The sequence below is a fragment of the Apodemus sylvaticus genome, chromosome 6 (assembly GCF_947179515.1).
Source record: "Apodemus sylvaticus chromosome 6, mApoSyl1.1, whole genome shotgun sequence".
In the NCBI taxonomy this organism is placed as follows: Eukaryota; Metazoa; Chordata; class Mammalia; order Rodentia; family Muridae; genus Apodemus; species Apodemus sylvaticus.
Genome location: NC_067477.1, coordinates 93314502 through 93386590, shown reverse-complemented (window position 1 = coordinate 93386590; position 72089 = coordinate 93314502). Strand labels below are relative to the sequence as shown.

The 72089-nt window shown below is 42.3% G+C and overlaps 1 protein-coding gene across 1 annotated transcript; it reads left to right on the top strand.

Annotated features, from left to right (window-relative positions):
* Positions 1–35762: 35762 nt before the first annotated feature.
* Tmem18 (transmembrane protein 18) lies at positions 35763–43221 on the top strand. The gene is made up of 5 exons (XM_052186007.1): positions 35763–35889; positions 36801–36921; positions 39007–39061; positions 40388–40481; positions 40564–43221. Exons 1-5 carry the CDS (start codon positions 35833–35835, stop codon positions 40657–40659), a joined length of 423 nt encoding a protein of 140 aa, XP_052041967.1. The 5' UTR covers positions 35763–35832; the 3' UTR covers positions 40660–43221.
* The last annotated feature ends 28868 nt before the right edge of the window (positions 43222–72089 follow it).

Below are 72089 nucleotides of genomic sequence, written 5' to 3'. Positions count from 1 at the left end.
AAGAAGGAAATCGAAGCAGATCTCAGAAAATGGAAATATCTTCCATGCTCATGGATTGGCAGGATTAATATAGTTAAAATGGCCATATTGCCAAAGGCAATCTACAGATTCAATGCAATCCCACTCAAAATCCCAACCCAGTTCTTCATAGAGCTAGAAAGAGCAATGCTCAAATTCATCTGGAATAACAAAAAACCCAGGATAGCTAAAACTATTCTCAACAATAAAAGAACTTCAGGGGGATTCAGTATCCCAGACCTCAAACTTTACTACGGAGCAATAGTGATAAAAACTGCATGGGATTGGTACAATGTCAGGCAAGTGGATCAATGGAATAGAATTGAAGACCCAAATATGAACCCACACACCTATGGTCACTTGGTCTTCGACAAAGGTGCTGAAAGCAGTGGAAAAAAGATAGTCTTTTCAACAAATGGTGTTGGTTCAATTGGAGGTCAGCATGCAGAAGAATGTGAATTGATCCATTCTTATCTCCTTGTACTAAGCTCAACTACAAATGGATCAAGGACGTCCATATAAAACCTGACACACTGAAACCAATACATAAGAAACTGGGGGAGACCCTTGAGGACATGGGCACAGGGGGAAAGTTCCTGAATAGAACACCAATAGCTTATGCTCTAAGATCAAGAATTGACAAATGGTACCTCATAAAACTACAAAGTTTCTGTAAGCAAAGACAGAAGGACACTGTCAAAAGGACAAAATGTCAACCAACAGATTGGGAAAGTATCTTCACCAACCCTAAATCTGACAGAGGGTGGTCTAATATATACAGAGAACTCAAGAAGGTAGAACCTAGAGAACCAAATAACCCCATTAAAAAGTGGGGTACCGAGCTAAACAAAGATTTTTCACATGAAGAACTTCGGAGGGCTGAGAAACACCTTAAGAAATGTTCAACATCATTAATCATTAGGGAAATGCAAATCAAAACAACCCTGAAATTTCACCTCAAACCAGTCAGAATGGCTAAGGTCAAAAACTCAGGAGACAGCAAGTGCTGGCGAGGATGTGGAGAAAAAGGAACACTCTTCCACTGCTGGTGGAATTGTAAGATGGTGCAACCACTTTGGAAATCAGTCTGGAGGTTCCTCAGAAAACTGGGCATGGCACTTCCAGAGGACTCTGCTATACCACTCCTGGGCATATACCCAGAGCATTCCCCCAGCATGTAATAAGGACACATGCTCCACTATGTTCATAGCAGCCCTATTTGTAGTAGCCAGAAGCTGGAAACAAACCAGGTGTCCCTCAGCAGAGGAATGGCTACAAAAATATGTGGTATATTTACACAATGGAGTACTATTCAGCCATTAGAAACAATGAATTCATGAAATTCTTAGATAAATGGATGGAGCTGGAGAACATCATACTAAGTGAGGTAACCAAGTCTCAAAAGATCAATCATGGTATGCATTCACTGATAAGTGGATATTAACCTAGAAACTTGGAATGCCCAAGAAATAATCCACATATTAAATGATGTCCAAAAAGAACAGAGGAGTGGCTCCTGATTCTGGAAAGACTCAATGCAACTGTATAGGGGAATACCAGAACAGGGAAGTGGGAAGGAGTAGGTGGAGGAACGGGGAGTGGGAACCCAGAAAAGGGGAAATAATTTGATATGTAAGTAAAGAATACATTGAATAAAAAAATTTTAAAAATTAAAAAAGGCAAGAATAAAAAAAAATAAATACAGGAAAATAAATTCACACAGGTAGAGGCATTAGAAGAGGAAGCAAATAAATATAAAATATCACAGGAAAATACAATGGCACTGGTGAAAGATATGAATAAAACTGTCCAAGACATGAAAATGGAAATAGAAGCAAAAAAGAAAACACAAACTGAGGCAATCCTGGAGATTAAAAGCCTAGGAAAGGGAACAGGAACTATAGATGCAAGCATCACCAACAGAATTGTGGAAAGAATCTCAGTCATAGAAGATAAGATAGAAGAAATGGATATACTTGTCGAAGAAAATCTAAAAGATTCAAGACACAAAACATCCAGAAAATTTAGAACACTATGAAATGACCAAATCTAAGAATAATAAGAATAGAAGAAGAAGATTCCCAGGTCAAAGGCCCAGAAAACATCAAGAAAATCATGGAAGAAAATTTCAGTAGCTTGAAGTAGGAGAGGGTTATAAATGTACAAGAAGTTTACAGAACACCAAACAGAGTGGACGAGAAAAGAAGAAAATCCTCCTTCCACATAATAATCAAAACACTAAATGTACGAAACAAAGAAAGAATATTAAAAGGTACAAGGGAAAAAGGGTAAGTAGCGTATAAAAGCAGACCTATCAGAATTACACCTAATTCTTCAGCTGAGACTCTTAAAGCTGAAAGAGCCTGGGCACATCTTGCAGAGCCTAAGAAATGACAACCAGACTACTATACCCAGAAAAACTTCCAATCACCATATATGAAAAAACCAAGATATTTCATGATAAAACCAAATTTAAACAATAATTTTCAACTAACCAAGCCATACAGTGAATACTAGAAGGAAAACTCTTACTCAATAAATCTAAATACACTCACAGAAGGAGAAGAAATAAATAATTTTACAGCATTAAAACCAATAAAATAGAAACACACACTACCACCACTACTATCAAAATAACAGAAATTAACAATCATTGGTCTTTAATACCTCTCAACATCAGTGAACTCAATTCCCCAATTTAAAAAAAAAATAAAAAACAAAAAAACGAAGCTATCAGAATGGACGTGTAAACAGAATCTATCATTCTGCTGTATACAGGAAACACATCTCAGGAACAAACATAAATATGAAATCAGAGTAAAAGACTGGGAAAAGATTTCCAAACAAAAGAACCCAAGAAACAAGCTAGAGAAGCCATTACAATATCAAATGAAATAGACTTTTAACCAAAATTAATTAAAAGAGATGGGAAAGAACACTTCATACTCATCAAGGAAAAATCCACCAAGATGATGTCTAAATTCTGAACATTAATGCCCCAAATGCAAGGGCACCCACATTCATAAAGGAAACATTACTAAAGCTTTAATAACACATTGAACCCCACACATTAATAGCAGGAGACTTCAACACCCAACTCTCACCAATGGACAGGTCATTGAGACAGAAACTAAACAGCACAATAATGAAACCAGCAGAGGTTATGACTCAAATGGATCCAACAGATATCAATAGAAAATTTCATCCATCTACAAAATAATATACCTTCTTCTCAGAACCTCACAAAACTTTCTCCAAAATTGACCATACAATCAATTACAAAAGCAAGCCTCAACAGATACATGAAGATTGAAATAACCCTTGCATCTTATCAGATCATCATGGATTAAATCAGGACTTCAACAACAACAGAAAAAACCGAAAGCCTACATACTCATGGAAATCACTATGTGAGGAAAGAAATAAAGAAATGAAAGATTTTCTAGAATCTAATGAAAATGAGTGCACAATATACCCAAACTTATGGGACATAATGAAAGCAGTAATAAGAGGAAACTTTATAGAAATAAGTGCCTTCATAAAGAAATCGGAGAATTCTCATATTAGCTACTTAAAATTACACTTGAAAACTCTAGATAAAGAAGAAGAAAAGGAGGAGGAGGAGGAGGAGGAAGAGGAGGAAGAGGAGAAGAAATAGGAAGCAAGCACACCATAGAGTAGATGTCAGGGAATAACCAAACTTAGGGCTGAAATCAATCAATTAGAAAAAAAATATACAAAAGAAATCGATGAAACCAAGAGCTGGTTCTTTGAGAAAATCAACACAATGGATGAACCTTTAGCCAAACTAACTAAAACGCAGAGAGTTAGTACCCAAATTAACAAAAATCGTAAATGAAAAGGGAGATATAACAACTTGACTCTGAGGAAATTCAAAGAATCATTAGGTCTTATATCAAAAGTATGTACTCCACAAAATTGGAAAAATCTCAATGAAATGAATGATTTTCTAGACAGATAAAAATTCTCAAAGTTAAATCAATATCAGATGAAATATCTAAATAGTCCTACAACCCCTAAGGAAATTGAAGCAGTCACTCAAAAGTCCCCCAGCCAAAATTAAGCCCAGGACCAGATGGCTTTAATGCAGAATTCTATCAGACTTTCAAAGATCTAATACTAATACTCCTCAAACTATTCCACAAAATAGAAACACAAGGAACACTGTCAAACTCATTATATGAGGCCTCTGTCACCCTGATACCTAAACCACATAAAGACTCAACAAAGAAAGAGAATTTCAGACCAATTTCCTTCATGAAAATTTATGCAAAAATACTCAATAAAATACATGTAAAACAAATCCAAGAACATATCAAAGACATCATTCATCATGACCAAATAGACTTCATCCCAGAGATGCAGGGGTGGTACCATATATGAAAATCCATCAACCTAATCCACCATATAAACAAACTGAAAGGAAAAAACACCACATGATCATCCCACTAGATGCTGAAAAGGCCTTTAACAAACTCCAACACCACTCCTTGTTAAAAGTTTTGGAGAGATCAGGAATGCAAGATGTATACCAAAACATAATAAAGACAATTATTATTGTCTAGCTAGAGCAATAAGACAACTAAAAGAGACCAGGGGGATAGAAATTGAAAAGGAAGAATTCAACGTATTACTATTCACATATAATATGATAGTATACATAAGTGACCCAAAAATTCTACTGGAAAACTCCTAAAGCTTATAAACACCTTCAGCAAAGTTGGTGCATACAAAATTAAATAAAGGAATCAGTAGCCCTCCATTATACAAAAGAGAAATGGGTTGAGAAAGAAGTTAGGGAGACAGTACCTTTCACAATAGCCAGAAATAATATAAAATATCTTGGTGTAACTCTAACCAAGCAGGTAAAAGACATGTGTGATAAGAACTTCAAGTCTCTGAATCAAGGAAGATGGAAAGATCTCCCTTGCTCATGGATTGGTAGGATTAATATAGTGAAAATGGCTATCTTATCACAAACAACCAATATATTCAATGGAATTCCCATCAAAATTTCAACATAAGTTTTACAGAACTTGAAAGAGCAATTCTTAACTTCAGATGATGAAACAAAAGTCCAGGATAGTTAAAAACCATCCTGAACAATAACAGAATCTCTGGAGGTATCACTACCTCTGACTTCAAACTATACTACAGAGCAGTAGTAATAAAAACTGCATGATATTTGTATAGAAACAGACAGGTTGATCCATGAAATGTAAATTGAAGCCCCAGAAATAAAGCCACACACTTATGGCCACTTGGTTCTTTTTTGACAAAGAAACCAAAACCATACAATGGAAAAGGGAGAGCACCTTCAATAAATGGCGCTGCTCTAACAGAATATCTGCATGTAGAAGAATGCAAATAGATCCCTATTAATCACCCTGCACAAGGCTCGAGTATAAATGGATCAAAGACCCCAACTTCAAACCAAATACACTAAATTTAATAGAACATGAAGTGGGGACTAGCCTTGAGTTTGTCAGTTCAGCAGACAACTTCCTTAACAGAACATCAATGGCTCAGACTCAAAGATCAGCAATTAATAAATTGGACCTCATGAAACTGAAAAGCTTCTGTAAGTCAAAGGACAAAACAATAGCCTACAGATTGGGAAAAAGTCTTCACCAACCCTACATCGGACAGAGAGCCTAATATCCAAAATGTGTAAAGAACTGGCAAACTAAATAACCCAATTTTAAAAGAGGGTACAAAGCTACAAAGATAATTCTCAGCAGAGGAATCTTGAATGGCCAAGAAGCACTTAAAGAAATGTTCAGTGTTCTTGGTCCTCAGGGAAATGCAAATCTAAATGACTATGAGATTCCATTTCACACAGAATGGCTAAGATAAAACACTCAAGGTACAGCACATGCTAGCGAGAATGTAGAGCAAAGAGAACACTCCTCCATTGCTGGTGGGTGTGTAAACTGTACAACCACTTTGGAAATCAATTTGGTGGTTTCTCAGAAAATTGGGAATAGTTCTACCTCATGAACTAGCTATATCACTCCTGGGCATATACCCCAAAGATGTTCCACCATCCCACAAGGACACTTGCTTAACTATGTTCATAGAAGCTTTATTCATTAATAGTCAGAAACTGGAAACAACCTAGATGTCCCTCAACTGAAGAATGGATAAAGAAACTGTATATATCTACACAATGGGATACAACTTGACTGTTAAAAACAAGAACATCACGAAATTTGCAGGCAAATAGATGGAACTTGAGAATATCCTGAGTGAGTCAATGGACAAACATGCCTATAAGTCAATATTAGCCATTAACCACACTATAATCAACAGACCAGAAGAAGCCCAATAGGAAGTAGGGTCCATGAGAGGATAGTTGAATCTTTCTCAGAAGGGGAAACAAAATAGATATTGGAGCTCGATGGAGGGAGGGAACTAAGTGGGGTACGGCATGGGGAGGAGAGCATGGTTGTGGGGGAGCAGATATAGGGAGAACAGGGGAGAGGGAAAGGAAGTTGGCCAGGGTGGGGGCCAATGGCTAGGAATGAGAGAGACCTGGGAGGGAGGGAGGTCTCTGGGAGCATGAGGGCAATTCTAGCTGAGACTCCTAGCGACTAAGAATATTGATTCTGAATTTGTCTCTTCCTATTGCCAGGAAGGGCCCCCAGGGATGGATTAGGACAGCAACCTACCCACAAAACCTTTGACCCAAAATGTGTCCTGCCTACAGGATGTACAGGGGCAAAGACAGAGCAGAAAGGAAATGACCAAACAATGACTGGCCCAACTTGAGAACTATCCCACAGCAAGAACCAATCCCTGACACTATTAAAGATACTCTGCTATGCTTACAGACCGGAGCCTAGCAAAACTGCCCTCTGAGAAGCTCCACCCAGCAGCCAGTGGAAAGAGATGCAGACACCCACAACCAAACACTAGATGGAGCTTGGGGAGTCTTATGGAAGAGCTAGGAGAAGAATTGAAGAACCCAAGGTGTATAGGGACTCCACAGAAAGGCCAACAGAAAAAACTAACCCTTGGGATCTCGCAGAGACTGAGCCACCAACCAATGAGTGAGCACAAACTGGACCCATGCCCCCTGCATGTAACAAATACATAGCTTGATCTTCACTCAGGTCCCCCAACAAGTGGAACAGGGACTGTCCCTGAATCTATTGCCTGCCTACAGGAGTCTAACATAACTGTCCTCTGAGTGGCTCCACCCAGCTGCCAATGCAAAGAGATAGAGAGGGCCAGAGCCAAACATGAAATGGAGCTTGGAGAGGCTTATAGAGAATTTGAGGGGAGGAGAATTAAGGTGCACAAAGAGGACCAGGAGTCCACAGGAAGACCAACATAATCAACTACCCTCGACCCTTAGGGGCTCCCAGACACTGAACTGCCGTCCAAAGAGGGAGCACAGGTTGGATGTAGGCTTCCTGCATATATGTAACAGATGTGCAGCTTCGTCTTCTTGAGGTTCCCCCAACAACTGGAGCAGGGGCTGTCCCTAAATCTGTTGCCTGCCTGCCTGTAGATTGGGATCCCTACCTGGGATGCCTTGTTTGGATTTAGTGGGAAAGGATGTGCCAGAGGTGGAGGTGGAGCTGGGAGGGGAGGGGGTCGGAGGTGAGGAGTGGCTGGCAGAAGGTGGGGGAGGGAGTGGCTGGCTGGATGGGTAGTAGGGAGAGAGTGGAGTGGGAGAGGGACTTCATGAGGGGAGGAGAGGGGCACTGATATTTGGATGTAAAGTGAACAAATAATCTTTAAAAATAAATGCATAAATAAAGAGAAATTAGGCAAGGTACTCCTAAGCATCCAATGTGTAAAAGAAGCAAAAAAAGAAAAAGAAAATCCGGAAACTCATAGTTCATAGGAAAGAAGTATTCTAAAGAAACTATATCTGAAAAACTCTAAACAAAGAAGTGGAAAACAGAGAGGAAGCAAAGAGGATGAGAAGGCGGGAATAGTGTGGAGGAAAGGAAAAGGAGGGAATAGACCACCTCAACTACCAGTTGGGAAATCGGCTTTTGATTATGTGTTTTGGCCAGCGTTTTCGAAATTTTAGAATTTTAATAGGTAGAAATCAGGCATCTTAGGGGCCTTATAAAATTACACATTCCCACTCTTCAAACTACTTCAGCAGCACTGGATATGCAGCTATTATAAAACCATCAATTCACCCTTACAAAGAGGCTGGCCACAGAGCGGCTGGAGGCTGCCGCAAGGTCAGCGGGGCTTCCTCCTGCCTCACTCTGAGACTGAAAATGGAAGGAGAGAAGCCACTTCATCCTAGCTGTGTCCCGCTGAAAGTCTGATTTAGATAGTCAGGGGGAAGTACATTTCAAGTTCAATGCTATTTAGTTTTCCAGCAGACAAACTCCGTCAAACATATTTGAAGGTTCAGCACCCACATTGAATTTCAGATGCCTCTGAAAAATAATGTGTGTGAAAAAGTAAATCTGTTTGCCGGTGATAAGATCCAGCTGGCGATTTGGTAAACAACATTTCAGGGGCAGGGCCCCTCCCACGCTAAACACAATGTTGTTCACCTCGTTATCTGGAATGTCTATAAGAAATCCCACTGTCAGTTTATAAATCTCTCAGCTAGCCCACTGAAATAATCAGAAAAGTTAAATGATCCTTTACTCTGTGGTGAAGAGGAAAACTCTTGGGTATAATGGGGCTCAGGCAGTGTTTCTCTCTTGAACTTAATTGTTTTCTTAATGTGCTTGGGAAGGTGAAAGAAAGGTCCTGCATGAAAGGCCTAATTTAAAGCCATAAAACAAAGAGAATTCACAATTTCTTCATAAAAACACGATTTTTCTAGTTTTTATTTGTATATATTATCTAATTGGTTTCATTAGGATATATTTGTATATTATATACCTACATGACCAGATAGAGTATATATACTTCTAGAGTATATATTAAGTTATTTATTATATATAATTATGTATATTGAGTATACTATATGTAATTATATTTAATATATGTATAGATCATTATATTTCATATATAAAATATATGTTACATATAATTCTATATATGTTATGTGTAATATATTAGGTCATAGTCAACTGACTACTCACTCTCATTTTTCTCTCCTACTTACGCTGTCTCCTTACTCTTTCCAACTAGTCCCAATGTCCCTCTTTTCTTGTCTTTAAGAAACAAACAACTGGAATTCAAGGCCCATACCTAAACATAATGAAATCAATGTACAGCAAATCAGTAGACAACATCAAACTAAATGGAAACTTGAAGCAATCCCAATAAAATCAGGGACTAGACAAGGCTGCCCTCTCTCTCCATATTTATTCAATATAGTACTTGAAGGTCTAATCAGAGGAATTAGACAACAAAAGGAGGTCAAAGGGATACAAATTGGAAAGGAAGAAGTCAAACTATCACTATTTGTAGATGATATGATACTATACATAAGTGACCTAAAAGAAACCCCACCAGAGAACTTCTATACCCAATAAACAACTTCAGCAAAGTGGCTGGATATAAAATTAACTCAAGCAAATCAGTAACCTTCCTATACTATAAACAGGCTGAGAAAGAAATTAGGGAAATGACACCCTTCACAACAGCCACAGACAATACAAAGTATCTTGTCTAACCAAACAAGTGAAAGATCTGTATGACAGGAACTTCAAGTCTTTGAAGAAAGAAATTGAAGAATAAGAAGATGGAAAAATCTTCCATGCTCTTGGATTGGCAGGATTAATATAGTAAAAATGGCCATCTTGTGAAAAACAATCTACAGATTCAATGCAATCCCCATCAAAATCCCAACTCAATTCTTCACAGAGTTAGAAAGAGCAATTCTCAAATTCATCTGGAATAACAAACAACCCAGGATAGCTAAAACTAACCTCAACAGTAAAAGAACTTCTGGGGGAATCAGTATCCCCAACCTCAAGCAGTACTACAGAGCAATTGTGTTAAAAACTGCATGGTATTGGTACAGTGACAGGCAAGTAGATCAATAGAATAGAATTGAAGACCCAGAAATGAACCCACAGAATTATGGTCACTTGATCTTTGATAAAGGAGCTACAACCATCCAGTGGAAAAAGGATAGCCTTTTCAACAAATGGTGCTGGTTCAACTGGAGGTCAGCATACAAAAGAATGCAAATTGATCCATTCTTATCTCCTTGTACTAAGCTCAAGTCCAAGTGGATCAAGGACCTCCACATAAAACCAGACACATTGAAACTAATAGAAAAAGAAACTGGGGAAGACCCTTGAGGACATGGGCACAGGGGAAAAGTTCCTGAACAGAACACCAATAGCTTATGCTCTAAGATCAAGAACTGAAAAATGGGACCTCATGAAACTACAAAGTTTCTGTAAGGCAAAGGACATTATCAAAAGGACAAAACAGCAACCAACAAATTGGGAAAATATCTTTAACAACACTGCATCAGACAGAGGGCTTATATTCAAGATATACAAAGAACTCAAGAAGGTAGACTCCAGAGAGCCAAATATCCCCCTTAAAAATGGGGTACAGAGCTAAACAAAGAATTTTCACCTGAGGAATATCGTGAATGGCTGAGAAGCACCTAAAGAAATGTTCAACATCCTTAGTTATCAGGGAAATGCAAATCAAAACAACCCTGAGATTTCATCTCACACCAGTCAGAATGGCTAAGATCAAAAACTCAGGAGAAAACAGGTGCTGGTGAGGATGTGGAGAAAGAGGAACACTCCTCCACTGCTGGTGGGGTTGCAAGCTGATACTACCACTTTGGAAATCAGTCTGGTGGTTCCTCAGAAAACTGGGAATGATACTTCTGGAGGACCCCACTATACCACTCCTGGGAATATACCCAAAGCTGAAAAGAACCCAAATGTCCCTCAACGAAGGAATGGATACAGAAAATGTGGTATATATACACAATGGAGTACTATTCAGCCATTAGAAACAATGAATTCATGAAATTCTTAGACAAATGGATGGAGCTGGAGAACATCATACTAAGTGAGGTAACCCAGTCTCAAAAGAACACTCATGGTATGCACTCACTGATAAATGGATATTAGCCTAGAAGCTTGGAATACCCAAGACACAATTCACATATCAAATGATGTCCAAGAAGAAGGAAGGAGTGGCCCCTGCTCCTGGAAAGACTCAGTGCAGCAGTATAGGGGAATACCAGGACAGGGAAGTGGGAAGGGGTGGATTGGGGAACAGGGGGAGAGAAGAGGGCTTATGGGACTTTCAGGGAGGGGGATCCAGGAAAGGGAAAATCACTTAAAATGTAAATAAAGAATATATTGAATAAAAAAAGAAACAAACAACTGATTTTTTAATTTTTTTACCTTTTTTTTCTATTTGATATTTTATGTATTTACATTTCAAATGTTACCCCCTTTCCCATCCCCCATCCCCCTGCTTCTATGAGGATGTTCCCCCTCCCACCCACCCACTCTGACCTCCTTGACCTGGCATTCTCCTACACTGGGGAATCATTGATGGAGATGATCATGAGAAGACAGGACAGGGATGGTCTTGCCATAGATGAGGAGCACCCAGCTGAGGTGTAGGCTCTGAAGGTGATAGAAACACTCTCAAGACCTCACTTCAGAAGAGGTAAATTTGTCCCTTCAATGTCACTGAGAAGGATGCTCTTCCTGGCACCAAAGCCTTGCAGAGTCTAACTTCCTGAAGAATGAAGAATAAATTCTTCCCCTGCTTTAGCAGTAAGGCCATCTCCATATTTTTGTGTCTCCTGATTCAGCAGCTGTGCCTGGGATACCATATTGAATCTATGACTTCAAATATTTGGCACAATGGAGCTTTAGTTCTAGATCAGTTTTCTGGACTCTGCTTGGTGCAATATCCTCTTTTCCTTCCTATACTATTTCATGACCACACCAATCTTTCCAGTAAATCCTGATGTTGGGAGAGAAAACAATTGTCCATCCCTTCTGTGAGAACTTTCCTATTCTTTGTCTTTTATCCCCAAAACTTTAATTTAATATGACTCTTATCATCATACTGAACAGCAGTGTCACCTACTGTTTAAGGAAACTTTCATTCATATGATAGTGTTTCCTTTAATCTGCAAAAATATTGTATCTATCCATTTTGAGGATCTTCTTAACAGTTATAATTCCCAGAAGAATTGGTTGAGAATTGGTTGCTAGTTTAGTTAAAATTTAAGACAATTTAACAATGAAGCCTTTTGACCCAGAATTCTAACTCCCCAGGAAACTACAATAATAGCTTCAGTATGTTGAAGAGGCATAGACATATTAAGGTTTTCCATTTCTTTCTAGATACTTTTACTGCATGGGCATATCTAAGAATTTTTTCATTACAATTAGATTCTCAAACATATGGGCAAAAATTTACTTTTTTCTATTAGTTTACTATTTTGAACTCCACAGCTTTTTCCCCACTGTAACAAATAACCAAGAAAGCAGATTAAAGGGTAGGAAATGTATAATGGTCATTTTTCAGAATTTCAGTTTATGGTTGTCTGGTTTTATTGTTTCAGGGTTATGGTGAGGCAGGGCATCAATGCAGAGGTTTTGAAAGTGCAGAAACTCAGAGCAATGGGTAACAGAAAGAGGGAGAGGGAGAAAGAAGAGAGAGTAAGAGGGGGAGAGAAAGGGAAAGAGACCGACAGACAGAGACAAAGAGAGCAAGAGAGAGGAGAGAGAGAGAGAGAATGCTTGTTTCAGGGCTCTTTTTCACTTTTACCCCACTGGGTCCCAGTCTATGAGCAGATATTTATCACATTCATATCAGTTTCTACTTCTGTGTAAATGTTCTCAAACATATCCATAAACATGGATCAACCATCAGAGTCACATCTTTATGTTTCTAATTTGGTAAGTGAAGACCATTTTTTAAAAAGTGAGCATCTTCTGACTTAGTCAGGAAGCACCCAGAGCATCCTGAAGGCAAGAATGGGTTGAATAAATGTGCACAGATTAATACATGAAGACCATGGCCATACAGCCAGAGAAAATGGAATAAAGACTGTCTCCTAGCCAACTTGACATAAAGCCCCATACTATAGATTACTATATACTATATACTACTATATATTATATGCAACTATATACTGTAGATATACTGTCCTAAGTTCCTGCTATTCAAAAAACTTGTCTGAACTTTTACATCATAATGAGACAATTGAAAAACAAGAGAAATATATCTCAAACAGTGTTGTTAAGATCAGCATGGATACAAGCATGAGGCAGACTTTATAATCACCAGACAGGGTATTTAGAATTGTTATGAACGATATGTTAGGGCAAGCAATACTCAGAACATAGACAAGTGATAAATATGGAACCTCTGTGAAGGAATCAGTGTAAATGTTAGAACTCAATGCTAGAAAATGTTAGACACTCCAGCCCTGCTGGCAAAGCCTCTCCTGGGGACATCAGCAGAGTGGGTCCAGCCAGGAGAAGAACTGGAGCTCCAGGGTAGAAGAATTGGATCTTACAAGCTAGAATGCAAACACATAAGAGGCCTGAAAGTTTCTAATAACAGGGAACTATGAACTGCATTTGGTAGAATGGCCATTTTTACAATATTAACTCTACCAATCCCTGAGCAATGAGAGCTCTGTCAATTTTTAGATATCTACAAATTTTTCATTGTCTTAAAGTTTTCATTGTACAAGTCTTTTACTTCCTTGATTAGATTTATACCAAGATATCTTTGTATCTATTGAGAATTTGCTGTTATTTTCTGATTATTTCGAAGCATGCTTGTTGTTTGTATGTAGGAAGGCTACTAATTTTTGTGTGTTTGATTTACATCATCCTTGTGTGACTTGCTTTTTTGCCAACTTCACACAAGTTAGAATTATCTGGGGGAGGAACCTCAACTGAGAAATTAGCTCCATCCAGATTGTATATCGGGAATTTTCTTGATTGGTGATTAATGGGAGTAGGCCTACCCTATGGGTATAGGGCAGGCCAACCCTGGACATAGGGTCCTAAGTTTTTTTGGAAAAGCAGCCTAAGCAACCAGAAAGAGTAGCCCAGTAAGCAGCACTACTCCATGGTCTCTGTATCAGCTCTACATCCAGGGTTCTGCCTTGAGTTCCTGCCCTGACTTCCTGCTGTAAGATTAAATAAGCCCTTTCTTCCCTGAGATGCTTTTGGACATGGTGCTTTATCACAGCAAAAGAAACTCTAACTATGCATTGCTAGCTTGCTGAATGTGTTTATCAGCTATAGAATATTTCTAATGTAGTCATTGAGCTCTTTTGTTTATAGGACCATATCATCCTCAAATAAGGATACTTGACTCCTTCTTATTTGTATCAGCTTTATCACCCTATTTCATCTCATTGCCCATCTAAGATTTCAATTACTATCTGAACAGGAAGCAGGAGAGTGTACATCCTTGTCTTGTTCCTGATTTTAATGAAAATGCTTGAAGATTTCTTTTCCATTTAGCAAGATGTGGGCTGCAGGCTTACTATATGTTGTCCTTATTGTGCTAAGATACATCCCATGTATTTCTAGTTTCTCATGGACTATTATCATTAACGGATGTTGGCTTGAGTAATAGAACATGGTGAAATCAAGCTGGTACTTATATGGAAACTTCATTCCTACTGGCTGGCTTCCTCAGTACTGAAAAGTGCTATGTCCCTCTGCAGTACCAAAGAGGAGTAATGCTGGTAGCAATCAGTGGTACCCAGCTGTGAATCCTGTGACTTACAATAATGACCAACTTTGCAATACACCCCCACTGGCACAGTAGTGACACCTATGTCTTAGTAACCAACCAATTTCCGGTGAGATTTACAATTTCCTCCACAAGTTGAAACCCATACTTGGCATCACTGTCTAATAAAAATACTTAGTCCTAGGGGAAAGCCTAGTACTCTGCTAAATAGGCATAGCGTTAAACTAACTTCTAATGACTTCATAGTATACCCATAGATTAGTGCACCTCTCCGTCCTCATCAGAGCAGCCATTGGGGTTTGTTTATTCGTTTTACTTTATTTTTACAGCAGATGACAATTAACAAAAAGATCCACAACTAGCTACTGTATAAAGAAAAAGAGACTGTAGAGTGCTTCTTCCTAAATGGGACGTCTATAGCATAATGTCTATAGCCTTCCTCCTAAGGCTCAGGGATCATTGAGAAGCGGGGGACAGAAAGATTATGATAGCCAAAGGTGGTACTTGACTAAAAAGAAGCAGTGTTGCCTGCACACAGCAGGGTAAGTACACACTACCTAATTACAGCAGGGTAATTACACACAAGAATTCATAGCTGTTGTGTCATTATGCAGAAGAACTGCACAAGTTCAAGACAGACAAAATCCCAGCATGTAGAGGAGAGGTGGGCACAAAGTCTCAGCCCTAGTGGAGTCAGTTTTCTTTAGTGGTAAGGCTCCTGGTTAGTCAACCAAGTTCCACTGGAAGTTCATACATCTAAGAGTATATGGGTACCACAAGCAATACTTAATAGGTTCATATATGTATATGTATATATATGAGAGCACAAAGTTGGGCAGATAGTGACAGAGGTGGATCTTGGAAAAGATTAGAAATGGGAGTGACTATGATCAAAATACACTGTATAAAATTCTCAAATAACTAATAAAATAAGAGAAAAACAACAACAAAAATCCAAGAACTATGTGAACATCACTTAAAGTGTACTTGAAGGTGCTGGCAATAAAGTTCAATAATAGAATATCTGTCTATCATGCTCAAAATCCTGAGTTTTATTCCCAGCATGCAACATGCATAGACAAACACACACACATACACACATACACACACACACACACACAAACACGCATACACACACACAGAGAGACAAACATACACATATATGGCATATCCATCAAAAAAGGAGAAAATGCACTATGCTGCTAGTGATGAGAAGAAAGTTTCAGTATTGACAAAACAAATATCACCACAAAAAGACTGTGCTAGAAATTGAGGCATTGCATTCAAGCTGAGACTCTAGTCAGTGGTAATATATGCATGAGCCCCTGGGCTCAATCCTGAAATTGCCTAAAAATGAAAACAAAAACAAACAAACACACAAAAAACCAACGAAACAAAAAAACCTTTTCTGAGGAGTTACATAGTGATATATAATCACTTCCCAAAGAAAACACACTATTTATAGGCTTAGACTTTTCAAAACCTGCTTTATTTAGAGTTCTTAAGTGTTTCAATCTTCCTTCTTTCCCATAGACCAGAAGAAGTAGGGGGAAAAAGAATATTAATAGGAAAAGGGAGTTGTGGACCTGTTTAGAAATAGTTCACTGGATGTGATTCCACTCTTTGTTGTCAGGATACCAGCAGTACAGATCAATAGCAAACACCAAACATGTCTGGTAGCAGTGGTGTGATCCAACGAAGAACAGAGTCGCATTGCATGGCCTATCCTGGCAATGCAAGAGCATCCTCTCACTGTCCATGGGGTTCTTTGTATATTCTTTCTAAACATCATGTGCCCTGTCAACTATCTGTTTTCAGCAAAGTATCACAGGCTCTCTCACAAGACAGCTTTCAGGAGATCATCATGTGATACAACTGAGTTGTTAAAAAAACACAGAAATTTCCATTTAATAGCGCCCTTTCTGTCTTAAAAAAAAAAAAAACTTGTCTTTTTCTCCAACAGTAACAATCTACATACAGAAATGGTTATGAGAACCATAAAACTAGAACTTTACACCACATTTTAAATAAGCTGCTTGTGTACAATATATCAAACAATAGTCAAAACAAACTTAAATTTCTATCATTAAACAATAACCAAACAAAACAACCTGAAATTTCTGTCAAGATATAGTAAACAATCAATATATAATTAAACAAAATTACCTTAAATTTCTACCAATATATATTAGTCTATGCCAAACTGAAATATTTAAGACACATTTTTGCTGAAGCACACACATTGGAGGACATTTTGCTGAGAACAGACATGTAGTGTTTTTCTGGAAGCTTCCTGGAAAGGGATGCGGGCACGTGATGTTTTGTTAAAGAGGATTCTTGAGACCTCACATGATATTTGGAAAGGATATAAGTACAACCTAACAGACAGTGGACCAATGCTGTGGCACTGAATCACCTTACCACTCTTTGCTGGTCTTCCTTGGTCTTTGCTGATGCTGGCCGGAACTGTGGCATTGGGTTGCCTTGCTTTCTTCACCCACATAGAGAGAAACACAACAAAGAACTTCTCATGATATTCAGGTGGTTACTTGCCACTTCCACAGACTCCAGACAATTGGCAGAGCCTTGTGGTTTCTTCTGGATTGATGATTCCTGAATGGTGTTTGTGAGTAGGTCAAGCTATCACTGCTGATTCTTGTGAGCTAAATGGCTGATATCCTGACAACAAAGATTGGAATATCCCCAGAGAACTATTTCTACACAGATCCACACACTCCTTTGCCCTATTAAGCTTCCCACTAACTCTGGTAGGTGGTGAGCTTACAGGGAGTTAAAGTGCTTAAGGACTGTTAGTAAAGTGGGTTTTGAAAAATATAAGCCTACAGACATGAGTCCAGCCCACACCTGAATTTAGGAAGCCAACTATCCCTGGCGGCTCTACCCTATAACCCCTAAAATATGCAGGGACATGGAGCATTTCTGCCCTCAGAGGCAACCAGACAGGGAAAATAAAATTCCAGTGATGGCTTCAACACTCTACTTGGTGAAAATATGAGAGATTTTTCAAGAAGAAAAGCTGGGAATCATTTTGAAAGCTTGAGCCTAGCAGGAGGGAAGATCTGATACAAAAGACCTATCAATATTCCGCATTAACCTGCTCTTTCATTCCAGAGTGTATTTCATAAATCTGGGTCCTATTCATACCCATAATAAAAAAATAAATATATAAGTAATAAATTTATATAAATAATTTTAATACTATTATGAAATAAGACATAAGGGTGTATTGAAAGAAAAGAAATGTGGATGGTCCCATAAAATAAATGGAGGTTGTTTCAGAGAATGCAATCTTTCATGAAATAGAAAGGGGAAATCTCACCCTCAGGATGGCAACAGAAGCCTGTGATTTAAAGCTCTTGTCACAGGTAAAGCTGCCATGAAGCATGCAATGCACTCTTTTTATAAACACTCTCCATGCTCGTGTGAAGATCTTATGAAGATGGGTTAAAGTTAGAGAATGATGAAATTGAGCTTCCTGAAAATTGAGAGGAAAAGTGAAAGGAAAATAAGCCCTCCACGTAATACAATATGAGCCATCTCAAAATCACAAGAAAAATTCTGACTCTCACCTGCTACTCTTCTGCTGAAGGTTTTCATGGACCTGCTTATGAGATATGGAATGCACAATATGCCCAAGTCTGCCATGAAGACGAAAGACAAAGTAGTTTTGAATAATTTATGCATAAGCATGTAAATGTATATGGGGTCTGTTACATCTTTTGGGAAAGTCCTATTCTGTTTATTTTAATTTGAAAAAATGCATGTCTATGTATGTCTATGTTTGAGCTAGTTTGGGTTCATATGCACCAAGTGAGTGCAGGAGCCCATGGAGACTGGAAGAGGGAGGGCACTGGCTGCCCTAGAACTGGGTCATAGGAGGTTGTATGTCCCCATATAGGTGGAACTATATGGATGGAAAGTAAACTTGAGCCTCCCTAAGAGCAGTAAGCACTCTGAGGCACAGACCTATATGTGAAGCCCTACTTTTTGAAACCTTTTGTTGATGGTGAGGATTGAGGGCAGGAGTCTCCACTATACTGAGCACATGCTTCCATTCTAAGCTGCATCTAGAAGTTGTCATAACCCCTGAAGAGATGATGCTTATAAAAGTCTAAAACAGTCCTAGAATTAGTGTCTTTTCTACCTTTATCTTCACACTAACATATTGGTTAATTCAAGAATGGAGAGTGTACTGACTGATTAAAACATTAATGTGTATGCCTTTGAACAGTGCTTCCTATCTAGAGCCCAGCTTAACCACAGAGAGGCATTATCAACACAGGAGTAGTATTTAGCAGAAAAAAAAGTAGAGAGACTCTTGGGTTTTCTTAGAATAACAGAACTTATAGAATGATGTAAGATATATTCTATGAGAATTCACTTATAGAATGATATATATGATTTATTAGAATGACTTATAGGATGTGGTCCAGCTAATCCAACAATAGTTGACTATGACTGAATAGCCAGGAATCCAATAGTGGTTATGTCCACAAGGCTTGTATGTCTCAGCTAGTCTTCAGTGTATGCCAGAAACTGGAAGAATCGGACTCTAATGCCAGTGAAGGAATTGATTTGCTAGTGAGATAAGAAAATGATGGCAAAGAGCAAAAGCTTTCTTCTTGAATGCCCTTACATAAGATTCCAACAGAAGGCATTGCCCAGATTAAAGGTGTGACTTCCCACCTCAGATACCTGGATTGGAAGTTAACCTTCCCACTTCAAATTAAGCAAAAATCTCTCAGAGGTATGATCCTTTGGATTTTAGCTAATTCCAAATGTAGGCAAGCTGTTAACCAAGAATAGCCATCATAGATACCTCATTTATAGTTCTTTCCTATTTATTGATGAAATGGTCTCCGGGGATGGTGAATTACACATTGTAGATGCATATAAATATAAATATGCATACAAATATATGTTGCATATTGTTTCAAATTCCAGACATTCTAGATGCTATTGTAAGATAGACAAGGAAATGCTAGGAGTACCTTCTCAGAGCTTTTAATATACTATAGTACTCGGTTACGTAGTAAATAGAAATTGCCAAATTAGATTAACAAAAATTCTTTCTATTTTCTAAATCCTGATCTGATTTGTTGAGAGGAGCATAAATTGGGTGACCATGTAAATAGAAATTGCCAAATTAGATTAACAAAAATTCTTTCTATTTTCTAAATCCTGATCTGATTTGTTGAGAGGAGCATAAATTGGGTGACCATAATGATAACTGGGTGTTCCTAAGGGCTTTTGTTTTGTAAGAATTCTTTAGACATCCTAAGGGCTGATGAGATTGCTCAGTGTATATTAGCATTTGGTGCATAAGGCTAATGACTTATGTTTAGTTACTAAAAGATTAGCAACCATCTATAATCTTACTGAATCTATGGAGAATGAGAGATTGAGACCAGAGAATCTCCAGAATCTCAGGGTCCAGCTATCCTAGTTTACACATTACTTTTAGAGTTCTTAGTGTTATAACACGGTGACATAGAAGGATGGGTTATGATTCAGCAGGACAGTTCCTTTTGATAGTCACAAATCCAGTGTCTATTGCTTCTCCAGCAACAAATGAGTCCTTTTTCAAAGACTTCAGGGGCAAAAGTCACAGATATTAAAAGGTGGTCCTGAGCAGTGAGTAAGTACTACCATTCCACCAACTATTGATTTGTTGCCTCTACTCAAGTCTCACTGTATTATACTGACAGTTCTATGAGCCAATAAAGTTGTAACTGCTTTTATCTTACTGTCTTTATTACATGAAAGAAGAAGGAACCCTTTCTAACAATGTAGGGATTGGGGATGTGTGGCCTATTATGGCATGTTTAAACGTCCTGGTGACATTTGAAATATAAACCAAATAGGAAGAGCCACATAAAATCATTTCCAGATGCACATCATCCTGAAATTTGCCATCCATGTACCTTTCTCAGGAACTTCCTAGAAGAATTAATTGATGAAAGTCAAGAGTAAATCCAGGGAAGGGTCCAACCAGAGAAATACAGGAGTCCCAGGAGATGATAAATGATGTCCTCAAAATGGCAGTCAAATGTTTGTCAGCCATGTGGTCAGTCCAATCACAGAAAGACAAAAATTCAAAAGGCTCATGTAAGAGCAAAACAAGTGGGTGGCATTGGGCATGCCACAGCCTGCTCAGCTGCTGGGGAACCCTTTCTATGTAGTTCTTGGGCATCATGACCTGATCATGTACCCATAGTATCAGAGGAAGCACATAATTTATCATCCAGATCCAGGGCAGTTGTCAGGTTGCATGACAGTTGAGATGTATTATGAGTTAAAAGCTATTCTGGGTCACAAAACAAGACCCTGTTTCACAAATTCAAAGAACAAGAAAAATGAGAAAGAAAGGGAAAGAAACATAGTGTCCTGGACTTGGGGTATTTTTAAACTATCTTTAAATTCACACTTTGCTTGGAGGTCACTGAGTAGCATATGAGAAAAGCTTGCTTCTCTCTGTAATCAGGAGCTCACATTAAAGCAGAGTTCCTCTTTCCTCTGAATGTCACTAAGCAGTGATCAGTCCCATCTTTAGTGATTTAAAAATGCCCAGGGGATTTGTGTGTCATTCTTATGATATGCTCTAAAACTGGTATCAATTCACTGGACTCAAGTTTCAAACTTTCGCATTTTGGAGAGAAGTGGGCACCAACAGGAAGGACTGATTTTTATCACCTCTCTTATTTGGCATGGTAGATTAGGTGATCCACTTCTTCCCACCTTTGACCTGGGATTTCTTCATCTGATCAGTTTTACTGCCTTCATATTAACAAGCCATAGAGGAAATATATAGCCTTAGCATTCTTCAAGTTTTCTCCATGGTTACATCTGGGTTTCATGGTTGCAGTTCAGGCAGGACATAGAAAAGCCACATCTTTATCCTTGTGCTGGTTCATTTTTTGTCAAGTTTTTGTCACTTTTAAGACAAAGTGGATCACTTTGAAAGAGAGAACCTTGATTGAAGATATACCTCCACCAGCTTGGTCTGTAAGCATATCCATGGGTGAGGATTTATATGGGAGGACCCAGCTCACTTGGAGTTGTGCCATCTGTGTGCTATAAGAAGTGAGAAATCAAATTGAGCGAGCTGTGGGAAGCAAGCCAAGGGGCAGAACTCCTTCAGGGTTTTGCTTCAGGTTCTTGTCTAGAGTTCCTACCTTGGCTTTTGTCAGTGATGATCTTTAGAGTGTAAGATAAAGCAACTCCCATCAAGCTTTTGGTCATCAAGTTTACCACTCAACTAGTTCTTGCTAGTTACCTCCACCCAGTGGTTTCTCCAGTATCCTCCAAAGTGCCCAGTCCATGTTCTTGCCTTCTTTCCTCTATCTTACTTACTCTACTTTCCATTCTTCTTAACAAATCTCTCCAAAGTATTAGTTTCTTTAAAAAAAAAATATTGCACTTCTTATTATTGTTGTAGAAGGTGCACACACTAAGGCATGAATGTAAGATCAGAGGTCACTATTTTCAAATAGATCTCTCCTTATACCTTCATGTCAGTCCCAAGGATCAAACTCTAGTTGAAATGCTTCTGTGGCTAGTACCTTTACCTTCAGAATGTTTTCACCAGTCTTTTTCTTACAGACCAGAGAATAACTCTGTTCAGTCTTCTGAGTGTCAAGTAGTGAACATATATGTCAATAAAATTTCAGTAGGAAGGAATTTATGACAAAAGAGAGACTTCACTTCAAAAGTATTTCCCATATTGTGGAGATATGGCCTTTGGTACAGAAGGAACGAACATGCCTAGTGGGAGGAAGCACTTATACAGAGTTCCTTCCCATGTTTCCATTATGCGTTTTGCAGAGGGATAGCAGCCTGCGGAAGGCACATTGACTTCTTCAGGTGAGATTTGTATCTGACTGAAGGTGGTAAATGGGACTCCTACAGGATGTTCCTCTTGTAGCTGGAACAGAGTGGTATGGGACTTCACTGCAGAGGGGTCTGGGACCCTTCTTGAAAGATAATGTTTATTAGGGCTTAGTCTAGAACTCAATAAATAAATGTGACATGCTATTAATATTGTTAACGGTTATCCAAACTTGAACAAGGGAAAATTGCTCACAAGTTAATCTTAGCAGCCACAAAAATAAAATCCAAAATTATGTGATGACAGATACCATAAGTCTGTCTCACCACATGAAGCCCAAATGACTTCATGGTTGGCTTGCTGCCTCTTCAATCTGAGTTTGCCTGTAGCTCCAGGAATCTGTATGGAGTGTGTGGATGTACAAATTCCATTTCTGTTATGTAAGAAGAGAAAAGATAAGAGCCTGACCCAAGTGTGTCTCCCTGCTGTAGGACAAATGTCCATTTTCTTTCTGAAGAGTTAAGTAGTCACCTATATTCTCTAACATACTGGGAACCATTTCAGGTAGAATTTACATCTTCCTCTTATGACTTCTTCAAAACATGTAAAAAAGAAACCTGAACTATGTGTGTTAGAAAGCAAATGAAGACAGCAAAGCAAACACACTCACATCTTCAGTGAAAAGGTTTACTGCTAGGCAACCCGTGGATCTAGCCCAGGATAGAAGATCTCTGTAAATAACTGGTTGATTAATTAACATAGGATGTGAAGATTACATAGCACAGTATGAACCACACAGTCATGTGAATCAAGTGAGAATTGATTCTAAAATAATGCTCTACTCCTTTAAATCTCTTCCAAGTATAATCTGCAATATTTTGTGATAATCAGAGAAGCAGATGAACCACTGTAATGTAGTTCATAAAATAATGTTATTCATCAAACAAAAGAAACAATGTTTTGCTATTTTGTTTTCATAGCATCCGCCTTATGTCAAAATAAATAAATTAATTTAATTTAATTAAATAAAGAGCTAGAATAGGAAGTGCAGGTCTCATGAGTTGAAAGGAGATAAACAAAAGGTATCCTGGGATAGTTAGGATAAATACCTTATTGTTGTAAAATATAGAAATAGTTGCTGCTGTTAAGCAAAGACCATGACTCTGTAGAGCAATGCAAGACATTAAAGGCCTTTTTGTCAAATCTCTCAAGCACTCTCCCAGAGAGCCTATCAGTGTAGCTTACACAGAATTAGACCAAGGAACTGTAGGGTGTGCAGGCTAGTCCTTGTTCTAAATGACTACAAACTATGTGAAGCAGTGGTTATCAGCCTGTGTATTACCCTGAATAGCTTTATTCTACAAGCATCATGTGGCTTCATATTGAATGCAGAAGCAGGATAATGTGTCTCGTTGTGCACATGGATGCTACCACTTGTCCAGCACCAGTCATGAGGCAAAGACTGATAATGTATCCTTTTAAGTATGTAGTCTAATGAATGTATCAAATTCCATTGGAAACATATGATCACCTGGGTATATTAAAACAGTATGGGGGGGGGGGGATGAGACTTAGTGAACACTTTAGAATAACAAACATCCTCACTTACACTCCTGAAAAGGGGTATATAGCATGGCAATGGTTATGGCCCAACATTTCATCACGAAGAAAGCTGGAAAAAAAAAAAAAAAAACGAAACGAAAGAGAAAGAAAGGATGTCCCTGACTCTCCCACTGACTGAAAGTCAAAGATACTTCATATCAACAAGGACAAAATTGCCAGCAAAGATGTGTAATACCTCAGACGATGATGCTAAAACCAACAAAGGAGCCATGCTTGCTGTATCCAGTATGCTCTGCATTGCCTTCAGGTTTACCCATCAGTCCTCCCTTCTCACACATAAACCTAAACCCCACCCCATCAATTTGCCTCACAGTTCTATTTACAAAGGAAAATTCTTTTAGATGAGGTAAATAAGTAAATCAAGTTTTAAAATTTATATTTAACTTTTAAATGTCATTCCTTGCTCAGTCTCTTGACCTTGTTCTAAATTACACCATTTGAGCAACGTAACTTGGGGAGCTACAACATCATAAATGTAGCTATTGTAAAGACGCCAAGGTGTGTCTCTATTAAGAGGCCAATGTTCATTTCTTGAGATTATGTACTGTCCTTTTCCTAAAAACTTAAGCTGACTAAATTTACCTCACTCTTGCTGGTCCTGAACCGTTCTCTGGCACAGGACCCTGGCCTGCCTGAGTGTAGGTCTGTAAAAGCAAATGACCCCTGCTGCTGTGAACAGCATGAGTCTTCCCACCACTGCTGGCATTTTAAGGACTTGTCCAGTGTCTGCAAACAAAGGATCAAAATCTCAGATGAAACCAGCCCTGCGACATACTAGTTGAGAAGTTCCAAATTCCAGAACTGTGAGAAAGTAAATTTCTGAAGTTTCATCCACTGAACCCATGGCACCTCGTTGTGAAAGCAGTCACTGTAGTGCAGAAAGGTACCCAGGACATCAGAGCCAAGTCTCAGGCAGGCCATAGACTGACTGTAACATCTCCATGTATATGAGCCTAATGACATCAAGAGCTGATATATGCACCAATGAAAAGTGTACTACCCATAGGCTCAGTTCTGCCAATTATGTTTCTATAGGCACATAGATTTCTGAATACCCCTTTTTTTCTCAGAAAAACTGCCCTATCATTCAGTGAATTCCAAACACAAATCTGCATGTTAAAAACTCAGGGACAATCATCTGCTGATTTTATTCACAAGTTAGTAGCTTAGATACCTGCGCCATCCATTCTTGGGCTTTGTCTCTTTCTGTGCCCCATGGAAATTGCAGTTACGTCATAGGGAACAGGATGCAAAAAGACATTCTAGGGCCATTAATCTGGTAAGAATGAGTCCTGATTGCTTGAAGTGAGGAGGAAATTTTGTTGCCACTTAACAAACGTCTCTAAAATTATATTTCAGTTATATAGCATTTCTTAAAAATCAGCAAGATGACAAACTAATCACTAACAAAGTCCAGGAAGCTCTCAAGTCATCCCCAACTATCCCTTAACTGCTCAAGACAATAACAAGCAGTTGGCATAAGGCATTCAAAACACTGAAGGTCAGAGGGAGCAGGGGGATTTGCAGTTACAGAGGAACAAGTGGTCAGGAGAGAAACACCCCACCCTACACTAGGCAGATGGAGAGCAGATGGAGAGAGAACTCTTTACCATACTCTTAGTGACACTATATTACATGGAACTGTGGTCATTGAGCTATGCCTTGCCTTGGGTGGCTTCATACTAAAACCCAAAGTTAGTTCCATTTGAGGTGTAATGCTAAATCAGGATGACTACATCTTGTTTATACACATAAGAGACCAACACCTTTCTAGCCCCAACCATAAGGCAATGACTGATAAACAACTTATTCATGCAAGCAAAATTCCATTTATGAGCTTATTGAAATGTATGGACATTTCTGGAAAAAGAAAGACCACAAAACAACTCTTTCCCTAACTCCACCCTGGACCAAAGTGTCCTCACAGACAGAAGACAGTATCTGTGAGACAGGAACCAAAGGCTGAACCACGTGCTACCAAACCCCAGCACTGGGAAGAATGCATATCTGTGGTAATATATGATAGCAGCCCAATCCAATTTCACAACAGGTAAAAAGAAACCAGTAGGTGTTGTGCGAGAAGATGGAGATAAGGTAGATGGAGACCTATACCGACGTGATTAGAAACAGGCAACCACACACGTACCTAGGCTTTTTACAAACCAAGGAGTTTTCAGTGATGTTTGGGATCTGAAATGACCACTGAAGTGCATCAGCAAAATACTAAAGGTTTGATATTCAGCCTCTGGAACTACTGAACGTGGGGCGACTTTTAGGGTCTGATAGAAGGAAGTTAGCTTATGGGGAGCATGCTGTTGAAGGAAATAGTTCCGACTCAGCCTTCTCTTTGTGCTCTGTGACTATAATGTGAGCAGCATTGTTCTACTGTGTGTTCTCACAGAACGTTCCCGCCTCAACGAAGACCCAAGGCAACTGAGCCAGCCAATCATGATCTAAAATCTTTGCTAATATTAAACTTTCTTCCTAATAAAAGTTGATTTTCTAGTTATTTCTGTCAATGAGAGCAAACGCACAACCCAGGTGACCAAAGAGCTCCTGCCTTGGCCAATTTCCTGTTTCTGCCAAAAGAAAGCATGAGGACCTTGTGGCTCCTGAAACCTAAGCAGAGAAATCTGGTTCCTGGAGACAGGTAGAAGAATTTCTTCCTCTGCAGTTGCCAAAGACTCGCACAGTTAGCTGTGGCCCCTATCCCCTAAAATTGGCAATTAAGAAAGGACTTCTCATATCTATTCCCAGCAATGACCTCAACTTCCCTTTGAAGGATCCTCTTGAAAACTTTAGCCACCAGGAGGCTTGGATGACCTCTTTCTGTGAGGTAGATTGACAAGCAATTGCCAGCCTACCTGAGTACTCATGTTGAATTCCTAAGGACAAGGTTGATTGTGTGGACTTCCTGTTCCTAAGACAGGGTTGGTTGTGTGGACTTCCTGTTCCTAAGGACAGGGTTGGTTGTGTGGACTTCCTGTTCCTAAGGACAGGGTTGGTTGTGTGGACTTCCTGTTCCTAAGGACAGGGTTGGTTGTGTGGACTTCCTGTTCCTAAGGACAGGGTTGGTTGTGTGGACTTCCTGTTCCTAAGGACAGGGTTGGTTGTGTGGACTTCCTGTTCCTAAGGACAGGGTTGGTTGTGTGGACTTCCTGTTCCTAAGGACAGGGTTGGTTGTGTGGACTTCCTGTTCCTAAGGACAGGGTTGGTTGTGTGGACTTTCTGTTCCTAAGGACAGGGTTGGTTGTGTGGACTTCCTGTTCCTAAGGACAGGGTTGGTTGTGTGGACTTCCTGTTCCTAAGGATAGGGTTGGTTGTGTGGACTTCCTGTTCCTAAGGACAGGGTTGATTCTTTGGAGTTCTGTTTCTAAGGACAAGGATGATTCAGATAGGAGACAATTTTGCTTACAGTACCATCTTCTACTTTCTCTTTTACACACTCTGGAACAAGGCAACCACATGCTGTGCTGAACTAGACTTACTCTGATCTGAAAACATCATTGTCCCTCAGTGAAGTCTGAATTCAGCAAAATCTAAAGTCTAACTCCAACTGGCCTCCATGCCAGGGACTCTGCTTATGCTTCCAATCCACCCTGGCTTCTTTGTCTGACTTCAGTGATTACTTGAATAACCTTGACTTTCAGTTTACTGGGTTAAGAAGAGGCACCAACTTGAGAAATACTGTTTTGGCTCAAGCAGTAGATAGTTTAGTAACCAAAAACTATATACACAGAAAATAAGCTAAGGAAAACTACCATGGTTTACCTATACCCATCATTCCCTTTGCTCCTAAAGAAGCCCCTGCCTACACGGCATTGCCTGCAGGGAGAAGCAAGGCACTCATCAGTCCCAAGCAGGAGGCTGGGGAGGGCAGGGGTAACAAACACCTGGAGCCACCAGAAGCCTGGGGCTTAGATAAGGACATTGATAGAGCTGCTTACCTGTGCTGTCTTCCCTCTCACTCTCCTGACTTGAAATGTCCAAGTACCCAATAGAGTGTTTGTGGATCTGAACCTCCAGCCAGGGAGATTCAGGTGTGTTTTATTCTCTCTCTCTCTCTCTCTCTCTCTCTCTCTCTCTCTCTCTCTCTCTCTCTCTCTCTTTCTTTCTTTCTTTTTCTCTTTTGGATCAAAGCAAAAGAGAAAGAAGGAAGAAAGAAAGAAAGAAAGAGAGAGAGAGAGAGAGAGAGAGAGAGAGAGAGAGAGAGAGAAAGAAAGAAAGAAAGAAAGAAAGAAAGAAAGAAAGAAAGAAAGAAAGAAAGAAAGAAAGAAAGAAAGAAAGAAAGAAAGAAAGAAACTCAGATGCCGATGGTTATGATCAATGCACCTGATGAAACTGCTGGTATTGGGTCCCCAAATACGTTCTGCACATTCTTCCGGCATACTGCTTGGTGGTAAGGAATGAGGCAGAAACAGGAACTCCTTGTGTTGGTATTGACTCCATTATCCCAAGAAAATGCAGTGGTGGTGAGGCTCCTGCTATCTCCCCCTCCTTCCTCTGAGGGAAGAGCCTGTCTGTTAATCAGGCAGTTTTACAAAGGTGTGCCTGGTTAGAAATGGAAGTCAACGCCTCTCCTTGGGGTAGTTACTAAATGAACTAACATGTGTGGTTTGATTGTTCAGCCATACCTGTACAGCCAGAGATGCTGAGGGTGTGAAAATCAATGACACAGACTGGTGAGCCCACATGAAAGGCTCATTCTTAAGGAGGCAGGGATAAATAAATTAGACTAAGACAGTGAGATGTGTCCTGCTTAGTGTTTATGTGATTGTCTCCACTAGCATTGAAAGAGTATAATAAAATATCATAGGTATATGATGACAGCGTACTATCAGATATGGTAGATACTTTTTTCTGACATTTTGTATCTGCAATTACCAATTTTTTTCTTTTCCTTTCTTTTAGAACTATTTATTTATGTATGTGAGAACACTGTAGCTGTCTTCAGACACACCAGAAGAGGACATCAGATCTCATTACAGATGGTTGTGAGCCACTATGTGGTTTCAGGGAATTGAACTCAGGACCTTTGGAAGGGCAGTCAGTGCTCTTAGCCACTGAGCCATCTCTCCAGCCCCACCAATTTTTTTCACCAGCAATTTTTAAATGACTAGTTTTCTAAAAATCAATCTATGACACGGGAGTAAAATAATGCTGTGTTTATCTATTCCATAATTCTCAATAAATATATTTAATAGTGCAAACAAAAACTCTCTTCAAAAACTGAACATATGAAAATTTACTTTTCTCAAATGTGTAAATGTTTGACAGGCTGCCTGTTGGCCAGTTGGAAGGCAGGTGCTGCCACCCAGTGTCCAGTTAAGGTATGTGACAGCCCTGCTTGCAAGACCAGAATGTCTTCCCGGGCCTCTGACTACTGGGGAAATGGCAAGAAAATAGTCTCCTCCCCTTGCAGGAGTGACATCAATTGTTACCATAAACACACTATTGTAAATACAAAGAGAGAATCACGGTTTGAACTTCTGGATGGTTTGATCGTGTGTGTGTGTGTGTGTGTGTGTCTGTGTGTGTGTGTGTGTCTGTCTGTGTGTGTCTGTGTGTGTGTTTGAGTGTAAGCAAAATTAAAAAGCTATAACTAAGAGTGGATGCAGAGTAGAACAAAAGAAAAAGGGTCTTAGAGGCATAGGAGGAGCAATGCTGCTACTGGGTCATGACCACTAAGATGAACACTGGGTCATGACCACTAAGATGAACACTGGGTCATGACCACTAAGATGAACACTGGGTCATGACCACTAAGATGAACACTGGGTCATGACCACTAAGGTGAGCACTGGGCCATGACCACTAAGGTGAGCACCGGGTCATGACCACTAAGGTGAGCACTGGGTCATGACCACTAAGGTGAGCACTGGGTAATGACACTAAGGTGAGCACTGGGTCATGACCACTAAGGTGAGCACTGGGTCATGACCACTAAGGTGAGCACTGGGTAATGACACTAAGGTCATTACCACTAAGATGAACAGTGAGGTCATCACCATTAAGATGAACACTGTACAATCTCAAGAAATGAGACAGGAGGAACACAGGAGAAGGCAGAGGGCATCTGTGCTTCTCACTCAGGGTTCATGGTATCTCCTAAGAGGAAAGATGTTATTGACCAAAGTCTGCCACTGGAAAACCAGGATTCTTTGGTCCAGGAAGACATAGGTACGGTGGAAAATGACAAACTGACATGACCACAGAGGTGGTTTGAAATCTGAATGTATTTTCGGGTAGCTCCCAAAGTCCAGTCAAGTTAGCATCTCAAATTAAGCATCACATACATCTGTAAAAGGCTAGCTAGGCTTTCTCAGGCAATACGGGGTGTTTACCCAATGTCCAGGGTGCATGTGGCTAAACTGCTTCTTCATCTTGGTCTCGATGTCGGGGCGGCTCGGGAGCTGAAGAAGGATGATTCCCGTGCCTAGCCTCCTGGTGAAAATGGCGACATTGTAGAGCTTGGGAAGCTGCCTGGCTCGTACAGTCTTACAGAGTACTTCTGCCTAGTCTGTCAGTTGCATTCTTTTCTGTGCCATGCCCGAGGCCCCTGGCGATCAGTTCCTTGTAGTCCCTAGCCTCAGCCCAGGGCTGCCCTAGGCCCTGGGCAATTAGCTGGATCAGCTCCAGCCTCTACTCTAGCCCTCAGCCTAAATGAACTAACTCATTCCTCTTCCGAGTGTCTCTAAAAAAAAAAAAAAAAAAAAAAAAAAAATTCTACTGTCTCTCTGAGTCTAAATTGAGTCTTTGTGAGTATTAAGTATGAACTGTATCCTGAATCACACGTGGATAAGCTAGGAAGGTTGTTTTTCTCAAGGACTCCCTGGGTGGGGCCTATAATACAAAAGGCAGTACTCCTTTTCGGTACTCCCTGATGAGATGGGTCTAGCCTATGGGTACTCCCTGATGAGCTGGGTCTAGCCTATCGGTACTCCCTGATGAGCTGGGTCTAGCCTATCGGTACTCCCTGATGAGCTGGGTCTAGCCTATTGGTACTCCCTGATGAGCTGGGTCTAGCCTATCAGTACTCCCTGATGAGATGGGTTTGCCCTAAAACTCCTCTAATAATTTAAACAGAAGACAATGGAAAAAATCAAACCTGAGACAAATACACATTTTCCAGGAATATATTGGTTATCAAAGTTCATAAAGGAGGAAGAGTTTGAATATAGTAATTAAATGGGATAAAATCCCATGTAAAATGTAAAGAACAGAGGAGCAAAGCTTTCAGATCATATTGATACATATATAAATTCATTCATTCCATTTGATTATTTGGAAAATGCATACAGGTTTACTGTGTGTAGAAAGTTAAAGCTGCACTGAAGACAGGAGTAGGATTTGCTCCTGGGCTCGCATAGCAAAGATGTGTATCATTTAGTAAACAGTAAGCTAAACATATGCACAACAGGAAATACATACATACATACATACATACATGCATGCATACATGCATAAAATGGGTAAAAATACTAGCAGCATTAAGCCATATCATGGGCTAAACAGTGTCACCAGGAAGCTATGAGAAATTGGAAGCCAGGACCTATAAGGACAAAATGCAGTCAAGTCATACTGAAGTTCTTGCAGATGGGATCATGTTTAGATGAGATGGTGGGAGGTCAGGCTGTGCTCAAACCCAATGAGGAAACTCAGAGGGAAGACTCCACACACCAAATGTGTGTTGGGTTCTGAAGCACCAGGATTGAGAGGAGGCCGGGAGAGTGTATCCGGTCCTTCAGGAGCTGGACTCCCTCATCAGCCTGGGACACTTGTCTCTGGGAACAAGGGGTCCTTCTTCCCCTCTAATTTTCCACCAGAGTTGCCGGGTACCTTGTTAGAGGAGCCCAGAGAAGCCAGCATACAAAGGACAAGGCTGAACAGATAAAAGTTAACGGACAGGAGAATCAGCAAAGGTCTGGATGGCTGTAAGGACACCATGAAGTCAGAGCCAAGGGGCTAGGGAACAAAGTGGGGAGTGCCGAGAAAGGAAGAAGGGTCCTGGCCAGAAGGGGAGGACTCCTCATACTGGAGGGTTTTTTTATTTTTTTTATTTTTTTTTTTGGTTTTCTGGATTTTTTTTTTCCCCGAGACAGGGTTTCTCTGTGTAGCCCTGGCTATCCTGGAACTCACTCTGTAGACCAGGAGGGCCTGGAACTCAGAAATCTGCCTGCCTCTGCCTCCCAACGTGCTGGGATTACAGGCGTGGGCCACCACCGCCCGGCAAACAGTCCCCTTTTTTTGTTTGTTTGTTTGTTTGTTTTTGTTTTTCAAGACAGGGTTTCTCTGTGTAGCCTTGGCTGTCCTAAAACTCATTCTGTAGACCAGGCTGGCCTTGAACTCAGAAATCCGCCTGCCTCTGCCTCCCAAGTGCTGAGATTAAAGGAGGTTTTGTAGGGCCTAGCCTGAAGACAGAAGGGGAAAGGGCCGCAAGGGCAAAGGACACCTGTGACAAAGCACTTGAAAAAACTTGCCTCTGTTCAAAGATTTCTAGCTGTGGCATAAAGAACTGTCTGGGACAGAAGCCTGTGGCAGGAACACAGTACCGGGTAGAAAAGAGATGTAATCAGCAAGGTAATCAGCAAGGTACCGGGTACCTCAAAAGGAAGGAAAGAGTCCTCATGTGCTGCCTGGGGAGGAGTTTGAGCTGGGACAAGACAGGGGAAGCACTGCAGACTGCTTAATAATAGGTACCCAAGGCCGACTCCACAGCCTAGGGTTCAGTCCCATGTTATCATCACAGATGCTTTTATTTTCTTGGTTGAAAATTGGCCTGAAGGGTGGCCCCCATCATGATGACAGAGCAACTATAGTTACTCTCCATTTCATATCCTCACTGATATCCATCGGTCCAAAACCCACCAGGAGTAGCTAGCCCTCAGACCCACATGAAAACTCTAGCCCACGCATCAACTCTAAGCAAATGATACTAAAACCGAATAGGGAGGTTCCTCAGCTGGGTAGGGTGGACACATCCTGTGCTCCTTAAAGCACAACTTTAGATCACATCCAAATGACCTTGACACCACCACCACCACCACCACCACCACCACCACCACCACCACCTGACTCCTCCTCTCACTCTTCCTCCTTCCACTCCTCCTCCTCCCACTCCTCTTCCTTTCCATACCTTTGGTGAAGAGGGTGGAGTCCCATACCTGAGAAGCAGAGTAGCCCAAGTCTGAAAAGTACAGGTGCGGTAACAATGACAGCCTAGGTGTGCCTCGGGGAGAGAGAAGGATGGGCAATGCTAAATGTGTGAAGGATATTGGACCACTTATGACTGTCGCAGTGTTCAGACTAGTGGAGGTGGCTGTGACATCAGTGATCACACCATTAAGTAAAAGAACAGGCACAGATCCTATAACAGGGGTCACGAACGCGTGCATGTGCATATGTTCTGGCATAAGGACTTAGCACCCTGGGTCCTCATTGTTTACACGAGCAGTTAAGAGAACTTCACACATGAACTAATGGTGTTTAAAAATCTCCTGTGTATTGTCTTAAAACCATTAAACAATGCATTGCCAGTCCATATTCCATGGCCTGCCCCTTCTCCAATAAAATGTATAAAAGTAAGATAGCTCAGTCTGCATGATCATGGATACTCCAAACTCTCCAATGGTGTGTCAGCCTTGAGCACTCTACCACTCAGAAAGGGGACAGCATCCCTAGCCACACAAGGTTACTAGGGTCATGTGTATTCCATAGATCCATAGAAACCCAATACCTTTGCCTAATCTAGATCAATGAGTTAAGATGTGAATGGCCAATGGGAAGAATACTGTGTCCATCCTACATCTGTAAGTACTGACTATATATTCATTGCTGGTCTTGGGGGCAGATACCATGTGCACCAAGGTCTATTGGATAGGAAAGCTTCAGTATGCCATATGGATGTGTCTATCTCTTTTGTGGGAATGGGATCCTGTGGGTAGAGATGCTGTATCCTTCTTTAGTCAGCTTGATGGACTGACTCTGAGTCTATGTTGGGTCTGTGGGTCAGATCCTGCTTTCAGTCTAGGTGTGTGGGGGACCAGGTTTCTGTGTCTATCCAGGGTCTGTGAGATGGGTCATAATGTTCATCTAGGTATGCAGGGAGGACAGTATCATGCTAGGTATATATGACAAGGATGTCGTGTCCAACTAGAAATAGAGTTAGCAATATCCTAAATTTGTGGGACACAAATAACCTCTTCACCCCAAGTTTGTAGGGTCCAAATGTCAGTACATCCTGGGTCTCTGTGGAAGGTTCCATACCCATCCCACATCTCTGAGGAAGAGGCCATATTCACCACAGGTCTGTGAGGACTGGACACCACATCCATTCCTGGCCTGTAGGGCAGAAGCCCTATCTTGCTCAAGTCTGTGCCTCAGACACCATTGGCATCCCATTTCTCTGGGCAAGGGCTATGTGGATTGTAGGATTCAGATGCTGTCTATCCACGATTGTGAGACCTGACACTATATTCCTCCTGGGTCTTTTTTATTTGATTTTATTTACATCCCAAATGCTGCCCCCTGCAGGTCCCCCTTTCCCACCTTCCCAGTCTCCTCTGAGAGGGTGATACCCCACTAGGTACACATACACCCCCAACCCCGGTGTGCATCAAATCTCTGTCTGTAAGCATAACAGCTTATCACTAATAGTGTCAGGGACTGGTGCTTGCCCATGGGATGGGTTTCAAACTGGGCTGGTGACTGGTTGGCCATTCCTTCAGTCTCTCTTTCATCTTTGTCCCTGCATTCCTTTTAGACTGGACAAATTTGGGGACGAAAGTTTTGTGGGTGGGTTGGTGTCCTTATCCCTCCCCTGGGGTTGGGGTGGAGGTCCTGCTGGCTGCCTGGCCTCTGCAGATCCTATGTCCCCACCGTTAGGCACCTGAGCTAAGGTCACCAGCATTGACTCCTGGATCTGTGTGTGGTAAGTCACGCCAGCTTATGCTGTCTCCGTGAGGAGCACGTAGTACTCGGGACGGAGGACTCTGTCTATCCAGTCTGTGACTTGGTCCGTGGGAAAGTCAGGACATCAAGTTCATCTGCGTGTGTGTGAAGTGCGGAAGCCAGTCTGGACGGAGGACTCTGTCTATCCAGTCTGTGACGAGGATGCAGAGCTCACCCCGGTTGTGTGGGGCTGAAGGCAGGTCCACCCCAGGTCTACGAGGAGGCGGCGTATTTGTCTTGGGGGTGCGTGGATGCCACCGTGTCCATTTCAGGTGTGGGGTGCAGACGCCCGATCCTTCATCGGCTGCTGTGATTCCCCACAGGTTCCCTGCAGGTCTGTGAGGAGGACGCCGCGTCCTTCCCAGGTCTGTGAAGAGCTGACCAAGTCCGGGCTGTGGGGCAAGCAGCCATCGGACCCTGGCAAACTCTCCCCAGGCGCAGGCTGCATCTGTGGAACCTACGGACCCTCCGCTGGGGAGTTTGGGAGAAACAGAACTAGCTAAGCACTTTGACACTTCTTACGGAAATACGTACCGAAAGATGGACAATCTTTAAAAGAAAAAAGAAAAAAATGGGGGGGGGGGGTGTCACAGAATTCTCGCGAGAATAGCTAAGCGCAAGGTTCGTACCTGTAGATCTCGCGAGAAGTCTCAGCGACTTTCCTGGCTGTCGGAAGCTGCGGGCAAGTCCAGGCTGTTGGGATCCCCGGCGCGATGCCATCCCCGTACTCAGTCCGAGCCTTCCCAGTCAGCATCCCTGCGGTGATCATGGTAACTCTCCGGCTCTGAAATCTGGGCGGCGCCAGCATTTGGTCGGGGTGGGGGGGTGGGGTGGGGGGGGGGGGAGCGAGCCGCTAGTTCTTGCGTGAACTGCGCAGGCGCGGGCAGGCTGCCTCCTGAAGCCGCGCTCTGCTCTGCTGAATGGGGCAGATCCCGATGCGCACCTGCGGTCCTCTGGGTCCCCAACCCCAGCGCTTACCCTGGTGGGATCTTACCGGTGTACATTGCTTTTCCTATCAGTCTCTGGACAGACTCTCAAATGTGCTGTCTTTCTTCTGATGTGGCACAGAAGATATGAACAGTACCCGGTTAGGGACACTGATCCAACCAGTCCCCAAGAGCGTAGTGGAGTGGTGCACTTGGAGAAATGGCATGGCAAGTGCTAAGAAGTAGGGACTAGGAACTTAATATTAGTTGGAGACAGAATCAGAAAGATTTGAGCTTTGGGGTACGGAGTTAAGACCCCAGAGAACTGATGAAGTACCCTCTCTAGCCAGCTGGGTGCTGCAGAAGTGTCCGGGACAGTCAGCTCTGCAGGTTAGGATGGTCTCACATCCAGGCCTTCCTGCACGGAGTTTGGTGTAAGCAGCCTCACACATCCCGAGCCAACAGGATTGTACTTAGCTTGTTAGTTTAGTTGATAATAACCCTTTCGACTTCACCCAACCGTAAGAGGCAACTGGGCAATCGTTTCCATTCTGTGGGCTCAGACTTTAAAATACATAAAAATCTGTGAATGTGTTTGCCATTGAAGCGTTGCTGTTTCCTCTCTCTTGCCCCAGCTTGTCCGAGAGTTCTAGTTGTATAATCCCCAAACTCAATGAAAGGGGACCAGTAGCTCCCACTGCCCACAGGAACGCAGTTCCACTGCCCTCCAGGTTTCTAACAGTGTATCCTCACAGGAGACAGACTGGACAGAGCCCTGGCTCCTAGGACTCCTCGCCTTCCACCTGCTGTGCCTACTTCTCACGTGCTTCTCCTCACAGAGGTATAAACTACAGATCGGGCACTTCCTGTGTCTGGGTGAGTAGGTGGAAAGGGAGTCCCTGTGCTCTCCTTGCTGCCGTGCTGCGTGCGTTTGCACTGTGTTTTCACAGGGTTCCCCAGGCCTTCTAGTCTACATGGGAATCAGGAAGTAGTCTTTGGACTTGGAACTTGGTCCAGTTGCCCCGGAGGACGCCAGACATCAGTTTACTAAGATGTTAATTCTCTTACGCTGACTCTTAACACAGATCATTCCTGCTTGAGGGCAGCCTGTCTTTCATGCAGATGTTTTCTTGCTAGGGTTAGTCCCATACTGCCTGCTCTGGAAAGCAGACTGCAGAGTAAGAGGCATTCGTTCTATGCACAAAATATTATTTTCGGTTAGTTTTAAAGATAATGGCTTTAGGAATTTCTGGAAGGTATTAGGTACATGGACTAGACAAAGATAGAGTCTTTATTACACAGAAACAGGTGCACAGTAGAAGTCATGATATTTGGCCAAATGGGAACACTATTTTGGCTCCTCAGTTGGGTCAAAAGGATTCTTAGTAAAATGTCAGGAAGAAAAGATCAGTGACAGCTGGCTGGCCTAAGTGTGAGGTCTGGCCCGAGTGAAGACAAGTGGTCAGAGCCCCTGAAATACAGGGCGGGACCTGGGGAGGAAGCTGGAGCACAGGTCAGAGACCACACCCATAGAAGCTGAGTGTCCCAAACCGAGTGATCAGTGTGGAAACGATGCATTTTTGTGGACGCTGGAAGGATGAGAGGGATTTTGCTTGATAAATGGAAAAGCCAATTTTAGACAAACTTGATCCGTTGACTAAGAGGCAGAAAGTGTGAACATGTCACAGAATGTTGTCCATTCTTCATTTGAAATCTTTTACCTGAGAAATTGTGGGGTTACCCTGGTAAGCAAAATAGATTCCTAAACTTACTATAGCTTCCTCAGATTCACTCAGATACTCAGATTCAGATCAGATTCAGATCAGAGGGACACTCAGATTCAGTAGTTAGCCACAGAAGCTTTATAATTGTACTGTTGCCAGCTGTCATGATTATTTTGATAAGAACTGAGGGCTGTATACTGGACTGTAGGGAGGAGCCTGAGTTCTGCAGGCAGAGCATCTGGAGGCACAGAGGCATGAGCAGGCAAGGGCTGAGAACAGAAGCGCCTTGAAAAATGGGTCAGCTTCCTGAGTTTAAGAACAATGCGGGCTGGAGAGATGGCTCAGGGGGTAAGAGCACTGACTGCTCTTCCGAAGGTCATGAGTTCAAATCCCAGCACCCACATGGTGGCTCACAACCATCTGTAAAGAGATCTGACACCTTCTAGTGTCTGAAGACAGCTACAGTGTACTCACATATAATAAATAAATAAATCTTAAAAAAAAAAAAAAAAGAACAATGCATACACTTGCAGATTTGGAGAGGGATAACCCCAGGCATTCTTGGGAAACTCCTGTAACTGCTATGTGCTTTGTATGCTTGATAGCTCATTAAAATCTCAAAGAATATAAAACCCTGGAGTTACTGCCTTCATCTCACAAGGGCAGAGGTGAGAGCGCTGAGCTTCCCACCTGGTCCTGGTGGTCCTGCCAGGGTAGAACAGCTTCATGGGAATCTGATTAAGACCCTCCGCGTGTTACATATGTGTTGTTTTTTTTTCTGATTCATGTTAAATGGGCATATTTTATAACTTCACAATTTTAGAGTCCTTACCATGTCATAGTTAAAATAGAAATTTCTTGAAGTTCTAGCTAGAGCAGTTAGATGACAAAAGGAGGTCAAAGAGATATAAATTGGAAAGGAAGTCTAAAAGTCTAAAACTATCACTATTTGTAGATGATATGATAGTATATTTAAGCAACCTCACAAACTCCACTAGAAAACTCCTACGGCTGATAAACAACTTCAGCAAAGTGGCTGGATATAAAATTAACTCAAACAAATCAGTAGCCTTCCAATACTCAAAGAATAAACAGGCTGAGAAATTTCTTTTTTTTTCTTTTTTCTTTTTTTTTTTGGTATTCTGTTGAATTGCTACATATAAAGATATATTAACTTGTTCTGCAGTGATTGTAATTGGTCATGAAATTCTAATATAAGTTTTCCATGTTTTCTCAGTAGTGTTAGTCTATTGTGCTGAGTACATCAACGAGGTGGCTGCGGTGAACTGGAGGTGAGGTCAGCTTTTCTTGCTTTTGTCTCTGTCTTGTTTTCCTCTACAGTGGCAATATCACATAGAACTTTCTAAAGAAAACATGAAACTCACAGGGAAACTGAGGACTCTAGGAATCATGGCCACATAAATATTGAGCACCCTGAACATACGGGTTTAGGACTTAAGAAACAAGTAGTTAAATATTTTGTTGTTGTTGTTGACCAAAGACTAATAATTTTATTTATTAGAATAGCTAAAAGTTCCTTGTTGATAAACAAGAATTCCAAGTGCTACTTCTGGGATAACTCCTTCTAGTCAGGGAGGCCTTAGAGGTTACAGAACAGTGAGATATTTTAAGAATGGCAAAGCCTTGTTGACTGTACCACATGAGCTGACCAATAAATTATAATCTGTGAGAAAACATTGGGAATATTATAAAGTAATTTGAGTTGCAGAATTTTGAAGAGGAAATTTGAGAGAGTATTGAGTATGTATTGTTAATTGAGAGGAAGTGGGCCTTTCTCCTGCCCTCTCTCCTTTCCACTTGGAAACAACTGTCCCACACCTGGACAGTGCCAGAGCCTCCACAGTTACCCCCTGCTTCCCCAGCCCCAACCCTTGCCCCTAACTTGTCCTGACTCATTCTCCTGTCTCAGTGCAGATTCCTCCCGGCATTCCAGTGTCCTTAGTCCCTCAGACCCAAGCACAGAACCGACTGATACCCCTTGCCTCTGCTGTAGCCCCTCCTGTGGGCCCACTGCCACCTCAGATTTGTCTTGTCTCTTCTCCTGGTCAGCCTCGTCCTGACCTCTCCTCGCACACACATTCGCATGCTCTCTGCTTCGTTTCCGTAAGTCACACTGTCTGGGATCTTTCTTCCCGGGCTTCCTTCAAGACTGAACCTGTCTCCACATTTCCTGGCTGTAATCTATCACTCATGTGGCAGGTTCCCAATCGCTCTTTGTTACTGAGTCAGTGAAAACAACTATCTACCATATTTCTACATTACCAAGACAGAAATGGCTACCCCTAGACAAGTCTCCTGCCTGGCTCTTTACCCTTGAGCAAGTTAGAATCATGCAGCCTTCAAAGTCTCCTCTACAGAGTGGCAGTTCCTTGACTGAGGCAGATGGGAGCCGCAAGCACCAGACACAGCACTTTGTTAAGTAGCTGTAGCAGGAATGCAGCTCTGACTCTGTAATTTATGAGAAACATTAAAGCTGTTTCTGTGCTGTTTGGAGAACCCTTCAGTGAACCCAGACTATTAACCATTGTTCTCCTGTTACCTTCCAGGACTGAAAGTCAATCATTCTGTTTTGTTTTGTTTTGTTTTTCCTACCATAGATTGTTTGCAAGGTATCAGTACTTTGACTCGCGGGGAATGTTCATTTCTCTCGTGTTCTCAGCACCGCTGCTACTCAACGCCATGGTCATCGTGGTATGTATGACACACGTTTATGCCCAGGCTTCCTTCACTCAGGTGCTCTCCACTTTTAATCATGACTCCAAATGCTTTCTAGATTATGTGGGTACGGAAGACTTTGACTGTGATGACTGACCTGAAGAACTTACAGGAGAAAAGAAAGGAGAGGAGGAGGAGGAGAAAGGAGGAGTAATGGAGAACTCCTGCTGTGCACCGTGTCTGTCCTCGGACTCGCTTGTTTCCAGCTGGGAGCTGCTCACGGCCCAGAGGTCTTCTGTCAGCTGACTCGTGATTTGGAGAAAGGTTCTTACGTCTTAACACACCACAAACGGTTCTTAGAGTTGACTCTGTTTGGAGCCCTCCTAAAGCTGTCTCTTAGAAGAACTAATGACAAGGACATCACCCAGAGGCATGTGGAGTGGGGACCGCTGCTTTGCATGGTGGGAGCTTTCACAGCACACACAGCTTCTCACAAGCTGCTGGCAGATGTCACTGTGTAACTAGAGTTCACGAGGCTTTAAGTGTGGGAACCGGGAAATAAACAGTGACATCCTGCTGTGACCACCACCGCCCCCTCTTCTGTTACTAGCCTGTAGTGGTGGCTGTCAGCTAAGGGTGGCTTTATCCCACAGGGACTTCTTGTCACCTCAGGTAGGCATGGTACTTGTGCCCACAGGAGAGAGCCTAGGATGCTGAAATCCTGCAGGGTACAGGACAGCCCCATCATGTACTGCTGTGTATACAGTGTCAGCAGTACCCAGGCTGAGGGGGCAGCGGGGCAAGTCTGGAAAAGAATGCAGCGTGTTTCAGTTCCCATGAAGCTAGGCCTCTAAATAATTGAGTTGGGGCTATGCCACTGGAAATGTTTTGTTTAAAAATATTAAGCTAGAATGAAAGCTGTAATGTCAAGACTCCGTGGAAAAAAGTATGTCAAATGAACCGTTTGGTTTTGTTTTTTCTGGATACAGAATTATAAATACCTGCATGCTTGGTGAATGGCTTAGCTGTTTCTACCCAGACTGTGACAAGTGCAGGCAGTTCTTCCCAAGTATCACATCTTGTGCAGTTGGGGGCTGGTGAGCACAGCAGGGTGTATTGTCACCTGTGCCTCTGTTTTGCTAGACAACCTTGGTTTCTATGGAATCTGAAGCAATAAATCTGTAGAGACAAGTGACTGAAACCCAGACTCAGAGACAGTATTTATTACTGGAAATACTGTATACTCTTGGCTTTCGTTTAAAGAAATATTATGAATTATTTTCTTTATTTAATGGGGTTTTCTTCCTTTCTAATTGAAACATCCTTCAAAGTTCTAAACTAAAATAAAATCTAGTTAAAAGTATTTAAAAGGTTAAAATTAGATAGTTTGGTAGACTATGGTTATGTCCTGAAACCCAGATATATAGTTTTTTTTTGTTTTTTTTGTTTGTTTGTTTTTTTAATATTTATCCAGCTGCAGGCTTTAACAGAAAGCCTGTTGACTGGCTTGTGACAGTCTGATAATCCTGTGGTGTGAGTTGTGGCTCCTGCTGCAGCCCTTAACCTGAATTGTTTCACAGTCTCTTGGTTTGTTCCACTTGACATGGAACAAAGAAAGTCCCAAAGAAAATAACATAGTATGGGAAGTCAAAATTTGAATTTAAAATCACACTGTTAGGTCATGGACATTGTATCTAAGGATATACCTAATTGTATGTTTCTGAAATTTTCTGCTTCGGGGTATTTGTTTTATGGTTACAAAGGTGCTTACTATAACATTGATTAGTTTCATGAACTATCATGAAAGAAGAAACGAGTCAGTTAGATAAATCTGAGGCAGTCGTGTCGGGCGGGTGTGGAGCTCGCCAACCAGACCCTTTCCCGCAGACCTGTGTCTGAGGCCAGTGGTGCAGACTGGGTCAGAGGGCAGTTGAGCTGTCTGAGTTCTGGCATGTGCTGGTATTAATACCTCAGACTCTGTAACCATGACATTGGCTTTTGGGCTCTAGTGCCTTGTCTCTACGTGTGTGGTTGTGGATGTATATGTACTTAGTTCTTGAGATAATTAAATGTTTGTGGTTTTTTTTTTAAACGAAAGTTTTGGATTAGAGAGATGGCTCGGTTGGCACTTTGCATTTAAACTGCAGGCCTGAGTTCGATCCCCAGACTCACTCAGCATTTGCTCCCAAGCAGTGCACGCCAGGTACTTCCTTGATGGAAGGAAGGAGCCAACACTACAAGCTGTCCTCTATGTACGCACACAAAATAAAGTGACGCATTAGTCATTCCTAACGAAGAACACCTGAAGTTGTCCTCTGGCGTTCACACGTCATGTGTGCACACTGATACACATATAACATGCACACAAACAGTTTGTGTTTTCTGAAATTCACTCAGTGGCTACAATTACACTTGGAGGAACTTCTTGATATTTTGTCCTTATATCAAGGAAAACCCTGCAAGCTGGAACTAGGAACAAGCAAGTCACGATGACGGCCACAGACAGTCAACGTGGGCATTGTGAACCAGTGGTTAGAGACAGCGCCTTGGATTCAGTGCCACTCTGAGGACTTTGCAGATTTGACCAGTGCTGTATTCACACTTCTGTTAAGGAACGTTTACAGGCAACTGATGGACAGTGAACACTTGCTTACTGAGTAGTTGTGGAAAGTACTGGAAAGGCCTAAAATAACCATTTTATACCAATTCCAGCCCAGGAAATGTCATGTTTGTTGATTATTATGCATTAATATATAATAAAATATGTTTGATAATATACAGTGTGCTTTTTCTTTTTTTTTTTTGTGTGTGTGTGTGTGTGTGTGTAGGATGTAATGCTGAACAAGATTTTCAGTGCTGGCTTCTTGGTTTCTGTCTGTGACCCTCCTGCTGGATATGGAGTGCAGTCAGCATCAAAGAGAAACAGCAATGTGGAGATCTGTGAAGAAAGCAGATCTGTGTGGGTCTGCTGTTAACACACCGTGAGAAATACCGCGGCATGGGGCGGTGATCATCTCCTCTGTGAACCAGCAGTTAGAGACAGCGCCTTTTTAGACAGTTAAGTCTATGCAGCTGTCCTTTAGTACACACAAGATGGAGTCTGGGATCCTTTTCAGATACCAACATCCTCAAGCGCCCTAGTCTAACAAACTGGTATCGCATCTGCACAAAACCCCCACACATACCCATTTAGTTTAATTTTTAGGTGACCTAAAATAAATAATCCAAGGAAAACACTCTGCAAAGTTATAGAGTTGGGCTTGGTTGGGCATTAGAAGTGTTCTGGAGAGACAGCAGGGAGTGCAGGAGGCTCTTACCAGTGTGTTGTGTTGTAAGAAGTTCCTTAACGGAGAGAGCGGGCGGTGGGACCCTAAAGGACTGGTGCAGGCTGCAGGCTTAGGGGAAGACAAGGGGAGACCCTGAGTAGGGTGGGGCCTAGCCAACTCAGCAAGAACCCCCACCCAGCGATTTCCAACCTGAGGGACCCAAGTCCCTGAAACCTGGAAAGACTGGCATTCCTGAGTGACGCTGATGCCCATGACAGTGTTGTTTAGGACAAAAACAGGGCCTGTGTTGTAGGCTTTTCTGCTCTGAGTCCTCTGAGGGGAAAAGGAGGAGAGGCATGAGATAGTTTGCAGGGACTTAAACCACAGATTCAGGGATGCTTCTGAAGCAGGCATGGATGGGGGAGTGGGTACCATGCGCTCTGGGGAAAGAGACCAGGTGTTGTCACTAGACAGATGTGGACACGTGTCCGTTTGGTAGAAGGAGGCAGTGAGGCTGCTAGAGCTGTGTCTGCAGCAGGAGAAAACATGTCCAGGGTTAGACCTGAAGGTAAGAGATGCTGCTTCTCAGGTGAAAGGACTTGGTGGCCCTTGAGTAAGCAAAGCCTCACCCGCCTAGCCTTGGCTGGAGTCTGTTCTGTCAATGTAGGGCCAGAATTGTCGACAATGGGACATCTTGTCCAGCAGGGTGTTGTTACCTTACCCTCTGCAGATATTTTTTTTTTTCATCTTCATGACCTACGGTTTCATTGTGGTTTATCTAGGTTTGTATTGCCTTGTAAAGGTAACTTGAGTAAGTTACCAATATTGAACATTTCTAGGTTACATTCTTTTTTGTTTACATAGAATTCATATAGAAATCTATAAAATGTAGCAGAGATGGGCTCCAAATTAGAGGCCCTAACAGGTACATTCTCACTCACAGACGAAGAGGCCTCTGTAGAGCTGGTGTCTGTCTAGCATGGCCACGGGCCTCTGTAGAGCTGGTGTCCAGCATGGCCACGGGCCTCTGTAGAGCTGGTGTCCAGCATGGCTACGGGCCTCTGTAGAGCTGGTGTCCAGCATGGCCACGGGCCTCTGTAGAACTGGTGTCTAGCATGGCCACGGGCCTCTGTAGAGCTGGTGTCTAGCATGGCCACTGGCTGCTGTAGAGCTGGTGTCTGTCTAGCATGGCCATGGACCTCTGTAGAGCTTGTGTCTAGCATGGCCATGGGCCTCTGTAGAGCTGGTGTCTGTCTAGCATGGTCACAGGCCTCTGTAGAGCCGGTGTCTAGCATGGCCACGGGCCTCTAGCATGGCCACGGGCCTCTGTAGAGCTGGTGTCTAGCATGGCCACGGGCCTCTGTAGAGCTGGTGTCTAGCATGGCCATGGGCCTCTGTAGAGCTGGTGTCTAGCATGGCCACTGGCTCCAGAGCTCATGCTTCGCCACCCGCAGTGTGCGATCCACCTGTCTTGTGTTTCGGGGTTTCCAGTAAGCTGCAGCAAAGCACAGCTCTGTTTATATTGATTCCAGTTGCTGTTGATATATTGATCTTCTGGTTTTTACTGCTTCCTTTTGTCTCTAAAACTAGTGCTGACCCCATGTAAGTGGGGTTCTAGATAAACAGAATGTCTTAGTTTAGAATGTCTTAGTTTGGCTTTCTATCACTGTGATAAAGCATCATATCCAAAAGCAACATAAGAGAAAAGGGTTTATCTCATCTTACTCTTCCACAGCCCAGTCCAGGGAAGTCAGGGCAGGAACCTGGAGGCAGGAACTGAAGCAGAAGCCATGGAGGAGTGCTGCTTACTGGCTTGCTCCTTCTGGCTTTTTCAGCCTAGGTTTTTGTACAAATCAAAACCTCCTTCCTAGGGGCAGCACTGCCTGCAGTTGCCTGGGCCCTCCCATATCAATCATCAGTCAAGAAAATGTTCCAGAGGCTTGCCCACAGGCCGCTCTAGTGGAAGGCATTCGAGGTTCCCTTTTCCCAATAACTGTAACTTGTGGCAAGTTGATGAAAACCAACTAGATCACAGGACCAAAGGGAATCTGTACCTATAGGCTTTGTCCCCTTTGATATCATCAGTATCATCAGTCAGGTGGGTCACAGGTTCCTGCATACCACTTGTGGGTTGTGTCTCCTGTAGCCTTCAGCTGACCCACTTAACTGCAGCTCCTATGACAGGCTCGGACCCCGTTTAGGAAACTGGGCCACACATTGCTCATGTGTCTCTAGCAACAGAAATGAGTTACTGCAGGCAGCTCATCTGCATATGCTGTGTCTTGTCTCCTGTGGTGCTTGCTATCCCAGGGTTTCTGCCACAGGATAGCTAGTGCTCTTGACTTCCTATTTCCTGCGCCATCTGCTTGGTAATTCCGCTTGCTGTCTCAAGTCTTCACACAAGCTCACCTGTGGTGTTATTTGAAACAACCAGTGTATGTGGGACAGTTGGCCATAGCACCGTCATCTCTCAGAAGCTTATCTTCTATGGCATCGTTTTTCAATCACGTCACCTTTACAATACTTCTATTATATACCCTGATCATCCATTATCTCATAGTGACCAAACCAGATAAGGTCAAACTTCTTTGGCCAGTTGCTAGTGTGTGGAGGTGCAGTTCTGTAAGGACCACCAATATAAATAAGACAAATGCCCATCATCTTTAGGAAGTGCCTTATCTTTGTGTTAATGGCTTGGGATAAGTCTGTCAAAGTAGCTTACAAAACAACTCTTCCATGGCAGCTGTTGTTACTGAAGTATTATTTAGTTACTGTTCAAGGGAATCCTGGTCTCAATTATACATGTGTCCTGGGATCAGTCTCCACTTAATCTCAATAAAAGTGCTTTTGTGACTGACAGGCAAAATCCCACTGCTTATTGTATGCCCCTGGTTATCAGTGAGGTTTGTTTAACATTGCCTTTTTGTGTAGTCTGATCATACTGACACTTTACTCTTTGTGTTACTATATAGTCTTTACAAGTACATGTCTAATTTTATGTCAGAATCAACCACAGATGCGAATGTGTTTGCTTGGTTTGCCCTTGAATTTAACTTGTGATAAAGTTCTATAACATGCACAGTTGTGTACTTGGACCTCTAAGTGTGCCTAAGGGATGAATCTCTGATCCCCAAAGGCTGAAGATGTCCTCTTCCTCACACGTCCAGAAAGGAGTAGATAGCAGGGGTTGAGGAAGTCTGCGTGGCATCCTCAGCTGCCTTGGGTGTGGTCAGGGCCATGCTCGGGCATCTATTTGGTCTGTTTCATGAGGTCACTGGACGGACCCCACTATACTCTTGAGGCCCAGCTCTCAAATACAGCATTGCAGTGGCAGGAGCCCATCAACCTGAATCCTGAAGCCTTGACTCTCTTTCTTGTACACATTTGCAACGAATTAGGATTTGTCTGTCCATGTGGTCACTCAGAATAGTCTCCTTTTAAATTCTTCTCTTTAAGTTACTGATAATGATAATTGCAAAGTCAGTAGAAGCTTTAGGCAATATATTTTGAGAACATAAAATTTTATCCAAGGATATGTCAAGACAGAATTATAAGTTTCACTTTTGAAGTAGGTGGAGTCCCTTGACAGGATATTGTCTCTCAAGTGATTCTCAGACATAACTGATTTCTCCCTTGTTTTAAATTGATAGTTCTTCTCTGGCACAGTGAAGAAATATGTGATGGAGAATTAGGAAAATTTAAAAAATAGAGCGTAAGATCCTCAGGCTGGTGTGCAACCAGGTTCTTGTATAGAGATGCAGACTCGGCCCCTGAACATGCTACCAGACTGGTTGTGGATTACCCTGGCTCTGAGCTATGATGGAGGCTTAAGATGGGGAGGGGTTCACTTTATGAATTGGACCTCCTGGGGACCATTCTGGTCTGTGATGCCACCAGAGGCCATGTTGGTGTCCGTGGTCCATGCTGCTGCCCTAAGCCATGATGAAGCCTGAGAACCACAAGAAAACAGGAAACAGGGTCCTGATCTAAAATATGTAGTTGGAATTTAGCATCTTGAACTTAGTGGACATTTGACGTTAGCCAAATCACTGAATTTTCCTGATTTCTACTTTCCCGTGTAAGAAGATATGTAGTGCTACCTGCCATATAACTTGATAAGATCACTGTAATCTTTGAAAGAGGGGATATATCTGAATGCTTCAGACCTGCCTGAACTTGTGCTGATGGTGGTAATAACCGGGGATGGTCACATGACTGAGTCTGTCCAGCATGCATGTTCATGTGTCATGAACCAAACAGAGACGCAAAGACTAAGAAAGAAGTATAATCCTGGGCACCGGGCAGTCATTTGTCCTATAGAGGTCCCTCTTTCTTAGGCTGATAACACAAGTGTCAAGAGCTGAGAGGTGCCTGTGGTTCTTCACGGCTTTTACTTCTCACCTAGCCCACCAGAGGGCGCCAAAGCTCCACATCACCCACGGTCAAGACACTCAACTGCCCAGGATATGGTTACTGAAGAAAACAAATGTCATTAAGAAAGAAGTACAAGAAGAAAGGAGGAGTGGCCCCTTGTTCTGGAAAGACTCAGTGAAGTAGTATTCGGCAAAACCAGAACAGGGTAGTAGGAAGGGGTGGGTGGGAGGACAGGGGGAGAGAAGGGGGCTTATGGGACTTTCGGGGAGTGGGGGGCTAGAAAAGGGGAAATCATTTGAAATGTAAATAAAAAATATATCAAATAAAAAAAAAGTTAAAAAAAAAAAAGAAAGAAAGATGTGAGAACGGAAGCAGGAGAGGGTGGGTTGGTGAGCAGGGGGAAGAGGAGGATAGGATAGGATGTTTTCAGAGGGGAAACCAGGAAAGAGGATAACGTTTGAAATGTAAATAAAGAAAATATCTAATAAAAAAAGGAAGATGTGGGTAGGTGGGGGAACACCCCTTAGAGGCAAAAGGGAGGGGAGATGGAGTGGGGGGTTTGTGGAGCTTAGACTGGGAAGGGGTACAACATTTGAAATGTAAATAAATTAAATAATAGCATATTACAAAGAAAGAAAGAAAGAAAGAAAGAAAGAAAGAAAGAAAGAAAGAAAGAAAGAAAGAAAGAAAGAAAAAAAGAAAGAAAGAAAAGAAAGAAAGGAAAGAAAGAAAGAAAGAAAGAAAGGAAGGAAGGAAGGAAGGAAAGAAAGAAAGAAAGAAAGAAAGAAAGAAAGAAAGAAAGAAAGAAAGAAAGAAAGAAAGAAAGAAAGAAAAAGAAAGAAAAATGGCCTAATACTTTTGATTGAGGAATATCTTCCAGAACTAAAGGAACTGGACAAACAATGGTGATTTGGTTTCTTTTACATTTAAAGAAGATAAACAAAGCACATTATATAGCATAATATGGTGTACATTCATCAGTCAAAACAAAACTAAAATGTGTTATGTCCTACACGGGCACACATAATACATACAAAGCACACATATGACGAGAGAAAGTAACATTGAATTGACTTTTACACTAGCAAGCAATGACCTTAAGATAGTTTTACCAAATGAAGAAAGGAGAGTAAAGGTGAAAGATAATGGGGCCATTTCTTAAATAATCTATGATCTCATGTGATGTTGAAATGAGTGACTACAGATGCCCGGCTTCTGCTGTGGGCTTGGCATTGAGGTGCTGGCTTTATACAGGAGGAGGCTGGTGCCTGGCGTGGACGAGCTTCTGCCTCAGAAATTCTGAGTATAGAATATGACTCGTATGCTGAAGGAACATAAGACCCCTGGCAGATTCAGCTCCAGGCTCAGGCAGGCACCTCTTTGGCCTGCTTGCCCATGTGCTGATGGTGGTAATCACAAGGCTCAATCACATGATCGAGTCTGTCCAGTATGTGTGTAAGCTTGTGTTAGGAACCAACCAGAGGACCAAAGATCAGAACCACAGCCAGACCTTCTACTAGGAACACGTCTTCTCCCTCAATAAACAAGGCAATGGAGAGAGACTGTGGAAGCAGCCTCGGGATTCAGTCTGTCCTAGCATCCTGCTCCCTGAACATTGTGCCTTCAGTGCGAGGTAAGCACTGGCGCTACTCAGCAGTAGTTCTTTACTTCACAGCTTCAGAGAGCCAGGTAGAGACCATCCTTACCCTCTGGTGCGTACTGCTGCCATTGCTAGACCCTAAGGCTTGACCCATGCCTGGAAGTGATGTGGCTCAGGGAACAGGGCGCTTGGGCTGGAGTAAAGAGAGGTCTTGCAGAGGGACCCACTCTTGGAATTTCAGTACTGAGGCCACCATGAAGATGCAATGGAGGGGGCCACCAGCAAGAAGAAAAGGAAGAGAGCAAGGGAAGAAGAGGCAGAGATAGGAGGAAGCAAGTCCCAGCTCTAGCTGGCAGACGGAACTGTGGGATGCACTAGAAGGTAGAGACGGTTTGCAGCCAATGGAGGCCAACAGCTCAATTATCAGCACAACCATGATTCATGCTTCCAGCTGTGGACACTTTAACTTTTTGCAATAATTCCATGAAACAGGCACCATGCTTATATGAAATATAAAACACTGGCAAACCAAAGGCAGCGTTTTCTACACTCAACCCTACCACACTGTTGGAGAGAGTCCTATATGTCTGCATCTCTAGAGCACTTTGCTCAGATCTTGCTGGTCTTGTGTGAGTCTGAGTTACCTTGCTCGGTGTCTCTGCTCCTCTGGTGTCTGTGGTGGGGACTGAGTTCTACCCACGGAGCCACAGCCAAGCCTTTCTCTCTTCCTCAATTCCAGTCTCCCCTGCAGTCCCACATGGCTGGAAGACAGACTCTCCCTATATTCCTCTAGCCCCAGCGGCTCCTGTCAACGTGCTCGAGACCCAGTCCATACCCTGCTGCCTTCTTAGAGGCAAAATCATTTCTCCAGAGTCAGCTGCACCCCAACTTGGGCTGAGCAGAGCAGCCTAGAATCAGATATACTAACATAGAGGATGCCTGGAAGCTATGGAGCTACAGGATGGACAGTTTGGGGGATCCCCCTTCCTTCCAGGAAAGCATGGAGTCTACAGGGGGAAACAGAATGAAATAACAGAAATAGATGCTCAAACTACAAGCTTAGCCAACAGAAGTCTAACATGTGCCTGGGGGAGAGAACAGGAAGTGGAAAGATAAAAAAGAAGACAGGGGTAGAGTCAGGTAAAAGGTTTCCCACCATAGGTCACCTCCAGGTGTTTGGACAGAAGACTGGTTCACATAACATTTCTTCTGAACTTGGTATAGCGCAACGGATTCTTTATTATCCTCTAGAGTTAACGTTTAAGTTTATACTTTAAAGTATGACTCACTTTCTGGAGATGTCGTTTTCCTTTAGTCCCTTGATTATCTGACATGAACTAGGACTGGAAGGCAAGTAACAAGTGGGGCCTCATCCCTGTGACTTGGAGCCTGGCCTTGTGCTTCAGGGAGCAGGATGCAGCTGGGAGTGGCAAGGTGTCAGCTACGGTATCCCTTTAAAGTGCGTGCAAGTTTGAGCTCAGTCGTGATTTAGGGGTAACTGCGAGGCACTCTGGAGGGACACCACATCACAGGGAAGAGACAAGCAGCAAATGAGAGAAACAGGTTTCATATCTGAATCTCCCCTGGGGTCCGACACGCCAAAGACATTCAAGCCTCGTGGCAGCAGCAGGTTAACATCCAAAACTAAAGGGGAAATATGTATGATTTGGGTTTTCCTCAAGATTCAACTTCATACAAACAAACAAACTGGACAATGATGACAGTTGGAATTGGAGTATGTATGGAACTCAGACTGCAAGGTCAGGAGGATACGTCGTCCCCTTGGAGCTGTGCGGAAGATCAGCAAGAACAGCAGGCTTGAGATTTCATGGCAATTTCTTCTAAGTTTATGCAGGTCTCTAAGTTAGCGTGTCTTTTTCTCTGTGTGTTGTATTTCTTGTTGAGAACACCTCCAGGAGGCTCGAGCAGCTGGCCTTTTTAATCCATCTCTGGAAAGCCTCCTCAGAGGCTGCTCAGGGCAGCACAGACTGGCTACCTGAGATCCGCTTCCTCTCTGCTCCTGTGAACCACACAGAGCCAGCCTCGCTGGGTACGAACACTCTGCCTTCAGCTTCCTGTGGACATGCAGTTTTGTCAACAGCTTGGCTTTGTTCAGTCCGCCAACGATGATGGCAGTACGGAATCCAGGCTCCAGGCTCTTCATTCCCAACTGTGGCATAGCACTGACCCTGACTGTCAGAGGGAGAGCTGGGCCAGGAGCAGGTTTCCCCATCACAACATGATACCCGAATTCCAAGAATGAACCTCTCAAAAGACAAGTCCATCACTGCATCTACACTGCCCCTGGAGAGCAAATGAATACCTGGGCCATGACGTCACTGCCACCTTTTGCTCATTAAGGGCGCCTTTCTAAAAAGGAAACCCTAGGCCTGCTTAAGTCGTCCTTAGACTGTTTATGAATACTTGCCCCCTTACAATTTTGGCTTGGCCAATCAGAACTACTTATGAAGTCTGACCTTCTTGACCAACACAGCACACCTATCCCCTCTCTAAGGCTCGGCGACAGGCGTGGCCTCTGCTTAAGCAGAGCCTTTCAGAGGTAAGAGTCCACAGACTTGTCAGAAAGCTTATTCCGCTGTGTATCCAGCTTGTGAGAAAACAGGGTACTGTATTTTATTAAAGTGTTATCATCTTTTAATGTTTTTAAAAGAAAATAATATTTGTGGGTGGGCCCAAGGGAAAAGCTGGACATGGAGCTCTTTAGGGACCAATGCAATAGGCGTGGAACAGAGCAGGAGCTCAGGGGGTGTCCTTGCATGTCCCGCCACTGCTGCCTGAGCCGTGGGCTTCTTCCATTCCATCCTGCTTCCTGATTAAGACTAATGGTTGCAGCTGCTCTTACTATTTCAAGTCCCCGCTAGAAAACTAAAACACACCATACCACACCACACACACACACACACACACACACACACACACACACACACACAGCAAGGTAGAGACAGGCAGTAGAGAGGATGAGGATGCGCACAGGGGCTGGCCTCCGATCACAGAGAAGACAGTCAAGGCTGTCTAAGTTTAGCTGCAGGAAAAGCTGGACAGCCGACTTCCAAGTGACCTCAGTCGCTGCCACAGCCTTTGTTACACAGAAGTAGTAAGACTGCTTTGTACGAAAGATTGAATGAGGATATTCTCAGGGAACAAAAGAAGAAGTAGACTATACACCGTTCATACAAGATGAGCAATGCTCATTTGGATGAAGATAAGTCCAAAACTGGAAGAGATAAAATTTGAAAGGAAGAAAGAAAACTTGTCCCTAATCACAGATAGTGTTACTATCTTTTTACTCAGAGAACCCCTAAATAAAATACATGTAGATGACAAGATAAAATAGTTGAGGGAGACAGCTAGCCCCAGTATCAGTGCCTGCCATTTATTTTATTAAAAAAAAGTCCTTGAGGTAATCTTATTAAAAAATGTGTTTTATGTTATATTAGCCAAAATAATAATAGTTTCATGGAACGTAATGTAAAAATGTGTGAAGTTTTTAGGAATAAATTCACAAATTTGTTTTTAAAAGATACAAAGAAGACCTGATAGGAAAGAATCCACAGGAAGACTTCATGTCAAATATAAAATATCTCCACATGGATCTACAGTCAGGGCAGCCAAGGGAAAAGAGGCCCTTTGAGGAAGCTGCATGATTGGATTGATACCAAAGTGCACACAGAGGCCCAAAGGTACTGACTGAGTTTCCAGCAGCAGCAGCAGGCAGATTCCCCGCCAGATGCAGAACTGCGAGGCCCCGCAATTTCACAGAGCATTAAGAGAAAGATGGAGAAAGCTGACTGCCTACACTTAAATTATGAATTTATTTTTTCGAAGTATTACTCGGGAGCATTTGGAAAGATAAAAGGCTGGAACCCATAATTGGCAAAAGAAGACCTAGCCAAAGTATATGGAGAATTTTCCCCCAAGAATCCACAAAAGACTGAAAGTGGGCATAGGGGGAAATCACATTTCCTGGAAAGGCTAACCAGGTGTGATTAGAGTACCAGACAGTCTTTGAATTTCCCTGGAGCCATCTTCTGATCTGCTAAACATTGTCAGGTCTGAAAATGTGAAGCACTTGCAAAGATGTGGTGTGAAGGGAGTAGGTGCAGTGCACTTAGCAGACACCCTGACCAAGCCTGTGGTGAGGAACATGTCAGACCTTCTGGAAGGAAGGGCTGTGATCCTCTAGGGTACAGACCTTATCTCCAAGAACCTTATTGGTCTCATCTCAAAGCAATGGTGTTAACCTGGAGGTGACTCGGTTTTGTAGAACAATCTACCCAGCTATAGGCTGCACCACTTTAGTGCCTCAAAGCCACGCTGAGTGAAACAAAGGGACAGCAGACCCTGCTTAGGGACATTCACCAGGAACCAAAACAGATCAAGCTCTCTGTATAGGCTGTTGATGCGTGCTCATGGGGCAATATGGTAAAAATGAGAATAATTCAGCAGGCTGCTGTTCCCTGCAAAGGGGAGATGTGTTTTGGGTTTGAAGTGCACCTAATCTGCCTTCATCCTTTTTATGATCTCTGTTGTCAGGAAGTAAGATGTTGATAAAATTATTATGAATTACTAGGCTTAAATATAGCAATGGTGTGACTAACGTTGGTGGGTGAACATTTTCTGTCACATTCTAGGAGTAATCTTATTAGATTTGGAAAAGAAAAGAAATATGAAAACCAAAGCCAGCAAGCAGGAAATTGACACAGCTGGCCAATCCACTCTGCAGCGTCCTCTGCAGCCAGCAAGCCAGCGGAGAGGTCACAGTTTGCCAGAATTTGAGCTGCAGTGACTCAGGGACTCGGGGGTGGGGGGCTCCCTGGTCTCTAGGGGAATTCAGTGTACCTTTCTGTACGGTAAAAAGGCACTGGTTTTTACTGATCGGATTCCAAAGAACCATTCCTTTCATAAGCACAGTGCGTGGTTGAGTATCTCTCCCCACGTGGGTTTGTCGAGTGGCAAGCTTCAGCTGCTCCTTTATCCCAACATCTGCTCTACCTCCCCGTCCTGCACAACGGAAATGCCCCTCCTTCATTTTGCTCCATGAGAACATTTATCTTCCGGGGATATCTTGCACGGTTTCGCCTTCCCTTCCCTTCCCTTCCCCTAGCTGGAGCCTCTTGGATTCTCTACATCTTCTTCCGTCCTGTTCTGTTTGGACTCTTATCATATGCTTCTTCTTGGCTACACAGGCCTCATGTGGTGATGCTGTGGGTCCCTTGTCCTATGTAAGACGACAAAGCCACATCTGACTATCCTCTGATGTCCCTATATGGCTCAGAACAGGGACACACTACTGACCCTGTGACTCCAGCATAAAATTTCAGTCTGCCCTGCCCCCCACCTCCACCCCCCACCCCCACCTCCATGACTTTACTTTGCTTCCATTTCTTTAATCCCCCTCCTTCCATTGAGCAAATATCCTGCAAGTCCCAGGCATCTATCCTTATACACCTGGGCAGTAATGGCATGTGACTGTGGGTGTTATATTCTTTCATATAATATGATATACAAGATGGTATATTTATCTTTTTTATAAGCAAAAATAATTTCTTTGTGATGTGTTCTTGTTTGCTTAGTAAAACAGAGAATATAAAGTCACAAAGCTATGTTTAAAAGAAAACTATTACTTTGGGGCCTCTGAACAGAGCCTATGGAAACAAAGAGCTGGGATCCAGGGAGCCTTCTTCCTTGGCCTCTGCCTACAACTCAGCCCAAGGCACAGGAATCATTGCATTGGCTACATATAGTTCTGAGTACCCTGGTAGCTGCAGGAACACCAGAGTAGTTATTGGAGATGTATCAGACTCTGCCAATCAGTGGACCTCCTACGGATGCAGGGACCAGAGCAGGACACAGAGTTGGCTATCTCATAGTGCTAAATGGGGGCCAGTGGCTAGGCTAGTTTGTAAAATCTGAGAGGGACCACAGCGCACAATGCAGGAACCCATTCTGGTCTCAGAGGCAGAATTTGGCCTTAGGAATTGAGTCCACTGGCCCCCACAGCCACGCGAGGAAACCGAGCTGGTTCTGAACTTGGTTATTTCATCCTTACCTTTCTACCCACCAACTTCCTCTCGCTGTAGTCTCCCCCACATGTCCTCACTGGAAAGCAAAACAGAGCCTGGGTTCAATGTCGAGTCCTCTTAGAAACAGATGTGTGTTGAGTGGCCCGAACATGCCAGCATGTGGCATTAATTTAGACTGCATTCACTCTGTAATTGACCCTTACTTTATCGACAATCAGGCTGACAATACCCACCCCTGCCCCCTCCGAGTTGCTAAAATATTTTAGAATCCATTCCAGAAAATCACTTTCCCAGATTTCTGAGTAGCAACTGTTATTGATTTCATTGCATTCACCCAAGTAAACAGAATATTTTGAATACTTAATACGTTTCCCATTATTTAGCATCACACAAACCAGATAATGGAGGCTTGTAGTGAACGAGATTCCTTAATAAGCCACACTGGCAAATCGTTCTGGGCCCATCCCGAAGCCAGTTCCTGGAGACAGTCGTGCAGGGCTCAGGTCTGGGAACTCTTTCCTTCATAGCTCAGAGACATGTCTATACCGTCGTGAGTGTCACTAATGAAACCCTGGGTAAAGAGTCAGCTGAATTAGCCCTTTGGAGCCTCACCTCATAAGCAGAGTTCTGTGCTTTCTCTTGTCTGATGTCTGATATGGAGATGGAAGCCCTCCGTGAGCTACAACAGGGGCCCAGGACACATGAAAATTCAGAGTACAGTGTAGGGAACCAGCAGAGAGCTTGCTGCTGTCATCATTGTGAGCATATGTGTGTCCCAAGGTGGAGCAAGTTTTCAGTGCGACAGGGCAGGTGGCAGGCACACCGGGGAGGACCGAGGGCTGAGAGAAGGAGCCCTGGATATGTCCTCTCTAGGAACATGTGTTTGATGACATAGTTAGTAGGACTTTTGTGGAGGCCACATATTTTAACACGTTTGTCCTGCTGTGCTGCTGACTGCTGCTGCCTTGCTTTTTTTTTTCCCTCCGAACATCAAACTCAGAGTGATCCTTACTTCCAGATGACCTAGATTGCCTCCTAGCACAGAGCAGAGTCACTCTGGTCTCAGCACCCTCCACCATGGCACTCTGTCCCCTTAGAGTACCTTTGGCAACAGTCTTAGCTGTCACATGAGGAGGAATAGTTCCGATTACCAGCAGCAGGGAATGAACAGAAGATTTAGTTTTGTCCTTAAATGTACCTTGCAGCTCCTCTCAGCTTCCCCCAGCCTTCTCCCGGCCCCAGACTGACAGAGCTCTGTAAGGGCCGTTCCTCTGAAGACATACCCTGCCCTTGCCCAGAGAGCAGGTTGTTAAATGTATGTCCTGATACAGATACCCTCAGTTAGCACATGGGTGACCCCAGGGGTTCAGACTGGTGGTGTGTCCACAAGACTCTGTGGAATAGTATAAGAAGAATGTTGAATGTGTACTTTCCTTTTGAATAGTGGTCAAAGATTTTTTGTTTTTGTTTTTGTTTTTTTTTACCTGTTTTGGTCTTTTACCTTTTAGAAAAATCACCTTATTTGCGTCTATCCTTCTAACATTACTTGATAAATAACAGTCCTTGCTATCATAGCTTTACCCAATTCTTTACACCCTTCTTAGAATATTTTTTTTGTAAAAGCATCAGATCAAACAAGAATCAAAAGCTAAAATGTTGTTTTTAATATTTACACCTAATGTTGCCATGTGTCTGACCTCCCCAGGAGGTGGGAACTGCGTCCAAGCAACATCCATAAAGAGCTAGGCCATCTTTGATTTCCTCTGTACATGTCGAGTGACAGGAAAGGTGAAGTTCACAGGTGAGTCAGAAGAGCCAGAGCTTCCCAGAGCACCACTAGTCCACAGGCTTCCGGCAAGCCTGTGTAAAAGCCGAGAAAGTGGCTTTTCTCTCCCAGGACCCGTGAGCCTGGCCCAAAGCCCAATTTTCTGGAATCTGGAACGACAGTGGTATTGATTGCCCAACAATCCTGTGGTTTTTGAGAGCCCGGGATTGAAACTAAAGGTGTGTGCTTCCCCCAAGGTCTTAGGTATGTTGCACTTAATTCATTAAGGGTACTGGGATGCAGCAAGAGGTTGCAGGAAATGGGAATGGTCACCGTCAATAGGCCTGGATGTGCAGCCCTGGGTTACTTATTGCTGGGGTTGCAACCATTGAGAGAAGACCCTCTACTCCGCATGAATTCTGCCACTTTTTCTTCTGTTCAAATTAAGGTCAGATAAGAATGCCAAAATCATAGTTGTGCAGTTGTATGAATAATCGCAGGAGTGTTTTATTCCGTGCGCTCACATAGGTTACTCAGAGAGAAATATTCTAGACACTTAGTTTGAGTTGAGTTTTGTATTTATGAAAGATCAATTGAATGGTGATATGGAGAACTTAGAGTTTCAAGTCTAATTTTCTGGGTGTGTGAGAGGTGAACCTATGGAGGCTGTTCTTTGGGAAGAAAGACAGCACTAAGGGATTCTGGCTTAGATTACCCTGCCCCCAAGCCCACCCAACAGGCTGCAGTGTAAATCTGTTCTGTGAATAGAAGTGTCTTAATGTTTTGAGAAATTCAGCACAAAATGCAGACACTATTGTGATAGGAAGTCCTTCAAACCATCACCAACGCTCACATTATCTTATGAATATGCAACACATTGAGGCTTACAAGATTTAGTCTTAGAATGCCGCTTCACTTCCTGAGAAGCATTTCATTTTCCTACTTGCAAAATTGACAAGGCTGTACAAAGCACTTCCTTCCCTTATAGAACCTTGTGACAGGGTGATTCACAAGCAGTGAGTGACCACCAACTCTCTAAAGTTTGAGCAGCTCAGTCCAAATAGCACATCTTAGAGGCAATGGCAGACACATCTACCCCAGGAGTCCTCACTTTCCAGGATCCCCCTGCAGAGATCCTCCACCCTAGCTGCAGCTGAGGAGCAAGAAGAGAGATGCTGGAAGTTCCAGGCTATAGGTCTGAAAGCCATACACTCATTTGTGTTTTCTCCCCAGCCTAAGTCAGTCAGTGGCGCGGTACTGAATAAATGCCAAAGAGAATAAATAGATCAGGAGAAAAATGGCATTAAGTTCTATCAAAATACAGCACTATAAACCTTAGTTCAAACATTATCTATCTGTATATAACAGATATCTAAACATATATAGATAGCATGCATATGTTATATATGCAAATAGTTGGAGCCTGGGGAAATTTCTTTTCCCCCCCTTTTGATAGAGTCATATTTGTACAGAGTATTATGTTTTAAAAGATACAGTTGTAATTATCTTTAGGCACTGGGGACTTGGCATTCTGTAGTTTCTGTTTGTCTTGAAGTCTGGCAGGTGCACAGATTTAACACATACTCTGCACTCATTCGGAAATCTGACATGTAATCGGATGCTCCCTCCAGACTCCAGGATTGTATCAGGTGTCCCTGTGGTCTTCAGGGAGGATCCTGGCGCAGTTGCATACCAAAGGAAAGAGAAAGTCAGGAACCAGGCTGCACTTTCTAGGACAGAGGAGCCTGTATGTAAGAAACTTATAGGGAAGGTAACAGAGGGAAAGGACAACAACAGTCAAGTGCCTCACAGAAACTCAGAGACACTGTCTGCACGTTTTGATAATTTATCTAAAGTAACAGAAACACGAATAGGTCTCTGTTTCTGAACATGGAGCACAGATCTGCTGACCCCCAAGCTTCATGCTGACACCAGGCATTTGGCTAAGTCCTAGTAAGGATCTAATTACTAAGGCTGATGGCTAATAAAGTCCTGTCTTTATAGCACACCTGTGTGCATTCATATCACAGTTCTATAAAACACACACAGAATTAAACTGAAATAAGTCCCCATTATTGAGGGGACAGAAAAGATGTTCTCTGAGTTAGGGATTCTATCATTGTGATAAAACAGCATGACTATAAAAAAAAAACATGGGGAGGAAAGGGCTTATTTCAGCCCTTCTGACTGAAGGGCTTTGACACAGTTCTTCAGGTAAGGCAGTCAGGGTAGGAACCTGTAGGTAAGAATGCAGGGGTCATGGAGGGATGCTCCCACTGTTCCTTACCGCTTCCAATGCGTCCTCTTTTATGGCAAGACTGGATTGGACCACAGTATGAAGAGGACAGATGTGGCTTTGCTCCCAAGATTCCTACCCCTTAAACCTTTAGTAGAACTATATCTTATTTATTCTTTAATATTTAATTTTTGACATCTTCACACAATATATTTTGATAAAATTCTTTTCCCTCACCAACACCTCTCAGATTCTCCCAGATCCAACATCTCCCGATACACTTAATTTCATGTTCTTTAACATGGGAAGCATGAATACACACACACACACACACACACACACACACACACACACACACACACACACACACAGAGAGAGAGAGAGAGAGAGAGAGAGAGAGAGAGAGAGAGAGAGAGAGGTGTGCTCATTTTGTGTTAACCAACTCCTTGAGTAGGGCCTGTCCTGTAGTGTAGTTGATATACCCAGGTTAGCACTGTATTTTAAACATAGTCCACCCTCTGATTATTTACCCTTGAATTAGAATCAGTGGAGACCTGTGAGAGGGGATAACAGATTTAACCAAGTCAGGTATGAAGGTAGACTTCGTAGTTAATTATGGTGAAGAAAATGTAGGGTTTTTTTTCCTATTGTTTCTTTGCACTCGTGAGCCACATTCTGACTCCTGTGACTTTCGCATTTTGGTAGATTGTTCTTATGATCAAAAGGACACAGATGGCAGATTCCCTGGTATACACCACTCTAGGAATCCAATTGAGTCCTCCCCCTGGATTATCAGAGGATTTAAACTGGGAAACTGCCCTGTGCTTCTGTAAGTAAAGGTCCTCTTTGCAGGAGGGGACCTTATATTTGCCTAGAACACAAGGAAGAGCCTGTCCATGCCTTCCAACTCAGGAGCAAGCAACAGGAGTGTCTGGAAATGCTCTCCTTGGAGGACTTGAAAATCAGTGCTTGCCCCAGGAAACACAAATCCCACTTGTCCGGGTCCTGGTGTCCAACCTGTCCTTTGTTTTAGTGGTGTTCATTCAGGAACTGTCTACCGACTCAGACTTTTCTTAGGTCCCTCAAGATTACATTTGAATTTCCTCAGTTAAATCAAGCTATTCTATGCTCAGAGCGAGGTATATTAATTGTCTGCTGGCTATGCAGCTCACACAGGCACCAAGCTCATCTCAGAACTAATGAGACTGAGGCTCTGCATATTTCCATGAGTTGTTCACTGTGATTTAGATAATTCTGATTCACAACTCCATGCTCTTTTCCTAACAGACGATCCAGTGCACTGTGTCAGCTCTACCCCTGAGCACTCAGGGCTAGCTCTTCATAGGGAGAGCCAAGGGCAGAAGTTGAGTTGTTTCTTTGCTCTTGATTTCAGTCCTGACAATCACGAACACTTCTTTTACATGATAGAATTCAGAAACTACAGGTTCAGCCCAGCACTCTAGATCTCAGTTTCAGCTGTACCATGTGGAAATCCCTGAGATTGGCCTAAGTGTAGGATCCACATATTATATCAGACCTCTGTCTGTGTTTCAGGCCTGCTGTCTTGAGAGTGAGGCTGCTTAGAGTCTTACTGTCTCACTCAGCCATGTCTGAGACCTGTAACTGAACTCCTTCAACTTCCATGCTGACCTTGCTAGGTCCTCTAGAGGTGTTAACACCATATGGCTTGCTCCACTGAAGAATGACCTGCTCTGATGAATGACATGATGACATGGTCTACACAGGACCTTGTGAGACATGGCAGGTGAACTCTTCCTAGAACTTTCCTTATAATTCTTCTTAATGGTTTCCCCCTCTTCTCTTGTTAAGACAGATAAAAAGGTTGAGAACACAAATTTCATAGAAATGGGTGGCACTGGAATGGGGAAGCCAAGAATATAGTCCAAAGTATGCAGAAAGAACTGATCTCAACCTGGCACTTCCTCACGCTGAATACCAAGGTGCACATTCATGTGCCCAGTGCCAAACTGGCATATCAGAGTGTCCTGCACCAGGGGCAAAGCTCCCAGCATCACTGCTAGGAATGCAGACTCTAGTTCGTGAAACAGGAGACTTAGAATGAATTAAGAGCAAGTCCCAGGTGAATTATGGAGTTCTTTTAAAGAAATGACTGTTTTATTGTTAAAAAACAAATAGTAGTCATTCTTATGGTCCAGGAAATTGCTAACAGCCACAGTGTGTTTCAATCAGGAAAAATGAAGTTTATCTATACCTGCCTGCCAAGGTCTTTACACTGCAGACCAAGCTTGGTCCTTAGCTTCCCCTACAAAGCCCTCTCGTCTGATTTGTTCTTTTCATTGCCTATCTATCTAAAAGGATGCCGCCATGCTTCTGCTATGGGTCCTACTAGCTGACCTTGGTGTGGTTGTGACAATAGTTTTATTTCTGTATGCCTTTCCAAGTATTTTGTGCCAGAGTCATATGTCAACACAGCCCTGTGCAGGACAAGATCATAAAGATGCCCACATAGAATTGAGTGTACAGTTGCCAGCAAGGCTTTGCATTTGCAGAATTTCTAAAATTCATCTCTTTCTATATTTATGTCTCTCCAGGTACTGATAGGTTCCCTGGCGATATCTGACACCATTGATCAAACAGTTCTTGCTTTATTTTCTTGTCCTTGTGGAACTTGTGTCACAGTAGTCCCGATTCTGTATCTAATACATGGCACAGCTCCTGGCATGGTGACAGTAAGTCTCATTGTATCAGTTGACCCTTGTTCAAATCTGGTATGTATGCATATATGTAAACAGGGTCATGATGTGCTTGTCTGTGCACATGTGCATACATATTTAGCTATCTTTAAACAAGTCAATTTATATTCTAGGCTGGTCTAATGTGAGTCTATATAGACATGTGTGTATCTCTATGCATGTGAGAGTATAAAACGTGTGGTGTGTACTCAAATGATCACATATATCTATTTATATGACATTTTCTTTGGTCAGTTTCACATCTTAAGCTATCGGTCCCTGAATTATCATATAAGCACAAGTTTGTTTATATATAAAATGCCCAACGTCAAAATCTAACTTTAAAAGGTGCTTCATAAGCTCAGGAGCTTTGAACAGACAACTACTCTGGGATTTTTTTGGGGGGTGCATGCCTTTAATCCCATCACTTGGGAGGCAGAGGCAGGCAGATTTCTGAGTTCAAGGCCAGCCTGGTCTACAGAGTGAGCTCCAGGAGGACAGCCAGGGCTACACAGAGAAACCCTGTCTCGAGAAAAAAAAAATCTGGGATTTTTTTTCAAGACTCAGCTTGGATGTGGTGAAATCTGGATCTTAAGTTGCATGTGATCATACTGAGCTGTCTGAAGACTTTGGCCTCAGTAACAGCCAGTCTACCTGAATCTCTAGTCCAGTGAGACCCTCTGTCCACACTTTGTATTTCTTGAGAAGGCACAAAGACGAGAACCTCTTCAGGATGAAATGGTGCATCCTGTCTGGGCACTGGGCAGTAAGTGCACCTTATAACCTACTGCATTTTCTAGCCACAGTCTGTGGGCCAAATCTAGAAAGCTTAGCTGATGCTTTGATACTACTGCCCATCAACTTTCCAGTATGAGTGGAAGACAAACAAGTTAACAAGACTCCTGAGATTTGTTGTGCAGTGGATCCCAGCCTCCCCTATTTGGTGAAGGACTTTAGATACAAACCTATCTTCCTCTTCTGGACTGAGCTACAAGGTGCTGTGCAGATTCAAAACCACAGAGGGTGCCAGAGGATTTCTCTTCACATCCCCTCAAATCTTAAGAATTTAAGGATTGGGGTGTGTGGCAAATCCACTGCTTCTTCCAAAGCAGTCTTATACCAGTGTGGCTTCCTGCAGAGTTCTGTGATGTGTTGTTATTTATTTGTCTCTCAGCATTCCCTCAGGTTGCCTGCAGGGAACACAGGGACAGTTGTGAAATCTCATGAAATCCTCATAAAATCCTTGATTTTGGACATGGCCTAGGAAGATGTGGAAGGCTTTTTCAGGGTTCCATGGGGTTCCATAAAGTCATGGTTTCAGATGCTTGTCTTCCACATTGCCTTGAGTCTTCCCCAGCACCTCATGGAACTTATCTTTCCTTTGCATTTTCCTCCTACACCCAGGCTGCCTGCACTGGAGTTCACTGCATGCTGAGGCTTTCTGGGTGCTCTTCTGCCCTGATGTGATGCTCATCCTTCTGGACTTCAGCTTTCTCAGTCTCATCCACTTCATTTGTCTCTCACAAGATCAGCACCTCACTCACTCCTCATCAATGGGAGGTAGAGTGAGACTTTGAGGATGTGGTAGAGGCAGGATAGGGCCTGTGAACCAGGTAACACTTGATGTGAGGGAGGGAAATAGGGAATAGGCATTGCCTTCCAGAGCCTGCAGGTAAGCAAACCAGCTCAGCCCATATGCCACTTAGTGGCCACCTGCATTCTTAAGAGAGAGAGCTAGAACATTCTCCTTCTCCTCCTCCTCTTCTTTCTCCTCCTCATCCTCCTCTTCCTTCTCCTCCTCTTCCTCCTCCTCCTCCTCCTCCTTCTCCTCCTTCTCCTTCTCCTTCCTCTTCTCCTCCTTCCCCTCCTACTCTTCCTTCTCCTCATCCTCCTTTTTCTTCTATCCCACTAGGCTTCTCAGACTCATTTTGAAAAGAGAGACTATTGGGGGGGTGGACAGACTCTCAGTCTAGCTATAGGAGAAGGATAACAGTGAGGTTGAAAGAGTCAACTACCATCCCCAGCTATTAAGTCAAATGCAATTTTATTATGCATTTTTACTAAATATACTTCTGTATACTTCACAATACATGCAATATTATATAAGCATACTTATACAGTATTGACCTGATATGACAGAAAATATTATTCTCTCTTCATGCATGAAGACAACATATATTTGCTTTCAGCTAAAGTCATTTAAATAAGTTACAGCATCATTCAACAGTAGGATTTAAAAGCCCTTTGATTTATTATTCAAGAAAAACAATTTCTTATGTAAAAGGAAATCTTGTCATTATAAAATAAGTTAAAATGTGAAATTATTATTTAAAAGCAGTTTAGCACAGTTAGGCACAGTGGCAAAGGTCTGTAATTTTAGCACTGGAGAGGCTGGAGCAGGATGATTGCGAGTTCGGGGTGAGCCTGGGCTTCATAGCAAAATTCTGCTTAAAAACACAAGGCACAAAACAAAGCAAAAACACTCCAAAGTTCATCTGCATTAGTGTGTTTCATGTGTCAGTAACAATATTGAAGATGCCAGATTTAAAACATTTGTAATATGAAAGTAAGCAAACATAAAATTAATGTTCTAAGGTGTCTGTCATAAAAATACAGAACTCTAGTACTTTGCAATTATTATAAGTAATGGGGTGCCTGGTTTGTATTTTGTTTTGATTATAATAAAAGCTAACTAAAGGATAAACTTCTGCATCTTACCACCTCATATTTTACATAGAAGTAGAACTATTGACATACATAAGTGGGGCAGTCTCTGACAGGCTGTTGTAGGAATACAAGGCTGTGGGGTCTTGTGACTCCCCCTGTCAAGGCTGATGTAAATTCACCTGTCTTCGTGTTTGCTGCAAACACATCTAGTTCCATTATGGTAGGACCTGAGACACAAAGCACACTGTGCACATAAGCAGAAGGCTCCACAAGTGATTGTGGACACAATATGGAGGAGCCTAAAAACTGAGTCAGGATACGGGTGTGATCTTGATGCTGCTTTCAGAGTGGAAATTCAAGGCCTGAGAGTAAACAGTAGATAAAAAAGATAAATAGAATTCTAGAATGAGCCAGAAACCAGCACACTCATCTGCCTCATACTCTGTTCTCCCCCTCTCTTCCTGCTCCCTCTCCTCCTTTCCCTTCTTCCTGTTCTCCCCAGCTCCACCTCATAATCTCATTTAAAGCATACTTTTATTGTCTCACAATCAAAGGTAACAATCACCAAGGCCAGCACAAAGTGCCCTGAGTCATGCAATATGCAGCGAGGCCTTAGCCATGGAAGATTCCTTTTGAACTTTTTACCATTTGAAGTAGAAAATGTACAAGTATAGAAAGTCCTAGAAATGCACACGCTCAGCCCTGCTCCTGTGCTCATAGCCACACATCTTCATCACTGACCTTTGCAGGCTGGCGACTTCAGTCTTAGAAATGCTACATGGCCATTTTAACCATATTAATCCTGCCAATCCATGAGCATGGCAGATTTTTCCATTTTCTGAGGTCTTCTTCGATTTCCTTCTTCAGAGACCTGAAGTTCTTGTCATACAGATCTTTTATTTGTTTGGTTTGGGTCACACCAAGATACTTTATACTGTTTGTGGCTATTGTGAAGGGTATTATTTCCCTAACTTCTTTCTCAGCTTGCTTATCCTTTGAGTATAGGAAGGCTACTGATTTGCTTGAGTTGATTTTATAACCTGCCAATTTGCTGAAGTTGTTTATCAGCTGTAGAGCTTTTTTGGGGTCACTTAAGTAGACTATCATATGATCTGCAAATAGTGATAGTTTGACTTCTTCCTTTCCAATTTTTATCCCTTTGACCTCCTTATGTTGTCTAATTGCTCTAGCTAGAACTTCAAGTACTATATTGAAAAGATATGGAGAGAAAGGGCAGCCTTGCTAGTCCCTGATTTTAGTGGGATTACTTCAAGTTTCTCTCCATTTAGTTTAATGTTGGCTACCAGTTTGCTGTATATTGCTTTAACTATGTTTAGGTATGGGCCTTGAATTCCTGTTCTTTCCAAGACTTTTAGCATGAAAGGATGCTGAATTTTGTCAAATGCTTTTTCAACATCCAATGAAATGACCATGTTTTTTTTTTCTTTGAGTTTGCTTACGTGGTGGATTGCATTGATGGATTTCCATATATTGAACCATCCCTGCATCCCTGGGATGAAGCCTACTTGATCATGATGGATGATCGTTTTGATGTGTTCTTGGATTCGGTTGGCAAGAATTTTATTTAGTATTTTTGCATAGATATTCATAAGGGAATTTGACCTGAAGTTCTCTTTCTTTTTTGGATCTTTGTGTGGTTTTGGTATCAGCATAATTGTGGCTTCGTAGAATGAGTTGGGTAGTGTTCCTTCTGTTTCTATTTTGTGGAAAAGTTTGAAGAGTATTGGTGTTAGTTGATAAGTGGATATTAATTAGCCCAGAAGCTCTGGATACACAAGACACAATTAGCATATAAAATGATTCCCATGAAGAAGGAAGGAGAGGGCCCTGGTCCTGGAAAGGCTTGATCCAGCATTGTAAGAGAGTAACAGGATAGAGAAATGTGAGGGGGATGATTGGGGAATGGGTGTAGAGAAGAGGGCTTATGGGACATATGGGGGGGGGACTAGGAAAGGGGAAAGCATTTAGAATGTTAATAAAGACTATAGAAAAAAAGAAAAAAAAGAAATGCTAAGTGGCTTTCCAGGATGAGGACCACCCACAGAGTACACTAAATAGAACACAGAGGAGCTGGAACACAGGCGAAGTGGGGACCAGCCGTGTCTCCCATTTCTCCAGACCTCCCTGAATTCAGCAACTCCTTTGAAGATAGCAGATACCTGGATCAGCACAGTGCTGCCAAGTCATCCCACTGAAGCTCTCTATTTGGATATTATGCCCGTCTGTCTGTGAGATGAGGTCTGGTATATCCCTGGTTACTTTGTGTAGCTGAGGATATCTTTGAACGTGAGATCTTCCTACCTCTACCTCCCAGATGCTGGTTTTCTCTGCATGTTCTACAATACCAAGTGTATGTGGTCCTGGGGATCAAACTCAGGACAATGCACACATTAGACAAGTGCTCTACCAACCACCCTTCTCACTCCTTTAATTATAAAATGAAGAAAATCAAAAGATTTTTTTAACTCTTCTGAAATCTAAGAAACCAAATCAAAGTTTTTGCTCACATATGATTTAACACAAGAGAATCTTTAATACCTTAAAACACATATTGTATCCCTGATGATGGGGGGCAGGGTAAAGGGATATTTCAAGGTTCTCCTGGTTCTAGTCACCCTGTGCGTGCTGGTGGCCAAGTCTTGGAAGCAGTAGCTTCAGTCTGCCCACGTGAAGGTAGAAGGTACTCTGTGGATTCAGCACTGAGATCAACCCTGTCTTATGGGTTTGGGGAGTTCCTTGTCCCACCGTGGGTCTGAGTAGAAGAGCTTCCGTGTAGTGTGGTTAAAGCCTTGGACACAGTGGATCACAGCAGCTGTAATGTCAGTATTAATTCTTTTTTTTTATTTTTTTATTTACATTTCAAATGATTTCCCCTTTTCTGGCTCTCTACTCCCCGAAAGTCACATAAGCCCTCTTCCCTCTCCCTGTTCCCCCATCTACCCCTTCCCACTTCCCTGTTCTGGTATTGCCCTATTCTGCTGCACTGAGCCTTTGCAGAGCCAGGGGCTACTCCTCAGTTCTTCTTGGACATCATTTGATATGTGGATTATGTCTTGGGTATTCCAAGTTTCTAGGCTAATATCTACTTATTAGTGAGTGCATACCATGATTGATCTTTTGAGTCTGGGTTACCTCACTTAGTATGATGTTTTCCAGCTCCATCCATGTGTCTAAGAATTTCATGAATTCGTTGTTTCTAATGGCTGAATAGTACTCCATTGTGTATATATAACATATTTTTTGTATCGGTATTAATTCTTAAAGAATGCTTATTTTTTTCTTCATTTCATATTTATTTCTTCCCCCCTTGCCCCTTTCAGTTAGATTTAACTGGTTGTTATCCAGTCTGATATTTTTGTTTTTCACTTCATTTCCAGACAGTGAGTGCTGCTCTACTAGAACATCTCCTTCTAGATTAACTAGCTGCTTTCTTCTTCTGAGTATGGAATGTGTTACATTTTTATGAAGAAATTTTATTGGATTTTGTTTGATAACAACAAAGCCAGCCATAGATTTAATTCTTAATAATAAGATCCATTTACTCTATACACACTGCTAATATGTGTTGATAAGTACTCAGTTATAATTTTTCCTATTTTGGTATGGAGAACAGAGAAGAGTCACATCCCTGGCACATGTCAAGCACTCAGTTATCCAGATGAACTTTGGTCTCTAGACTTCATCAGCTTTACCAAAGAGTCTGTACCCTTAACCAGAGTTTTCTCCTTTGCTTAGGGCCTCACCTAGCAACAGCTCCTTCCTCTATGTCTCCTTTAACTCTGCTTCTTTCAGCGGAATGTGTAAGTTAAATTAATGTGGAGTTTTTTCTATGCCTGGCTCTTTTGACTTAGCACAATGTCCTCTAGATTCATCCATGTCATTATGGATAGCAGAATCCTTCATTTTCAAAAGCTAGACAGTAACACTGTATAGGCACATAGACACACACAAAAATGCCCATGCACATACACAGTCATCAGCAATCACATTTTCTTTATCTGTGTATCAGTGCCTCTGAATAGTGGTGCAATGAACCTGGAACACAGGTGTGTCTTTGAGATGCTGATCTCATCTCCTTTGGACATACATTCAATAGTGGAATTTTAGGATCCAATGACACTTCTTCCATGTTTAAAATATTTTTTGAGTACCCTCTGTACTGTTTTTTCAAAATGGCAATACTAATTAAGTGTTGATCAATAGTGTCATGAGTTCTCTTCTCTTCACATCATTGACAGCCTTATATGACAGCTATCTTTTTGGAGCAAGGTCATGGTTTTCATTTGCAGATTTTAGACGATTAGTGATTGTATTAGTTTGGGTTCTCTAGAGTCACAGAACATATGGATAGTCTTTATATAGTTAGGGAATTTGTCAGTGACTTACAGTCTATAGTCCAACTCCCCAATAATGATCATCAGCAGCTGTGGATGGAAGTCCAAGGATCTAGCAGTTTCTCAGTCCCACGAGGCAAGCAGGCAAGGAAGAGTGAGAGAGAATCTTCCTTCTTCCAATGTCCTTATATATCTCCAGCAGAGGGTGTAGTCCAGATTAAAGGCTGTAGGTCTCCAACAGAGGGTGTGGCCCAGATTATTGGCATGTGGGTCTCCAGCAGAGGGTGTGGCCCAGATTAAAGGTGTGTGCATCCATGCCATTAATCCCAAATGATCGTGAACTCAGAGATCTCCTTGCCTTAGCCACTATGCTTCAAGGTCTCCATGCCAAGATCCAGGTCAGAAACTTATATCTCTGAGCCTCCAAATTAGGATCATAGGTGAGCCTTCCAATTCTAGACTGTAGTTCATTCCAGTTATAGTCAAGTTGACAACCAGGAATAGCCACTACAGTGATATTGAACATCTTTGTGTGTCTGTTTGCCATTGGTATCTCTCCTTCAGAAAATGTCTGTTTGGATCTTTTTCCCAGTTGTAAGCAGGTTCTTTCTCTGTTGTGTGAGAGTTCTTTATTTATTTTATCTATTAGCTCTTGACCAGATTGTTGGGGCCCAAATATTTTATAGCATTCTTCAAACTGCCCGTTCCTTTTGTTGACTGTTTCTTTTCTGCACACAAGTGTCTTGTTTATTATAATCCCACCTCATTTTTTCTTTTCTTCTTTGTACTCTGGTTATCGTGGGCATAGTTTTTAAAGATCAACATTCCTTTATGTTTTCTTCCTGGGTTTTACGGCTTCAGATCTGACAGGTTATTCTAATATATTTTGAGTTGATTTGTGTCTGTGGAACAAAATATGACCTACTTTTTGTTTTCCATCCTAGGTGGCTAAACAGCTTCTCCTACATCATTTGTTGAATAGACTCACCCTGTGTTCAATATCTGCAGGGAGGATTAGTTCACTATATATGCACAGGTTTGTTTCTGGCCCTCTGATGGCCCAATGCTAGTAACACTTTATTGTTGTAATTATTTTTGCTTTGTAACATTTTTGAAATCAGGAAGTACAATTTCTCCAGTTTTCTATTTTCTTCCCAATACTGCTTTGGCAATCCAGCCTTTTGGAGTCCCATGTGAAATCTGGGGTCATTTGTCTCCATTATATGAAAAAAAAATACCATTGTAGCTTCTTTTCAGTCTGAGATCTCTTCAAGTAGTGAAAAATTATTAATTTCTAAAAATCACAGCCAGTGTGACATATTCAATTATGAGTGAGTTTATCTTCTCAGACTGTGAATTCCAGGAATGGGAGAAGCTTATTTTGTTCACTAAATTCCTTTTGCACGTAGGAGAGAGGTAAACATTTGTGGCACTAATTGCTTACAGCAGCAGGGTGATAACAACTGCACTTGTTGTCTGGGAAAAATCTCAGGAAAAATGTTGAGATTCTGGTAGCACACAATCAGCCTCTGTTTCTTACCTAGAAGCATCCATATAAATACATCTCTAAATACACACATGGGGACGGTAGATGCTTACTGAGGTCAGCAAGATCTAACATTTTCAGAGCATTAATACCATGGAGGCTGTCTGCCCACAATTTAAACACAACACTGAAAATAACTACAAGTCATCTCTTTTTCTAATTTTAAGTGCTAATACACTGCACTCAGTAAGAACATACTGTTGATCCACGTTGTTCTGATCAATTGCTTCAATTTAATGATACAAATATGAGCTTCAAAATTAGCACATTTTATAAAAAAATCCTTTAATAACCAATAGACTCCTTTCCAAGTTATTTGAAGGAACTCTCTGATACCCCTAGAGTCAGTCTCAGGGGTTTGCTGGGCATCTTTTCTGTTCTGTTTCTTGAGTGTATGCTCAAGCAGCTGCACGCTACCACATTCATGCACAGTCAAAGTGTGCAGTCCTGCTGGAACAGCTATAAGGCCATAGGGGGAAAGTGTTGGTCAATTCCAAGCCAGCACTGGGAACTTGAAGGAACTGACATTCCTCGGGAGCTGCAGTGTGTGGTCTGCACACAGCTCCTGGCGTGTGTGCTTGTCTTGATGACTCTTGAGCAGAAGTGATCCCGGGGCCAGGACTCCTCTGAGTCCATCCTTCTCACATTACAGGGCCCATCTGTAAGAGAGCCCCAGTGCTGGAGTCCCAGCAAGCCTGTGAGAAGAATTATGTTCTAATTTCACAAAGGAACAAACGCACACTGCCAAATATAATCAAGAGCAGATTCTTCTTGAGAAGATTCCAGAACCCAGGGGCTTAGAGGAGGCGGCAGTGGGACTACATCACAGTGATTGGATTTAAAATAACAGTCCTTACTCATATTTTTAGTCGTTCATTCACTCAGCAAATGTTTACTGAATGTGCAATGCAGGGAAGGGATTTTGAAAGACTCTAACACAAGAGAGTCCTGTGTCGTGTTTAATTGGATGGATCAGAACTTGCAGAACTGCGTTGGAGAAGTAATTAAGACTGTAGGAAACACTTGTTTACACACGTGGTTTTCTGGAGAGGGGCTCTACCTGTTCCTCCTTTTTGT

Excerpts from the sequence above, each read along its gene's own strand:
- Tmem18 (XM_052186007.1), top strand. The coding sequence starts at position 35,833 with ATGCCATCCCCGTACTCAGTCCGAGCCTTCCCAGTCAGCATCCCTGCG. Across the intron at positions 36,922-39,006 it reads CGGGCACTTCCTGTGTCTGG|TAGTGTTAGTCTATTGTGCT; the intron begins GTGAGTAGGTGG and ends ATGTTTTCTCAG. Across the intron at positions 40,482-40,563 it reads TCAACGCCATGGTCATCGTG|ATTATGTGGGTACGGAAGAC; the intron begins GTATGTATGACA and ends AATGCTTTCTAG.